Source organism: Sturnira hondurensis, unplaced genomic scaffold, assembly GCF_014824575.4.
Source record: "Sturnira hondurensis isolate 20B ecotype Veracruz unplaced genomic scaffold, ASM1482457v3 Scaffold0006496, whole genome shotgun sequence".
NCBI lineage: Eukaryota > Metazoa > Chordata > Mammalia > Chiroptera > Phyllostomidae > Sturnira > Sturnira hondurensis.
In genome coordinates, this window is record NW_028079127.1 from 1,454,332 (window position 1) to 1,526,420 (window position 72,089).

The 72,089-nt window shown below is 37.1% G+C and overlaps 1 non-coding gene across 1 annotated transcript; it reads left to right on the top strand.

The window, feature by feature from the left end:
* The first annotated feature begins 31,781 nt into the window (after window positions 1–31,781).
* On the top strand, window positions 31,782–31,942 carry LOC118989661 (U1 spliceosomal RNA). The gene has a single exon (XR_005067043.1). It is a non-coding gene; the product is annotated as a U1 spliceosomal RNA (small nuclear RNA).
* Window positions 31,943–72,089: the final 40,147 nt, after the last annotated feature.

Sequence of the window (72,089 nt, forward strand, 5' to 3'; positions counted from 1 at the left end):
AGCTCAGTGGATTGAGCGTGGGCTGTGAACCAAAGGGTCACTAGTTTGATTTCCAGTCAAGGCACATACCTGGGTTGCATGCCAGGTCCCCAATGGGGGCCATATGAGAGTCAACCACACATTGATGTTTCTCTACCTCTTTTTCTCCTTATCTTCCCTTCTCTATAAAAATAAAATATATATTTTTTAAGATTTTTATTTATTTATTTACCTTTAGAGAGGAAGGGAAGGAGAGAAGGAGAGAAATATCAATGTATGGTTGCCTCTCATGAGTCGCCTGCTGGGAACTGGCCTGCAACCCAGGCATGTGCCCTGACTGGAAATCGAACCGCGATCGTGTGGTTCGCAGGCCCGTGCTCAATCCACTGAGCTACACCAGCCAGGGCTCTAAAAATAAATAAAAAATATTTTTAAAAAATTATTTTAAAAACATCTAGTTGATATTATAACTATTATACTCTCTTTCATTTACTTTCGTTTATTTTCTAGCTCATTATTGCTGTCACAGATGTTAAACAATTCTTATTTCCACCCTTATTTTCTAACCAGACACTGAATCTCTTTAATACTACAATCTTTTAAAATAATCTCATTCTTTCTTTTAGGTATATAACCATATAATGAATAAATTATCAAAGTACTGGTCATTTTTCTTTATAACAAATAAATAATAGATTTATTGTCTGTTTATAACATTTCTTCCTTTACATCTAATTGATTAAGCAAATTTAGATTAATATTAAGTTATACTGATTTTAATAATTTATTTTATTACTAATTTTAATGAGACTTTCTTTGGTTGTCTTTTTCAAATTTTAATATAAACTATGCAACTGAGTAGTGATTTTGAAATAAAAACTTCTCTTGTTGGTGGTGTATTACATTTTATAATCATTTATATTCCCATTTGAAACTATGTGTTTTGTTATTATTTTTAAAATCTTTTTAAATTTCAGTTTATATTCAGTACCATGCTGTATTAGTTTGAGATGTACAGGAAAGTGGTTAGAAAATCATGTACTTTACAGAGTGGTCCCCTGATACTTCAAGTATCTACTTGGCCCCATACATAGCTATTGTGATATTATTCTTAAATTAAAGTGTAATTATGTCTCCATGGCTGACTTCTTTCTTTCTTTTATAAACTTTCTATAATATTATTTTTAAATAAAAGTCCAAATAAATTAAATTGGAGGAACCTGACCATGATAAATAATTTTTATATTTACACCTTAATGGTGACATCTAAATTTTACTAATGACAAAATTCTTCTGTGTTCCACCACACTTACTGCAAGCCAAGAGTTAATGAGCGCACACTACACATTATTTTCCAGGGGTCACTGAGACATTCTAAAGCAGATGCTTGGGCTTGAAAATTATTAAGGGCCAATTTGGTCATTATAATTAGGATGGATTAAACTTTAAAGTAGTTCATCATATTTTGGAGAGTATTTTCAGTAAAACCAGTTATAGAAAAATAAACACAACTGAAAATATTCTGAATAAATGTAACATAGAAAGAAACAGTTATAATGTTTTACATAATTGGCTATATTCCATTTTAAGTCATTTGTTCTTCACATGTAGTAAAATGTAATTAATATTAATCCAAACAAATTTAAACTAAATTTCACAGTGATAATATAAGAATCATATATTCAGCTGATTCTCCTCTATATAGGAAAAAAAACTTTACCATGCAGAATATTGGTTCATCCAATGCTGAAAATGTTAACATAGTGACTGACATCTTACACAGTATAGTGAAGAGAGAAAAATTGTCATAGATCTTTGACAATGATCAAGAGTGTATGCAAGGATTGTATGCATAAAAAGAGTATATGCATAAAATCATGAGACATAAAATAGAGTAAGTTACATAATTGATCCTCATTATTTATGGATTATATATTTGTGAATTCATCTATTTTCTAACATTTATTGGGAAATCTAAAATCAATATACACAGAGCATTTGTGTGGCCATTCATGGACATGCTGGGGGGTGGAGGGCAGAGAGAGATGGAAAGAATGAAAAAGAAAATGAGATAGTGGCTATGGTTCCCTCTCTATTTTCAGTACCTGGCTCTAGTTCCTTTCAAACCCTATTGTACTTGAGTTTCATAAACACTCTAGTGTCCTTGCAATAAATGTTTTCCCTCCTTAGGATAGAACATACGTGCTTTTGTTACTTGTAATCAAATAATTTGCATTTATACATTGATGCAAAAAATCCTAAATATCAAAAAATAACTGTTTCTCTTAGCATTTTCAAGTTATTATTTTTCCATTGGTTTGTAATGTGGCTATTAAAACGTTAAGTGTATTTATAGGAAATTCATTAACTTGAAATGCTTTGATGACTTTTAGGTTTCTTTGGAGTTCTGCAGTTTCATTATAATATATCGATATATTTTTATAATTTTATTTTCACTTTTTTGCTTACTAATCATTGGGATTCTGGATTGGTAACCTTCAATAAAAAATGTACATTCATTTTATTTTCAAAAGTCATATACCCTTTATTCTTTCCATTTTCTCTTTCTGAAAATAAAATTAGAGCTATGTTTGAATTTATCACTCTCTCATTTATATATACTAATTTCTAACTCATAATTCACAAGTTTGTATCTTTTGGTTTCATTCTGGATAATTTTCAATTGTCTGAATTTCTAATTTATCTCCCTCTAATCTGCTGCAAAATATTTAATAAGTCTATAATTACAACTTTAACAATTTTTTCATCCAAGAAAGTACAATTCTTTAATAAATGTACCTTATTTAAAGTCAATACTGTCTTGTTTATTAGTCATATTTCCAACTCTTTTTTTTTTTGCTGTAGTTTGAACATATAGATCCTAATCTGTATGTTAAAATCCTAATGCCCAATGTGAGGGTATAAGGATTTGGGGCCTTGGGAACTTCGCTCATAAATAGGATTAATGTTCTTCTAAGAGACAACATTGAGCTCCCTAGCCCCTTCTATAATGAGCACCTCTGAGGAGGGCCTTCATCAGAACCTGACCATGCCAGCAAAACTTGATCTTGAACTTCTAGCTTCCAGCTCTGTGAAAAATGAATTTCTGTTGTTTTTAAGACACTCAGTCTGTGGTATTTTGTTATAGTAGCTTGAATAAACTAAGACAATTTACTTATGCCTATATATATATAGGCATAAGTAAACAATTATATATATAATTGTTTTATATTTTATACCTGATATCATCAATGACTGAAGATTTTCCAGGCCCAAATTAGCAGGTTGTTATTTTTACTGACTCCTCCTTAGGGTAATATTTGTTAATAGGCTTTGGATTTTTTTTTTAATTTTGAGCTCATTTACATTGTCACATCACTTTACCAAAATACAAAGAAGGCCTGGGTCTAAAGTCGGTCCTTCCATGTGGCATTTGTTTTTGCTTCTGTCATACATATTGTCAAGTACATTGAGTCACCACATTGTTTGGACTTGGATTTTCTCTCTCCATTTACCAAAAGCTAAGAATAAGTCAATGGTTTTGAAGCATTTCACTCAGTTTAAAGACCTCCAGTTTCAAACACCACTTTGTATAGATCTAACACATTTGTCTTCGGTCCTCCTACACACATTAAAACCCACCTTTTGCCATAATTGACTAGTGTTATTCACAGCAGATGTGTTACCTCTGCAGATTCAAACTTTGTTTTTAGCCACTGAGGAATTTCTATCTAAAGATATTAATTTTATATGTAGTTATAAGTATGGAAATATTTATATGGATATAGGTATTATTTTTATTTCATACAGACTTTTATGTGTTTTCTAATGAGAATATTGCTGAGTATCTTTATACCAATATTTCCAGAAATAGAAATATGAGTTAATCTTAAGAATAAATAGTTTTATACATGGGGAAGCTAATAACAGCATTCATTACCTTTGTTTCTCATGTAGCTAGGATGAAAAAAAGTTTCGTTATTAAATATATGCCATGGGCTAAGGAAGTATAGAAATACAAATTCTAGGAAAATATCATTAAAATTTTGATGATGTTGGTTTTAATTATAAAACATCCTCTTGTCATAAGTCTCTGATATATGGGTGTGCATTAGTATGTGTGTATAAGTAAATAAAAACATTATATATAATATTAGACATTTTTTTAAATCCACAAAATCATGGAAAATAAAAAGTATAGCATCAACAAACATAAAAATATGAAAAATTTCTCACCTTTAACAGGAAGCTAAACAACAAAACAAACAAACAAACGAGCAAAATATAACCAAAGACACTAAAATAGAGAACAGGCTGACAGTGACTAGAGGGAAGAGGGGAGGGAATTTCAGGGGAAATAGGGGAGGGATTTAGAGGAACAACAAAGGATACATGGACAACAACGGAGAAGAGTGGAAATGGGATGGGAGTAAGATACAGAAAACTGTACTTGAAAAATAATTAAATTAAAAAGAAATTTTAAAAAAGAAAATTTTCTTGAATATCAAAAGCATGTATATTCTACTTCTTGGAAAGAAGTATAGCAACAAAAAAAACTCAGGTAGACAAAAAGTATTTAGAAATAGAAATATCTAAAATATTGGTTTAAAGTATGAACGCAAATAAAGTAAAAGTATAAATTTCCTTTCTAATTTGTGACAAGCTGAAAGCATCAGATTGTTGCTTCAGAATGAAAAATAAAGGCAGGAAAACACACATAGGAAATGGGGATTTTCTACTACAAATGAGTAAGCTAATATCATTTAATCAATACAGGACCCATAATGATTTCACAATACTATGGTCAGAGTTGGGAAGAAATATAAAATATGAACAGAGAAGAAAGCAGAGAATAACAAATAAAAGAAATACCCAAAAAAGAGCCATAAAATATTACCAAAAAGTGTAAAATAAAAAAGAGGCAAAAACTTTAGCAAGAGTTCCATTATCTTAAGAGTTCTACTATTTAATATATCACATAAACAAAATGAAAAACAAAAATCACATGATCATATCAATAGATGTGGAAAAAACATTTGATAAGGTACAGCATCCATTTATGATAAAAATACTCAGCAAAGTTGGAGCAGAGGGAGAATACTTCAACATAATAAAGGCCATAAACAAGAGACCTACAGTCAACATCATTCTCAACGGGCAAAAATCAAAGCTTTCACACTAAGATTAGAAAAAAGAAAAGGATGTCTCCTTTCACTACTTCTATTCAACATAATATTGGAAGCCTTAACCATAATGATCAGACAAGAAAAAAAAAAGACATCCAAAAGCGAAAGAGGAAGCAAAACTGTCATTGTTTGCAGATGACATGATAATGTACATAGAAAACCCTATAGACTCCACCAAAAAACTACTCAACCTAATAAGCGAATTTGGCAAAACACCAAGATACAAAGTCAATATTCAGAAATTGAAGGTATTTTTGTAAACCAACAATAAAATATCAAAACCAGAAATCAGGAAAAAATCTCATTGCATATAGGAACATAAAAAATAAAATACTTGGGAGTAACCCTAACCAAGGAGGTAAAAGACATGTATTCAGAAAACTACACAACACTGAAGAAATACATTAAAGAAGGCACAAACAAATGGAAGCATGTTCATTGATGAGAAGAATTAACATTATCAAAATGTCCATACTACCCAAAACAATTTATAGATTAAATGTAATTTCTATTAAAACACCACTGACATATTTCACACATATAAAGCAAACATTTCAAAAATTTATATGGGAACCAAATAGCTGCAGCAATTTTGAAAAATTAGAACAAAGTAGGACAAATCACAATACCTGACATCAAATATATTACAAAGCTACAGTAATCAAAACAGTCTGATTCTGGCATAAAAAACAGACACATAGATCACTGGAACAAAATAGAGAGCCCAGGGGGAGAAAAGTCTCTATGGTCAATTAATATTCAACAAATGGGGCAGCAACATAAAATGAAATAAAAATAGCTTCTTCAACAAATGGTGTCAGGAGAACTGGACAGCTATGTGCAAAAAAGTTAAACTTGAGCACCAACTTACATCATATACCAAAATAAATTTAAGGTGGATAAAAGACTTAAATATAAGCCATGAAACCATTAAAGTCCTAGAGGAGAGCATTGGCAGGAAAATCTCAGATATTTCACGCAGCAACTTTTTTTACTGATATGTCCCCTAGAGCAAGGAACATAAAGGAAAGAATAAACAAATGGAATCTCATCAAAATTAAAGCTTCTGCATGGCTAAGGAAAACAGTATCAAGATAAAAAGAGAAGCAACAGTTTGGGAAAACATATTTGCCAATGATACCTCAGACAAAGGTTCAATCTCCAAAATATACAAAGAACTCACACTACTCCACCCAAAGAAGACAAGCAACCTAATTAAAAAATGGGCAAAGGACTTGAACAGACAATTCTCCAAGGAGGGCATGCAGAGGATCCAGAGACATATGAAAAGATGCTCAATATCTCTAGCTATCAGAGAGATGCAAATTAAAACCACAATGAGATACCACTTTACATCAGTCAGAATGGCCATCATAAACAAAGCAACAAACAACAAGTGCTGGAGAGGTTGTGGGGAAAAGTGGACCCTAGTACACGGTGGGATTGTAGACTGGTACAACCATTATGGAAAGCAGTATGGAATTTTCTAAGAAAACTAAAAATGAACATGCCTTTTGACCCAGCAATTCCACTATTAGGAGTATATCCTAAGAACTCTGAAACACCAATCCAAAAAAACCTATGCACCCTGATGTTCATAGCAGCACAATTTATGATAGCCAAGAGTTGGAAACAACCTAGATGCCCATTGGTAAATGACTGGATCAAAAAGCTATGGTACGACAGGACTTCCGCCAAGATGGAGGCATAGGTGGAAACACTGTGCCTTCTCCCACAACCAAGTTTGAATACAACAAAGGTTTGGAGAAACAAAGACACAACCAAAGGACAGAAAATTGAATTATACGGAAGTCCGACTACCTCTAACCCTTCAACGGGACGGTAAGAGGGGTGGAGCCAGCAGCGAGCAGGTTCGGGCAGGACAGGGCCCCCCGACCCAGGCGCCCAGGCAGACGGGAACCAGTTGGAGTGCGGGGCAGACCTCGGGCACATATTCGCGCACAGTGAGACAGACCACGCAGGCCCCAGGGGACGAGGGCTGACGGCGGTGGCACACTCGCGTGCAGTGGGATGAAACATGTGGGCCCGGTGACGGCAGCAACTGCAGCACCGGTAAGGGCCGTGGCGGCAGGCGGCGGACAGGACGCCATAGTCCCTCTTTGACCCCGCCCCCACATACAACGTCACAACTCAGCGACTTAGTTGCCCTGTAATACCAGTGAGAGCCATTGTCCCTCTTTGACCCCGCCTCTACATATAATGTCACAACCCAGCGACTTAGTTGCCCTGTTCTAGTGAACAATTTAGGGCTCTGATCCTGCTATGGAACAGGCACGAGCAACCCGAAAGATGGCACAAGAAGAACTCAAAGTCCCAGAGCCAATAACTCTAAGCGACCAAGAAATTGCCAGCCTCTCAGAAGCACAATTCAGGACACTATTTATCAGGATGCTCACAGAACTGGTAGATTATAGTCACAAATTAGAGGAACAAAGTCACAAATTAGAGGAACATATGAAGGCTAAACTAATTGAAATGAAGGGAGATGCACAGGAAACCAATAGTGATGGAAAGGAAACGGGGACTCAAATCAATGGAATGGACCAGAAGGAAGAACAAAACATCCCACCAGAAAGGAATGAAGAAATGAGAATTCAAAAAAATGAGGAGAGGCTTAGGAACCTCCAGGACATCTTTAAACGTTCCAACATCCGAATTATAGGGGTACCAGAAGGGGGAAAGAAACAGCCACGAGTGGAAAACGTATTTGAACAAATAATAAAGGAGAACTTCCCCAGTCTGGCAAAGGAAATAGACTTCCAGGAAATCCAGGAAGCTCAGAGAGTGCCAAAGAAGTTGGACCCAAGAAGGAACACACCAAGGCACATCATAATTACATTAGCCAAGACCAAAATGAAGGAGAGAATCCTAGAAGCATCAAGGGATAAGGGGACAGTCACCTACAAAGGAGTACCCATCAGACTGTCAGCGGATTTCTCAAAAGAGACCTTACAGGCAAGAAGGGGCTGGAAAGAAGTATTCCAAGTCATGAAATCCAAAGACCTACAGCCAAGATTGCTTTATCCAGCAAAACTTTCATTTAGAATGGAAGGACAGATAAAGTGCTTCTCAGATAAGGTCAAGTTCAAGGAGTTCATCATCACCAAGCCCTTATTATATGAAATGCTAAAGGGACTTATATAAGAAAAAGAAGATGAAAAATATGAACAGTGAAAGGACAGCAAACACACAGTTATTAACAACCACACCTAAAACAAAAGCAAACCAAGAGGACAGCTAGATCAGGAGTGGAACCATAGAAATGAAGAACACATGGAGGGTTAGAAACAGGGGAGTGGGAGGGGGAGAAGGGGGGAGAAGGCACAGAAAATAGCATAGATGGTAGGTAGAAAATAGATAGGGGGGAGGGCGAGAATAGTGGGGGAAATATAGAATCCAAAGAACTTGAGACACGTGGTTATAAACTAAGGGGGGGAGAATGGTGGGGGAGGGAGGGTGCGGGTGGAGGGAATTGAAGGGGGGGAATAGAACAACTGTAACGGTATAATCAATAAAATATATATTTTTAAAAAAGCTATGATACATTTACACAATAGAATTCTATGCTGCAGAAAGAAAGAAGGAGCTCCTACCCTTTGCAACATCATGGATGGAACTAGAAATCATTATGCTGAGTGAAATAAGCCAGGCGGTGAAAGACAAATACCATATGATCTCACCTTTAACAAGAACCTAAACAAAAAAAACAAACAAGCAAGCAAAATATGACCAAAAACACTGAAGTATAGGACAGGCTGACAGGAACCAGAGGGGAGAGGGGAGAGAATCACAGGGGAAAAGGGGAAGGATTCACATGAACAAGTATAAAGGACACATGGACAATGACTAAGGTGGGGGGTGGAAATGGGTGGGAGTTGGGGAGTACAGGGGGGGCAGCGCTGGGAATTTCAGACAGAAAACTGTACTTGAACAATAATTAAATCAGTCAATCAATCAATAAATAAATAAACAAAATAAAAATGTGACCACCAGCTTACATCATACAAAAAATAAGCTCAAGATGGATAAGAGACTTAAATATAAGTTGTAAAAACATATAAGTCTTAGAGAAGAACATAGGCAGGAAAATCTCAGATATCCACGCAGCAATATTTTCACTTATATGCCCCCTACAGCAAGGAACATAAAGAATAAACAAATGGGAGTTCATCAAAATAAAAAGCTTCCGCACAGCTAAAAAAACAGAAAAATGAAAAGCGAATCAACCATATGGGAAAATATATTTGCCAATGTAACCTTGGCCAGGGGTGTGATTTCCAAACTAAATAAAAAAACTCATCTGACTCCACACCAGGAATACAAACAACCCAATTAGAAAATGGGCAAAGGACCTGAACAGACACTTCTCCAAGGACAACATAGAGAGAGCCAAGAGACATATGAAAGGATGCTCAGCATCACTTGTTATCAGAGAAATGAAAATTAAAACCACAATGACATATCACTTCCAACTTGTCAAAATGTCCATCATAATCAAATCAATAAACAACAAGTGTTGGTGAAGTTGTAGAGAAAAGGGAACCCTAGTATATTGTTAGTGGGAATACAGACTGGTGCAGACATTATGAAATTTCCTCAGAAAACTAAAAATGGAACTGCATTTTGATAGTGATCTCATTGTTTAGATTATATCATAAGAGTCTCAAAACACCAATTCAAAAGAAGCTATGTACCCAATGTCTATAGCAGCACAGTGTACATAGCCAAATATTTGAAGCAACCTAAGTGCCCATTAGTAAATGAGTGGATAAAATACTATGGTACATTTACACAGTGGAATATTATGCAGCAGGAACAAAGAAGGAGCCCCTACCCTTTGTAACAGCATGGATGGATCTCGTGAGCACTATGCTAAGTGAAATAAGCTAGGAAGTGAAAGACAAATACCATATGATCTCACCTATAAGTGGAATCTAATCAACAAAACAAATAAGCAAGAAAAATATAATCAGAAACATTAAAATAAAGAACAAACTGACAGTAACCAGAGGGGAGGTGGGAAGCAGTAACAGGGAAACAAGGGCAAGGGTTATCAAGGAACATGTATAAACGACCCATAGACAAAGCCAAAAAGGAGGGTAGAATTGAGCATGGGAGGTGGGGATGGCTAGGGTAGGAGGAATATGGAGATAAATTACTTGAACAACAATGAAAACCGAAGGGAGAAAAATAAAATAAAATAACCCTGGTTGGTGTGGCTCAGTGGATTGAGTGCCAGCCTGCAAACCAAAGGGTCCCTGGTTCGATTCCCAGTCATGGCACATGCCTGGATTGTAGGCCAGGTTCCTAGTTGAGGGCATGCAAGAGGCAATCACACATTCATGTTTCTCTCCCTCTCTCTCTCTCCTTCCCTTCCCCTCTCTCTAGAAAATAAATAAATAAAATGCACTGTTTAGTATTAAAAAAGTTCTATTGTTTGATGTATACAAAAATGGTCCAATTAAAAGTGTTTAAAAAATAATTTTGATGAGAGTAAATTAACAGGAAATATGTAAAACTTTAATAGGGAAAACCATAGTACCATAATAAAGAACATTATTTCAATCTCATTAAAATCACAACAAAATATTTAAGAAACTTGGATGATTAAAAGTATACTGTGTGAAACTCTAAAATGCCATAATAATCATGAAGAATAATGAGGTCAAAGAAGTACTATCATTGTAAAAACATGTTAAGAGCTGGAGTAATTTTAACAGAAGAATGGGTCAATATATGGTAAATATTGAATATAGTGTAGAGAAATATATCTGCTGCCACAAAAGAATATAATATACAAAACTAACAGTTCAATTCTTGGGGGGAAAGAATGGTTTAGTATCTAAATTACATTAGAAAATTTGTTAACCATATTACTTGCACTGATATTAAACTCCATTAAGAAAGAATCCATAGGAATAAAATAAAATTTTACAGAAAAAAATTAATATGTCCAGTAGGCTGTAAGGTCAACTCCATTAGCAACCAGAAAATGCATGAAATAAGATGTGCATGTTTTTTCTTCAGGTTGGAAAGGATATAAAATATCACAGTGCTGGTTAATGAGAATATGGAGAGTCATTCCAATACTTACATAGTGAGAATATAAATTATATAAAGTCTATGAATATATAAAATGAAACCATAATAACATAAAAGTATGGTATACTTTTAAAAATATTTCTTATAAAATCTTATTCAATTTTATAAGAACTTTGTATTAAAAACAGGGAAAAAGCAAGGCTGACTGCTATTGACACCACTATTTTATTATATAGTCATGCAAATATAATAAGAAAAAGACAGAATTATAAATATCAAAAAGTAGAAGTTCTGTTATTTGAAGAAGAAATTTTGCCTTTACAGAAAATTCAAATTATTAAAATGAAATGCAAATAAGTGACAAAATTACATCGGAAAATTTGTTAGCCATATTATTTACATTAATAATTAACCTTATTCAGAAATGATCAACAGGAATGAGAGAAAATTTTACAGAAAAGATTAATATGTTAAGATTAATAAAGTATGGTCAACTTCATTAGTAACCAGGAAATGAGAAAAAGTACATGTATTTTTTTCTAATCAGGTGTATACTTTTGTCATTATATATATATATATATATATATATATATATATATATATATATACTTTTATGTTCTTTTACATTATTATGATTAGATATAGGTTTAGACATGTAGATATAAATGGTATGGAAAATGTTTTTGAAGATACATATCTCATGCAAACACATACATATCTAGTGCCACACATGCAAAGTTCATTGGGAAAAACTAAGAGATAGAAGATTCCACAGAAAACTTTGTTTAGTCCTGATATTGAGGCCCCATGTGTAGGACAAGAAACTGTATTCTGTATCGCTCTATAAATTTGTAGGCATTTTAAAGGAGTTGTATGGAACAATACATAATAGATCACAATGAAGCTCCCAGTGGAACAACTGGTCTTTCTAGGATGGAAGAACTTTTGGAGCTCACCAGCTGATGTCAAGGTCCATTTGTCTTTTGGCTGGTCAAGACCTGCTGGGCTAAAAAACACTATGAGGAGTAAGGAAGCAAGTCTTCAACTTAAAGGCTCTCCAGAACTGTCTCTACTCGTGCCAGACTGGTAATGGTGGTCATCTGTGGAGAAAGGTTAGGGATAATACATGGGGGAGTTTGTGAAGGTAACTTGTGTTTTGCACATTATATAATATTTATGGTTAAATTTGTTTACCAGAAAAAATAAATCAGTCTACTGCTGTGTCTTTCAAAATTAATATAAAATAAGACATTGCTTTTGCCTTAAAGTGGCGGGAAGGATGAGAGCATGTTGTTCTTTCTAATAATAAATGGCATTAGTTTAAATGTACTCTGAATGTCTAGGGAGTGTGTAGGTCTGAGGAAGTGCATAAAAATACATTTAAAAATCTTTACATTATCAGAATGTTTCCAGTGTTCTCAGTTGAAGTTACTCAGCAAAAAACCTAGAACAGCCCAGTATGCTTCTTTGAGGAAACAGCTACAGTTGTTGTGTTAACAGTACAGACAGGCCTTTGTAACTGTTTGTTCTACAAATAAAATTATGCTGCTATTTGGCTTCTTGCCAGTTCAGACTCATAGCAGCTGAGAGATGACAGAAAATAGCCCTTAGTAGGAAAGCAAGTCACTGCCTTTTTGCATCTAACCACAAACACGAGACAGAATTGTTCATTAAATCTGGCAGAATTTAAAACCTTTATGGCTTTTAATAGAAGCTGCACATAAAGTGAAGTATTTGCAAACACAAATCCATTTTTCACAAAATTTGGCTCAGTAAACTGGGAATCTCCTATTGTGTTCCTGCCATATCAATACCCTGATGTAGAAAAACAATTTTTTTCTAAGTTTTATGTTTTGAAAGGGAATCTAACTAATCTGTGGTTGCTGCCTTCATTTTACAGATATAATATCTGTTTTGCTTCATGGGCTCATTAGTTGTGACAATTGGACCTGCCATCCTGCTCAGTACGTTGGGCATCTCATGAATACTGTGAAAAAGGCCAAACAAAAACCTCAGAACAAATGCTGTTCTGCTGGAAATGCCTAGATTAATAAACTGTTCTCCAACTCCTACCTGGATCTCTGATCACAATATCAATTTTCTGTCTCATTGAATTCTATTGCATTTTTCTTTTATTTTTATAGATGCTTATTTACAAATAAACCATTTGTAAAACAGAGGAGGACAGAATTAATGTATCAGAGTAAGAAAGTGTCCCCCAAATGATTCTATTTGCTGCAGCTCAAGCTTTGGAAGTACCAATTACATGACAGATGGGATGTGGTAGATTGTTGAAAAATTGACGCTCAACCTATTTTCAATAAGTAATTTAGCAATAAACAAAAATAGCAATGGTCTGTTGTGGTAAATGCTATTGCTAATTGTTTTGTAATTACTCAGAACTACAATAAAATATGGTATCTTTATTTTTCCCCATGAGTTTTCCTGCTGTTCCCTTTTATTAATTGTCTCCTCTTTAAATCTTTATTTATAGAACTGTTGCCTATCTTTCAGCAACAGTTCCAGGAGAAAGCCAACTGAATTCTCAGTACCTGAGGTGCATTAGTTGGCCTTTAATGTTACACATCATGTGTCTACCTCCATCACGGCAGGGATTGCAGCTGGACTGGATGTCTTCATGCTCCCCGGTATCTACTATTCATTCATCTCCACTACACTTGCTGCCCAGAAGGCTGATGTGCATAAACTACAAGGAACTGTCATATCTACCTGTGCTTTCTGGAGCTTTGACCAATTGGAAGCTGTGGCTGGAAAGCAAAGGGAGAAAGGAGGGTCAGGGGGTTTATTCCCTTGGAGTCCTCCTTGAATTTTCATATTTTTCAAACCCAAATCAGTACTGCTCTAAAGGTGGTTTCCTACAAACAACCACCTACTGCAAGGTTATACTAAACTTCCCTTCCCTATTCTTTTATCACATTAGTTTTAGAAATCTGCTGTTTATTAGCTTTGAGTTATGACTTTATCCCTTATAATCATGCCACATTCATATTTCTTTAAATAGCAACACCAGGAGGCAATACCCCTCTCCAAAAGATCCATTCCACATAATAAACTTCTCCCAAAGTTAGTGACTTTATCAACAAACCTTTTAGTTTTTCTCATAATTCTGGAATTCAGGCAAAACTTGGCTGGCCAGTTCTGTTTTATGTAGCATTAGTGGGTTCATTTGGTGTTATTTGAGTGAAGTCTGGACAGGTCTTGAGTAACTAAGAGGGCTTTAATATTATTTCTAGAGCATTGCCAGGACCAACTAGAGAGCTGCACTTAAATGCTCCCCCCCTTTTTAATGGGGCCTCAGGGCATTTCCACCTTGTCCTTCCAGGAAGGTAGTCTGATTTCTTACATGGAAAGATCTTACATTGCTTGAAGAAATCCTGCCTTATCTGTCTGGAATAGACTAAAATGAAAGTTGTGTCTTAAAAACTAACTAGTGTCTGGCTGTATTAATTTTCTACTCCTGCCTGACAAACATCCCATCTGATTGGTAAGTCCCAATCACATTCAAGGGGATAAAATTTTAGAGAAGCATGTAAAATCTTAGGGGTAGGAATCTTGGGGAAAACCTCATAAGTGTCCTTATCACAGTCCTTCCAAAATACCCAGTGTTTCATATCCCTACAAAATGAGAGAGAGAAAGATACCTTTACCTCCTCTCCCAAGGTTCTCAAGCGCTCATGCCATAATAACATCACCTTAAAGTCCAAGAATTTATCATCTAAATCAGATGAAGATGAAATTCAAAGAGATAAGCCATTAAATTCAGCTTCTGGGTCAAAATTTCTCTCTATCTGTTGACCTGGGAAACTAAAGAGACAAGTTATCCACCCCTAACCATCCCAGCATACAATGATGAGACAGGTATGGGATAGCAGCAGTAGATATTCCGGTTCAAAAGGAAGAAAAATAGAAAGTGAAAGGAGTGATTAGCTCCTGGATGTTCTGTAATACAGCTGGGAAAATAGTGAGATTTTTCTTGACTCGGTTTTAAACATTAGAAATAATTCTCTTGGTCTCAGGGTTCTGCCCTCCGGACTATTTATTGTTTCCTTTCTTTTACATGAAAAGTAGCAAATGTTTGAAGCTGAGCAGTTTCACTAGTTTGATGGTTTGAAAGCCTCCTTTCATTTCAGATTCTCTCTGTCTTATAAGTTCAAGCTAGCAGTATTTCTGCTGAAAAAAATGCTCAAGAATATTTGGGGTCTTCACTGGATTTTATTGGTTTTCACTCCATTAGGCAAAAGCTACACTCATAAATCTTTTTGGTCTTCCTGAGGCTTTAGCAAAAAGTTGTGGAATCACATATTTTGTGTATTGTTCATATATTTTTTAAAGTTTTTCCTATATTATAATGTTTTGACATAAAAATTTTCCTGGCTTGAAAAGACAACCCCTCCCAGGGCTAGATAGTTCTTACAGATAGTGAAAAGCTTAGTCAAAAAGATGCTTTTGATATGTAAACTAACCAATACAGAGCCTTCCTTTTACTATCTGGCTATTACACACCATGGCAATATTCTTCTGCCTTAATCATGTAAAATCCAGGTACCAGGCAATCAAACACCACACTTATAGCCCAAAGTCCACTGGGATTATTTAAAGTATCCAATCCTAATATATTTACTCTGCTCTGTCTTATATTTCCTGCAGAAATCCCAATACAGGCTTCAGCATAAAATTTTCTCTTCCTTCTGTCTTCTGCCACCTGACGAAAACCTCGTGCTTCTTCTGTGAGCCTGTGGCATGTGGAGACACTCATTTCTAGGACCTGTGAGCATCATAAACTTCTCTTTTTTCCCCAAAGCTTTTACAAATTTTACTAAGACTATAAGCTTTTGGATTCAGGAAGCTCAATGAACTCTAAACAGAACAAAGTTCAAAGCCACATTAAATCAATCACTATATTAAGAATAGATACAGGGATCAAAAAACTATGGTACATTTACACAATGTAATTCTATGCTGCAGAAAGAAAGAAGGAGCTCCTACCCTTTGCAACATCATGGATGGAACTGGAAAGCATTATACTGAGTGAAATAGGTCAGGTGGTGAAAGACTAATACCATATGATATCACTGTTAACAGTAATCTAAACAACAAAACAAACAAGCAAGCAAAATATGACCAAAGACACTCAAATACGGAACAGGCTGACAGGGACCAGAGGGGAGAGGGGAGAGAATCACAGGGGAAAAGGGGAAGGACTCACATGAACAAGTATAAAGGACACATGGACAATAACTAAGGTGGGGGGCGGAAATTGGAGGGAGGTGGGAAGCACTGGGGGGGGGGGGCAGGGATGGGACTGTAAGACAGAAAACTGTACTTGAACAAGAATTTAAAAAAAAGAATAGTTACAGGGAGATAAAGCGATCTTCCGGCCAAGATGGAGGCATAGGTGGAAACACTGTGCCCCCTCCCACAACTAAATTTAAAGACAGCTAAGTTTAAGAAACAAAGACACAGACAAAACAGTAAAAATTGAACAGTAAGAAAGTCCTACAACAATGATCCACTCAGCCAGACTGGTAAGAGGGGTCGAGTCAGCGGCAAAGCAGGGTCAGGCTAGAAAGATCTTTTGGTTCGACGGACCCAGGAGCCGAAGGTGGAGGGGGTTAGTAGATCCCAGGCATGGGGTGGAGACGGGCGGAGCCAGGGAGGGCGCAGTTGGCTGGTCGACTGGTCACACTTTCAAGCTCAGATAAACCAAGTGAAGGAGTGAACTATGAGACAGACCCTGTAGGCTAGGGCCCCAGTGATGGGAATTAGAGCCTGAAAACACCAACTAGAAAGACTTTCTCAGGGTTGAGGGGGTGGGAGAGGCTTCCGGGCCCACAGAGAGTTCATTGGAGAGACCCACAGGGTCCTGGAGAGTACATGGGCCCACACACCGGGGAAACAGCACCAGAGGAGCCCAATTTGCTTGTGGGAAGCTGCAGAGAAATTCTTTCTCTCAGACAGAAATCTGAGAGAGCAGGAGTGGAGCAAAGCACCTTTTTTTTTCCCTCTCTGATCCTGCCCCCACATACAGCCTCACAAACCAGCGACTGGGTGGCCCTGACCTGGTGAACACCTAAGGCTCTGCCCCTCAAACATAACAGGTGCAAACAGACCAAACTTTATGACTCAAGAACAGCTCAAAGCTCCGGAGGCTATAATTCTAAGCGGCCAAGAAATAGCCAGCCTTTTAGACGCACAGTTCAAAATACTAGTGATCAGGATGCTCACAGAATTGGTTGATTTTAGCCACAAATTAGAGAAACATATGAAGGCTAAACTGATTGAAATGAAAGGAAATGCACAGGAAACCAGTAGTGATGGAAAGGAAACTAGGACTCAAATCAAGGGAGTGGACTAGAAGGAAGAAATAAACAACCAAACAGAGAAGAAGGAAGAAACAAGAATTCAAAAAAATGAGGAGAGGCTTAGGAAACTCCAGGACATCTTCAAACATTTCAACATCCGAATTATAGGGGTATTAGAAGAGGAAGAGGAACAGCCACTAGTGGAAAGTTTATTTGAATGAATAATAAAGGAGAACTTCCCCAATCTGGCAGAGGAAATAGACTTCCAGGAAATCCAGGAAGCTCAGAGAGTGCCAAAGAAGTTGGACCCAAGAAGGAACACACATCATAATTACATTAGCCAAGATTAAAATGAGGGAGAGAATTCTGGAAGCAGCAAGAGATAAGAGGACATTCACCTACAAAGGAGTGCTTATCAGACTGTCAGCTGATTTCTCAAAAGAGACTTTACAGGCAAGAAGGGGCTGGAAAGAAGTATTCCAAGTCATGAAATCCAAAGACCTACATCCAAGATTGCTCTATCCAGCAAAGCTTTCATTTAGAATGGAAGGGCAGATAAAGTGCTTCTCAGATAAGGTCAAATTCAAGGAGTTCATCATCACCAAGCCCTTATTATATGAAACGTTAAAGGGACTTATCTAAGAAAAAGAAGATAAAAATATGAACAGTGAAAGGACAGTAAACTCACAGTTATTAACAACCACACCTAAAACAAAAGCAAACTAAGAGGACAGCTAGATCAGGAGCAGAACCTTAGAAATGGAGATCACATGAAAGGTTAGCAATAGGGGAGTGGGAGGAGGAGAAGGGGGGAGAAGGTACAGAGAATAAGTAGCATAGATGGTAGGTAGAAAATAGACAGGGTGGAGGGCAGGAATACTATGGGAAATACAGAAACTAAAGAACTTGTGACACTTGGACATGGACAAAAGAGGAATGGTGGGGGAGGGGTGTGCAGGGTGGAGGGGAGGGAAGGGGGGAATGGGACAACTGTAATGGAATAATCAATAAAATATATTTTAAAAAAGAATAGATACAGATATGGAAAAAGTGACAAATAAAAGCAAAGGCAAAATTAACCAAAATTCAAGATAGTGCTTATCTCTATGATGAAGGATGGTGGAATGTGATTAGAGAGGGGAACTCAAACTCTTCAAATATTATTAGTATGTACTTTTCCTCAAGCGACATAAGGAGTAGATAGTTTTTATTATTATTTGGGGGGATTTTATTTATTTTTAGAGAGAGGGGGATGAAGGGAGAAAGAGAAAAACATCTGTAGTTGCCTCTTATACGCCACCAACTGGGGACCTTGTCTGCAACCCAGGCATGTGTCCCGACTGGGAATCAAACCCTCAATTGACCCTTTGGTTTGCAGGCCAGAACTCAATCCACTGAGCCACACCAGGCAGGGCTGAAGCTTCTCGTTTTTCAAGCTATTCCTGTGTCTCTTGTAACCACAACTGACTACTACATAAAAGGACACAGAACATTCAGTCTTTTGTTTATGACATGTTTTTGACATAATTTTTTTATATTTAATATTTTATTTTTAGTATTAATGTTATCTGGAGAAAATTTTCAAAATTATTTAAGTTGTTTCATTTTGTTTAACATTCTTCCTTCAATTTATGTATGGACAAAAAAGGAATGCTGAATAAATCTTACTGAAAGTAACCTCATGGGTTAATCCAATTATAAATTCCTAACTGGGAAGATCCTAGTGAATAGTTTTCCCTCAGGCTTATAACTTCCCTACTAAAATGTTATCTCTGCCTTAAGGATGTCTTGTCCATTGTTTTTAGTGAATTTAGGTTAAAACACTTTTCAAATACCAGAGGTAATCCTCTTTTTCAGAACCCTTAAAAGTATAACTACCCTTTAGAGAGCATATAATATTATTTGCTATTTTGTAATCCAATCCTAGCCTTGCTTTCTCCCTGCTTCACGTAATCTTCCTTAGGATGCCTCCTCAATCCCCAATACATAGAAGAACCTGCAAATTGTTGCTCTCTAAAGTATACGAAATCTTGCTTCCTAGGAATCACATCGGTTTGGTTCAAATAAACTCTTAAGAAAATTCTTCACAGGCTTAGGCATTTCTTATGTGGACATATGGCTGTCAGATTTTACCATAAGCAGCAAGAAGAAACCAGGTAAAACCTTCCACAATTTACTTATACATCTTCTGAGATTACATATATTCATCACTTATGAGTTCTGCTGTCAACAGAACTGCAGGGACAATTCTGCTCAGCTTTCTGATGCTATACAACAAAAGTTCCTTTCCAGTAGTTTCTAATGTTATGTCCCTCATTTCCTCCTGAGCCCTTACTAGTGTTAAAAGAGAAAGCCACAGGCCCTGAATGGCACCATTTGTGCTAAAGCCCATGATACCAAACCTAGATTTCAGACCTGACCTAATTGCTGTTTCAACCTCTCCCAGAAACATAATCTTAATTAACCAGTCTGGAATGTCTTGGTCAAAACCAATGAAATAATGTGTCACTGGTTCCTCTGTGTCCCCCATAGAAAGAGGCAATCTACATTTTAAAAAACTATTTTCTTCTCTCCAAAAGAGTATGTTGTGGTCTAAAAACAATGCTTTGTTTTATTTTGTTAGGCGCTCCCATGTCCCACACTTCTTCCTATGAAAACCTTCTATCGTATAAAACCCTTCTCTCTGAGTGCCCTTCTTATTGCCATATGTGAAGCTGCCTGATTCATGAGTCCCTTAATATATTCAAGTAAATCTTCAAATTTACTCAGTTGGATTTTAACATTGGTAGCATCCTCAATGTTCATATTTCTATTAAGAATCTATTCAAGGCAAGTGAGATCACTCTCATTTACCTCAACATTATGGGTGGTTTCTACCTATTGCCAAATTGCATAGGTGTTCACATATTTTAGTTGTTTGTTAGAGCAGCGACCGATTTTGATATCAAAATCTACATTAGTTTTCTGGTGTATATGATAAATTACCACCGACATAGGTTTAAATACAAATTTATTATTTCATAAATCTAAAGGTAAGAAGTTTAGGTACATGGTGTAGGTTCTTTGCTTAGGGTCTTGCAAGGATGAAATAAAGGTTCTAGCCAGTCTGGAGCCTTATTTGAGGATTAGGGTCCTGTTCCCTTTCAGATTTTTAGCAGAACTCATTTCTGTATAGTTTTAGGGCCACGGTTCTTGCTTTCTTGTTGACTGCCATTCAGGGGGTACTCTTAGTTCCTGGAGGCTCACACGTCTGTGTCTCGTGTTTCATGCCCTAGATCCTTTCCCAACACAGCCCTTTGCAAATTCAAGACCAGGAAGAGAATGTCTCTAATATTTTGAGTCTTCCTTCATGAAAGGGTTATTTTTTTCTGACTTATCTGCTTAGCTCAGGCTCACCCAAGATGTCTCTTTTGCTTAAATCAGTCAACTTATTTGGTGTATTAACTGCATCTATAAAATCCCTTTCTCCAATTTATAACACAATCATTGGTATGATATCATAGTCACAGTCCTACTCACACTTAAGGGAGGATTATATGTGGTGTATATAAAAGAAAATGCAATTTGAGGGACCATCTCTGACTTGTCTACCACAATGATACAGTGTAATGTCTATTATACTTTTTAAGTCAAAGAAGTCGTAGGCTTCACAAATTCAAAGGGAGGGGCTAAAAAATCTCACCTCTCAATGACAGTTGTCTCAAAGGATGTGTGGCCTCTTCCAATTCATCTCAGTCTTTCTGTTCATAAATTATTTATATTACTGATAACCATAGCCTGGTGACAGATCCCCCAATACCAGGCAAGATGGCCACAGTATTGCACTGAACTTGCGCAAGGCTATTGAGACAATTGGATGAAGAGGAAAGCCCTCCTACCCGCTCCTGGCTCCTCACCCAGCATGAGACCAGGGGAAGCCTGGCACATGTGCCATAGACTTCAGAATGATGGCAGGGGGAGGTGCTGTGTAGAAGACCTGTCCCTCTAGCCTGGGAAAAAGAAGGGATTAGTAGCGAGATGGACCCTCATGGAATTCACAGAAGTTTGGCCTGAGAAAGCACCTGGTCCATCCCACATGGTAGACAACTACAAACCTAGGGGAAGGGAGGGATGCAGGTTTATCCCACCTGCATGGGAATGTACTGGCCAGTGTATTCCTGGGACTTGTAGCCCTGGAATCTACATGGCCAATAGCAGTGCTAGCTTCACACTCAGGTTCCAAGCAGAGAGCCTGACACCTGAAAATTGCTGGGAGAAAAGCTGAGTTGCCTGAATGACAACTCAGTGGCTGCCTGAAGTTCCCAAGTGACAGTTCTTTAAATGGAAGAAGGAACACCAGATATTACCTTTGGTTTTGGTCCAGCTGAGAGTGGCTGGGATTTGCTCTGAGTTTCCCAGAGAGGATGGGCTTTGGGACAAGACTCTGCCATTCTCCCAGATTGTGCAGCCTTTTTTAGTCAAGACCTCTTTCTTTTCTTACCAACCACTGCCTCCATAATTTGCCTAATTAGTGGCAGTGGGCAGCCAAGCCCCAACTTTAGTTCAGTAACATTCCTGAAATATACTAAATGCACTCACCTCCTTCTAAGAGCCCTAGAGTTTCATTTCATTCTGGCATTGGCTAGAAGTTCAGAATCTCATCATCTAAATTAGATCCCAGCTGAATGAGGCTCCTTGAGTGCCGTTATTTGAATATGGTTCTTGCTGGCATGGAGAATATATGTTTTTTATTCCTCAAATGTGAAAAATTTTAATGGGGTGACAGAAAGTGATAATTATAATAGGCACCTCTATTCCAAAAGAGAGGAGATGGCAGGTACAGAGCAATTATTGATCCATAATAATTTTAAAGCTCTGCTGGGAATATCTAGTCAATTCGATAAGCCTGGTCCAGTTTCCTGGGAATCATTTTCTATGCCTTTTTCTCTATTCTGTGAATCAGCCATTCTTTCCCATAAGACATGGCTGGTGTTTTCAGTTGAGCACACTTCTCAGCTTAGTACTTACACTAGTAGATTGAAGGTCTCTTTTCATTTTGTTCTGTTTCTGTCTCTTTTAATCTAAGTTATTTTACAAATGTGATGACTTTCATTTATTTATTTAGTCAAATTATAATGAACTACATTAGATACAACCATACTCACAAATCTCTTATAGGTAGTCTTTTCTATTCCAGGGATTTTTCTGTGAGGCTGATAAGGGACAAACTGTATTAATTTGCTTTGGCTGCTCTAACATACTACCACAGATTGGATGACTTAAATAACACGCATTTATTGTCCACAATTCTGGAGGCCAAAACTTCAAGATCAAGGTGTTGGAAAGGTTTTTTCTTCATGAGGGCCATAAGGAAAATCCTGTTCTATGTCTCAATCCAAACTTCTGGTGATTTTCAAGCAACCTTTGGTGTTTATTGGGAAAGCATCACCTTCATCGCTGCCTTGACATATACTGTGTGTGAGAGTCTGTCTCCATATTTCCCCTTTTATAAGGATTCATTATAAGTCGTAATGAATTAAGGCCCACCCTAATTAATCTTTTTAACTTGGTTAAGAGCCTGAATTTAAATAAAATCGCATTTGGAATTACTGGGGATTAAGATATCAATACCTGATTTTGGGGGGGACACAATTCAACCCATAACAGGGAAAGTGCTTAATTTTCTTAGAACCCTTTTGAAACACCTAAAAAGTATACCCTTAATACTCTTAGAAGGCTGAGTTTTTCTGAGATTTTAACAAGGGTCTTAAAGTCACACCAACTTTACCTTTACCCTGAGGACATACTTTATTGCCCTGAATTTGAATTTTGCCTTGAGGCCAATTTTTACTTTGAAGAAATTTTGCAATCTAGGAAGATCATCCAAGCTCTCTATAGCTTTTCTAAATAAAGGACTTTGTCAAAGTTACTGTGGAGCTTCAAAAAATTAATAACTCTCTTTAATTCACTATGGCCTTTTGTAGACAAACCTTTGAAAAAATTATCTTAACTTGAATCTATAATGAGTTTTCTTTTGAGATCTTAACTGATATAGCAGTATCAGAAGGAACTCCAAGAAACAAACCTTTAAAATGAGATTTTGAATTTGCATTAATCACATATTCAAAAGTACACAGTTAATCTATTTTTTCTTGGGGATGGAATGCAAATTATCTAACTCTATAAAATCACATCATGATTCATCACAATACTACCAGTGATATTAGAAGCAGCACAGGAGGAAAGCAAGGTATTGGAGGATCATCAAATGTGATAACTAGGTGTTATGGCAAGAGCAATTATAAAACTTGTGGAATTATGTATTTTTTCATAACCCCAGTAAATATTCATAGGCAAAGCGAACATAAAATATATAAACATATAACTGAATAAAGATTGTCAAAGTGGGGTCATTTATGCTGTGAGAACCAAAATACAGCAGAGAGTTTGTCTTACACACATTCTACCTAGCACGTTTCTCCATGAACTTTTTAACTTCTCAGCTTTGCCCTAACTTTAATTTCCTCTTCACCATGACAACCAGACCATTTGTGGTTCATACATTGAAAAGAGCCAATGGGTTTTGCCAACCTGCATCCTTCCTTTGCATATTGGGCTCAGCCAATGCCCACTCACCCAGACAGAATCCTTCATTTACATAGAGAAGACAAGATTGAGAACAGCACATGCATCCTGAGCCTTTATAAGACCTGCCTTTCTTTGTTCTCCCTGGAGCGCACTTTAAGTTGCACATGGCAGCCATTTAAGAGGAGGGGACCATGCAGCTGTGGCAGTGCAGAGAGAGAGCCACAGCTGGGGGTAGAGAGAATCACCATGCGGCTTTAGCAGAGAATCGCCACTTGGCTTTGCCAGAGTGGTGACCCTACCCTCCTAGCAGCTCTGGTGGAGGAAAGAACCATGCAGTTTTGGCCAGAGTGCAGACCCCTGCAGTTCTGGTAGAAGAGGACCACACGGCTTTGGAGGTACTCCCTTTGGTGGCATGGCCTGAGAAACAAGAGAGACTTTGCCTGGAAACAGGGTGAAAGAACTCTTTGCCAGTAAGCCATGAGAGGATGCCACATGGCTTCAGAGTAATTAGAGATCCTGCCTGGATGGCAACACGGCCCACGGTGCCAGCAACCTGAAACATGGACTTGTGTTTCTTTTCCTGTATGGTACCCCAAATTAAGGCAGTGGGAAAAGGAAGCACTGTGAGAATCTTTGGTTATCCTAAAGGACTTTGATATTTTAATGGGGACATTGGGTCACTGCTTTAAGTCTGTATAGCTTTAAATAAACCTTTCCTTTCCTTTTCACAAGTCTCTGGCATTGAGAGATGTCTTTCCTCTGGTGGTGGACAGATGAGCCCAGTAGGTAGTCAGGACGGTATTAGTATACCACCCTTGTGGGGGGTCCTGTTGTTCTGTAACAGTTTTTGGCATCCCTGGGTGAACTAAATGTTGCCCCCCCTTGGACCTCTGTCCTGTATGTAACACTACCTAAATCTGAAGCTCTGTCTCCCTGGTTGCAAGTTTTGATCTCAAATAAATGTGTATTTTTTATTTCTTTTTTAGCTTAAGCTTCTTTCTTGGGGAACATAATTAAGAACATATATGAAAACTTTAGAGTTCCATGGTAGCTTTGACAAAATCCCTTATTTCTTTGCAGCCACATGATAAAAATGACTTAGACCAAGAGTCCAGGGTCTGGTGAAGAGTTGTAGACAATAAGACAATAATGATAAAAATTTTACCAATTCAAACATGACTTTACCAATTCTCTTACACTGAATCAAGAAGAGATAAGAGGTTCAGAGGAAAGGGATGGAGATATTTGTTCAGATATGGTTAAGGCTGAAAGCTTAAGCCTCCAAATTTCTGTGTAAACTCCTTGCTGATGTGATCAACTATTCCCCTAAAAAAGGAGCAGCTTTCTACTGCAAAAGAGCCTTCCAAGATCCACAACTGGAAATTGCCTCACAGTTCTACTCCTATCATCTCTTTGCCTCTGATCTTTACAAAACTGGATTAGATCCCAACACAGTCCAGACCAAGTAGTGCAGAAAGAGATATCCTATCCACCATAAGAGTTATAAGATATTAACATTAAGTATGGACATTTAGAAGCAATTTTAGCTTTAACAGAAGGGACAGTAGCATACTGTTTTTGTTATGTTCTGGGTCTATTTCATTTTTCCCACTTCTATATCATATAGTCTGAAATGACCTTAATTTTCTGGATACCCCTTAGAATCTAATGCTAGCTTATTTATTTCTCCTTTTTTCTAAACCCCTTACCATGTGACTTTTGTGTCCCTCCTGTAGAGGTGGAATGTTTTTTACTACCTGTTGACGTTAGGCTCAGTCATATCCCTTACCTGGGCCAATATCATGAAGGAAGAAATAACACAGTGTCTGTTTTGACTTAAGGTTTAAGAGGCCTGGTGCTTCTTGTTATCTTGTCCCTGTGCTGTCACCAAGACAGGGTCCCACTGTCACACTAGGTTCTAGGAGGAGAAGGACATACCTATGTAGCTGAGACTACACTCTGAAGTTGAAATGTTCAAGTTGACACAGACTAATGTGGAGTCACATTAAGTGATCTATAAACTTAGTAAGAAATAAATGCTTATTGTTTTGTGCCCTGATATTTTGGGGTCATTTGATATGCAGTAGTACTGAGCAATATTTTACTGACAGACTCAGTGGGAGAGGGATAGACCACAGAATGCTAGGGGTGCTGCCATGTCAATAATATTTAAAAAAACACAAAAAACTAAAAGAAATGTTTCTAGAGTTTTCATGGTCCGAGGCATGATGCAATATCACCTGTGCACCATAAACAAAGAGACATAAATAGTTAGTGGAGCTCTTAAAATTTTAGCAGCAATACATACAGATGCTTCTGATGTGTGATGTTGTATGTGATCCTAATAAGATATATATTCTAGATAATTATAGACTAAATATAACAGATGCATTTTATGCTATTTAATGTTTCTATTCCACATTTTACCCACTCCCATCACCACTGCTTTTTGTTGAATACCAGTAGATGATTTAAGATTTGGTACTAATAAGTAAAACCAAAATGATATGTTTCTTATTTAGTTATTTGTTACAAACTTTTCCCCAGAAGAAAGAAAAGGCAGGATGTTAATGAGTAAAAAGAATAAGCTACAAAGAACAAGTTCTCTGGCACTCAGATCTACTTTTTTACAGTTCTTTCTTGAGCTCACCATCTGGGCAGCTAAATAGAACAGATATTCAGATGGGCTTTCTTATTCTCTGTCTTCTGGTTGGCTTCAGTCAATGGGGAGTCATTTCAGGAAACTCGAGAAAAAAGGTATCTTTTTTTAATTTCCTGACTTCTCCCTTCAAAGTTATTTTGGACTGGTTGTTTCACTTGACCTAAGACTTTCTAAAGGCTGCTTCCTCTATGCAATTCATTGTGTCGATTTCTGGTATCCACTTCTCTCATCTTTCTGGGTTGTAATAGATGTAGTACTACTGGCTGCAGAGTACTGAACTACCCTTGTTTTTTCCTCACTGCACCTCTGTAAATAACCCCTTTGCAAATTAACCCTCTTCAAATTATTGACGATCCCATTTGTTCTCTTACAATAATTGGCTGACACAATAGTCTACTATATGTGTTTAACAAAGTGACTGTTTGATGACTTACCTATAAGCTTTTTGTAGAAAGTAATCTGATCCTCTGTCTTTAGTGTGGGGTTGGCATTCAATAAATTATGATTGCATAAATGAAAGATGAAATCAAAGAAGGAAATCATCCCAAAACATTTAAGATCAGTGTTAGAGGGAAATTTTAAGTGAAGGACTTTACACTTCTTACCCTGGGCTTTGGGTGGAATACCCATCATCCAAATAAAGCTTTCCCTCTATATTCCTTCTCTTTAAAATCTCCATTTCTGCTGGATAATTCCTAGCTACATGGTCTGCATTTTAGCAACCTCACACAGGAGTAGGAATCAAACCTGAGGGAAAAGTATGGATCATTTTGATTCTAAAATCCATCTCTTAAACATCTCAAGTAGAATTTCAGCATACGAAAATGTTCTTGGAAATAATAGAGAGCTCAGCAGTGGCATATGAAATCCTTCTATTCTAGATGATATTAGTTATAATCTTGTTTGCATATTCACCAAAACTTTGGAAAATAGAGAATGTAATGTTTACAAGCAAAAAGACTCATATAAGAACAGAAAATCAGATAACATCTTTGGGGAGTTTAGGACATAGTTAGGATTAACTTTTTCAATAAATACACTTCAAGAATTAGAGATGGCAGAGGACTTAGACGTTTGTGCACAAGGATGCTAAAAATTTGGCATGACAAGCACAGTCCACACTTTTACACTTCTAAGACATTTTTTCTAATGATATCTTTCCTATCACCCTTTGAGGAGCTTACTCTTTTGTGGGCCTCTGACATCGAGCAAAGTTGACTCTGGACTACTGAAAATACATTATGATTTCATACCCTCTCTTCCAGACAGAATGCATAGAACTTATACAACCTGTATGATACTGTAAGAGTACAACTATGCACCATACAAAACATTTTAGGAAGTGCTTCCACTTTTTTCCTTCTTTAAATATTGAAATGGTGAGGGTACAAAAGGACAGAACAACTCCATGGAAACTCTTCAGTGGTTTTAGAGTGCTACACAGATCCAAAACACTTTGGGTCAATACTTGAGCTGTTTGGGATTAAACAGCAACTGTTTTTGGTATACCATATCTTTTTCAAACACCACACAGTGTACTTCGTGTTGTCTTTGCTTCAAACATTCAGCAAGAACAATAAAAGCTTTTGAGGTGGTAGTGCATCTATACTATACCTTTTAATACCTGAACAGGCTGAAGTTATATCAGAGTAAAAAATCCAAGGAAAAAGAATGGGGTGGAATTAGGTGGAAAAAGTATTATGATTAAAAAAAGACCATATGTTCCCATATGAGAGAAATCCAAGGGAAAGAGTGATGAGACTCAGATATTACATAATTGAACAATTCCAATAGTTTTGTGTGTTTTTTAAGCTCTAACACTGGAGGATAAAGTCAATGGAGTAACAAAGCAACATTGCTGGGAGCAGAGACTGATAGTATAAATTTAGATGGCAGCTTGATCGAGAGGACACAGTTCTCTCATTCTCTATTTTTTATTATCTAGAGACCCTTATCTCCTTTCTTCTTTCCTTCCTATTTAATGTGTGTTTTCTGCCTATATGGAAGCTTCAATGTTCCCAAGTATAGCTATGATAGATAACCTCTTACTGGAATGGCAAAGTCTGAGAAATTACCATTAAATAATTATCAAAGCTCCATGAAAATGACCACTATTAAGAGTATAGTGTGGCCTACACACAAGAGTATTCAAGTCTCTAAAAAAAGACCCAAGAACAGGCAGTGAAACTCATAGCCAACAACCAAAAGCAATTTATATGGAGCTTGGAGGTGTTAAATACATTAATTCAATTACTAAGAAACAATTTAGTGTTCTTTACACCTTTTTCTTTGACCAGAATGAGTATTCACCTGAGGAATGGTTTAGACTGGGCATGGAAAAAAGCTATGGAAAGATGAGAAGGCAGAGGCAGCACAGGTAAGCTGAGGACTCATTGGCTGAGACATACAAAATTGGAAATGAGTCTAGCCAATGCAGATTCCTCTGAGAAAGCTGAGATGGGAGAAAGCATGAACAGAGAGCTAGAATGTACACATGAAAGCACTGAGAAGATCATCAGGAAAGAGCTGGGGTGTCACCTGGGAAAAGGGGAACCAGAGAATGATTTTGCTTATTTTAATACCTGGGAAGGTAAAGGAAGGTGTGCATATGTTGAGAGAGAGTCAGTAAAGAAGATATTTTCACTGAGAAGATGGAAGCAAGCTGTTTCAATCATTTTAAGAACAATTGGAGAGTTTTAAGTCTCTTTGATGGAGATACAGTACTCTGTAAATGTATATAGTTAGTTGTCCTTTATTTTTAAAATAGATTTTCATTGGTTTTAGTTTTTAAAGAGGGCATTTTCTGATTTGTCATTATTTCTGCTTTAACCTGTGGTCAAGAATAAAAAAAAATCGATAATACTTGATTTTTTCTTGTGTAATTAAAATGGCACTTAAAAAAAGTTTAATTCAAACCTGTAATGCAGATAGAAGAACCATAAAATGTTCATAGAATGTGGTTATACAATAGTATTTATACTGACAAAAATATTGAATAAAGTTTATAAATATTTATATATGTGGTAATCAAAAGTAAAAGTGGTATTGCCATACTCTAAAAATAAATTTTAAAAAATATACCCAGTAACTTGTTTTGATAATATTCTTTTTAGCCTTATATTATCTTTAATAAGCATTTCATTTACCTAATGAAAAATGTATTTAAAATAATGAATATACAATGTTTTCATTTGCATATGAAAATACATTTAATCACTAGGGTAGCTAGCAGAAAGAAAGTTTATGCATGTAATTTGTTGCATCCACCAACCGCGAGAACAAATGTCAGAGACTTTCAGGGTTTCAAAGATGTTACTTTATTGGCCAAGTTTAACCTGCTCAGGGGCAAACTCTCAAAGTGTCCGGAGACACGGTGCCCGCAGGGGCTGCAAAGGAGAGTAGCGTGCAGTGCTTACAGCTAAGTCCTTATATAGAGGCAAGCAAGCAAGTGTTGCACAGAAGCAGATGTGGCGGTTAGCTATTGGCTTACAGAGCCCGCGTGCGGGAACAGGGTGGGGTCTGACTGGACAGAAAGGAAAATTTTGAAACTAAACAGATGTCAATCAACTTACAGGATGTTTGCTAGGGACGCAGGCTCCTTGGGGCTGAGACTATTTTTCTTGTTCCCAACATAATTATTTTAGTGACTGCCCTTTCCTTCAAGCTTATGGAAGTACTTTATAAACTGGGCTAGGGATTAATATTTCCTTGGGGAAAGAGACTCAATTTTGCAATGTGGAAAATGACCATAATGATAATAAATAGCTATCAACTATTAAATTATACTTAGTATTAGCAGTTCACACATTATTTTATTCCAAATAATACCTAAACAAGGCAGACATTATTATTCTCATTTTAGAGATAAAGAAACTGAAGTTCAGTGAAGTGATTTGCTGATGTTGACACATTAAGTAACAGCTGAGATTCAAAACCAAATCTGTTTGACTTTGAAGTCTGACCTCTTTCCACTATATTAAGAAAACCTTCAATTACCAACTCATGGTACTGAACTCAAAAACATTTTCATTTTTAATGTTTTATACAGAATTTAGAGATTGGGAGATAAGTGCCAATACAAAGTGGTACTTTAAAGAAAAAATGATTGTTGATAATGCCACCTGTTTGTTTACAAGAATAGTGGGAGTAGTGGTTTTAGTTCCAATAAAATATGTAGAAACTTTTACATATGACTTCTAAATAGAACTTGAAATTAAATATTAGTAAAATCATAAAAATCATAAAAATGGTGTGCCTCAGCTTCAACTGTGTGTTTCTTCCCAGTTATCAGTCCAATGAAAGGGAATGGAATCTTTATGGATTGAGATCTGACTATAGTTCCAAGTCAATACTGAATGTACTGTGAAGAGTAAGGGAATATTCTAGTGAATTTACTGCCCATTTAAGAAACTACAAGAACCCAAAGGAGATACTCACTTTATGTCTCCCATACTTAGGAACAATTCTCCTTTTGTTATTTTTATAAATAATAAATAATGACAAAAATAACTAATATTAAATAAAATAATTTAAACCCCAAATTTTTAACATATCCTATAATGGTTTTTATTTGTTCAATGGCATCAATTAACCAGTCCTCACCACAAAGTGTCTTTTCCTGTCATCTTCAACGACAAGCATTTCTCCATATTCACTCAACTCCACACCCTTGTGCATTACTGTTCTCTGACAAATCATTGTCTGACTTCACCTGGAGAATAACTGTATTTTCTTTAACATTTGGTTTTATGAGAAACTGTATACTTGACACCCAAATCTGAATTAGAAGCACCATCTCTGACTTCCAATTATACCTTACATGAGAGCCTTTATAGCAATTCTCATACACTTTGCAATTGTTGTTGTTTGTCTGGTCTGTTAATGCTAGCTTCATTAGGATATAGTTTGAATTTTTCATATCTGATTCCTTAGTATCCATCATAATGTATGGAACACATTAAAAGCCCAATAAGAATTCTAGAATTAAATGTTAAATGAATAATATTTACCTGGCAGGGGAGATACCATGATCACAAAGGTGATTTTCCTAGAGTAAGGCTCACCCACTGCATTACAGATGTGTTGACCCCTGCCATTTCCACAAATATGAGAAAGTCAACTTCATAATTTGTAGTAGTGGAGAACTACATTCACCTTCTCCCTTAAAAAAATAAATGAATAAATAAAAGCACAAAATATCTTACCATAAAATCTTCCTTTCGATTAATTTCTGTTCCATTTCTGTGTCTATATAAATTTTGGTATAAGTGCAACTAGATGTATTCATCTGTTTTAATGTACCTTTGAATCATTAGTATCCATGCATATTCCAAATTCTGGTAAAGTTATAGTATATCAGTTTGATGAACAACTAGTCAACCATAAGAATGGGCCTGGCTGGTGTGGCTCAGTGGTTCGAGCACTACCCTGTGAACCAAAGGGTCACCAGTTCAATACCAAGTAAGGGCACATGTCTGGGTTGAAGACCAGGTCCCCATTAGGGGCCACATGAAAGGCAACCACACATTGGTGTTTCTCTCCTTCTCTTAAAAAAAAGAATGGTCAGAAGGAAGGCAATAGACTTCAGCAGACTTCCATAAACCTGGGGAGCAAGGGTTAAAATGGTGCTAACATTTTGCTGTTCAATGAGACTCTCTGAAAAGAAATAAGGAAGAACCAAGAAAGAAACATTTGTCCACAGATTCAAATAAATGAAGACAAATTTCCTTGTCTACTTTCTTTATAACCACCAAAAGAGCCCACATCATTTATGAGAAGGTGACTGTTTACTTTGTTAGGTTAGGATCATCATCTCCACCTGTCTTAATGGTGGGTTATCAAAGCAGAAATTCAAGGATTTTTAAAATTTTACTTTAATTTGAATAATGACCCCCAAGATACCATGTTCTAGCCCCTGGAAACTATGAATATGTTATATTACAAGGGACTTTGTGGATATAATTAAATTAAGAATTTTGAGATGGGGATATTACTCTGGTTATTTAGTTGGGTCTAATGTAATTATAAGGGTCATTATAATACAGAGGCCATACAATTCCACTTGGAATTGGAACTGACCCAGAGGTCATTCCACTTCTGGGCATTTATCCAAAGAAAATAAAACACTAACTCAGAAAGATATATGCACTCTTCCTGTCCATTGAAGCATTATTAATGATAGCCAAGATCAACAACCTAAGTGCTCATCAATGGATGGATAAAGAAAATGTTATAATATTATTCAGCCATTAAAAAAAGAAATCTTGTCATTTGAGACAACATGGATAGACCTTGAGGGCACTATGTTAAATGTAATAAGTTATACAGAGAAAGACAAGTACTATATAATTTTATTTCTATGTGGATTCTAAAAACAAAACAAAGCATTTTTTAAAATCCCAGGTTCATACACACAAAGAAAAGATTGATGCTTACCAGAGGTGTGGGTTGGTGGAGTGGCTGAGACAGGTGAAGGGGCTCAAAAGGTACAAACTCCGTGTCATAAGATGAATAAGTCATTAGGATGTAATGTATAGCATGGTGACTATGGGTAATACGACTGCATTGCATATTTGAAAGTTCCTAAGAGAATAGATCTTAAAAGCTCTCTTTAAAGGAAAAAATATATAACTATGTATGGTGATAGATGTTAACTAAATTTATTGCGGTGATCATTTAGCAACATTATAAATATTGAAACTAACATGGTGTTATATAGTAATTATACTTCAATAAAAAGATAAAAAATAATTTCTAAAAAGCAAGAGAGTCCAATGAATGAGAGATAGAGATATAAAAACAAGATGTTACACTGTCGGTTTTGAGATGGAAGAAGGGTCACAAGCCAATAAATGCAGGTGGCCTCTAGAAGGTTGAAAAGGCAAAGAAACAGTTTCTCCCTAGAGACTTTAGAGCCTACAGTATTCAAAAAGTTTAGATAATAAAAGCTGTTGGAATACATGGTGAAAAACCACGTATGTTGGAGTCAAATATGTCTGCTTGGGAAAGACTTCAACCTCCAGCTATGGCATGGTCATTGGCACTGGACATTGCCTTCTGCTACAAACACTATAAAGTTAGATAAAACATAAACTACGTGCATGCACTGTAAAAGGAGGAGAAAGAGCCTTCATCCATCCCCTGAGTCTGTCCCTTGCTTCAACAGTGTTTGGACAAAACAGAGCTAGAGATGCCCCTCCTTCCAGCCTCTGACCCCCCTCTAACCTCTTTTCTAGTCACAACCTTCAGAACCATCTTACCCGTCCTTGGCCTCTAAGACCAGCCAACATCTTTTTTTGAGGTTAACTACTGATTGCCAAGCAACTATCAGCTCCCAAATTCACCAGAGGTGGAGGTCTTTGTCAACCCCCTGGTCAACCTGCATCTGCAGGCCTCCTACACCTACCTCTCTTGGGAACTTCTATTTCAACCACAATGATTTGGATATAGAGGGCACAGACCACTTCTTCTGAGAGCTGCCCGAGGACAAGCTCAAGGGTGCCCAGCATCTTGAAGATGCAAAACCAGTGCAGTGGTCATGCTCCCTTCTGGGACATGCTGAAGCTGCCCCATAATGAGTGGATTAAACTCAGGATGCCATGGGGTCATGAACAAGAGCCTGTCCAGGGCTCTTTTACATCTGTATATCCTTGGTTGTGCCCACATAAACCCCCATTTCTGTGATTTTTATGGATAAACAGTTGAAACACTTCCAGAAGATGAGCAACCAGCTGACCAGTCAGAGGAGGCTGAGTGGCCCCCAGGCTGGGCTGGGTGAGTATATCTTTGAAAAGTATGCCCTCAAGCCTAAGTGGGAAGGAGCCTTTGAAGCCTGGAAATCTTTGAGGAGATCCCTGAATCCCCTTGGTGTCTAACTTCAACCTGAGCTTCTCCCTGAAATCACTAAGGAGCCTTTTAACAAACTTGGAGCCTCTCCCATGCCGTGGACCAAATAGAAACAATCAAGCTTTTTACAACATAAAAAAGAGTAGGAAGCATGTATCTAAAACACTTTAGAAAAAAGAAACTCCAAACTCTGATTTGCCCTGATTCTCTAGTGGGGGCATTTCCCCTACTGTGGTACAAGGTGGAGAAGCCCAAGTAGAAGGACACAGTTGCTAAATAGAAGAGATAAGATTTCTGAGATGGTAAATCAGGAAGAATTTGTAAGACAGGATGTAGGAAAGAAAGGAGCTGTGAGGCTTTGCAGGAGCAGACTAATACTCCATTATGTCCAGAGAAAGGAGCTACTATGAAGCTGAGAGCTCCGTGGAAAATACAGAAGTCTTTGGACTTTTATGTCAACCAGAGAGACTTCAGTAACCTTGGCCATACAACTGAAATCCCAGATAGATCATATGTTTGAAAATAAACATGTCATGGAGTAAGGGCCATTCTCTAAGACTAAGGACAAAACTAAAAGAAAACTCCAAAATTAGCCTTCAAGTACTAAAATAATCAGCTAGGGATACAACTCTTTGCCAGAATATAACATAAAGCTCTTTAAAAGAAATATAATCCAGAATTTCTACAAACTATGTCAATATTTATATGAAATAATGTATCATAGACATATATGCACAGAGATAGAAATATGTGAAAGATACACAAAAAGTGATTCATAATCAAAACAAAAAATTAGATGATAAAAATTAGCCCCTAGCTCTGGCTCATGTGGCTCAGTGCCAGCCTACGAACCGAAAGGTCTCCAGCTCAAATCTTAGAAATGGCACATATCTGAGTTGCAGGCCAGGTCTCCGGTTGGGGGTGTGCCAGAGGCAGCCAATTGATGTTTCTTTCACGCATCAATGTTTCTCTTCCTCTCTCTCTCTCTCCCGTCCCTTCTCTCTAAAACTAACTAAATAAAATAAAGTAAATCAGTGCCTAGCCTAGAAGTTTCAGAAATTGAATTTAGCAAGGAAAAAACACAAATTTATTTATTTGTTTGTTTGTTTGTTTATTTATTTTAATGGTTGTTCAAGTACAGTTTTCTGTCTTATAAAAATTTTAAAGCCACCATTTATGAATATGTTGCAGAACTTATAGGAACACATCATTATAAAGAGCGAAAAGGTTGAGAATCTTAGCAGAGAAATGAAAACTGTAATCAAGCAACACACTAGCATGAAAAAGTATAATATCTAAAATGATAAATTCACTGTATGACAAAAGATTGAATCAGTGAAGCTGAACACAGATCAATATAAGTTCTCTACTCTGAACAAAAAGACAAAAACAATTTTATTAAGTGAAATGAGTCTGTGTCATTAATAGGGGGAGCTGTAAAGGTCTGTAAACAGACCTTATAGTGGATTTTATCCAGTTCACTAGGCTACTGGTATTCTTTCTCAGTAATAAGCTCTGTGTGCTTGTATCATTTAAAGCCATCTGTGATTGATCTGTGGGCCCTACATCAATCATGTTCTTCCATGCCACAGCATCCCAAAACAAAGACATTGGTCTTAAATTAGTTACTCTTAGTCTCACTTCCTCCTTTTAGTAAAGAAAAAGGTTATTCAGGAATTTTATGATAACAATCTACAGAATAAAACAACTCCTTCACACTATACCCTTACTTCTAATAATTTATTGGTTTTGCCCTTCTTCTTCAGTGGCCAGTGCTTTTAGGGGTACTTTTTTGTTGTTCTCACCTAATTTTTCCCTTTGTGTGTGGTTTTGATCTTGTTGCAAAGGTCAGATTAACCAAAATCTGAGCTTTGTTCATCATCAGGTTCAATCCAGTACCTTCTTTCATTTTTTCTAATACAGATAAAAATAATCAAGGGAGTGTATATTTGGTATGTTTCTTATTTAATAGTTCCTTATATGGTCTGTGGAGAAGGAAAAAGGGAACAAGAAAAATATTTGAATATATAATGGCTAAAATCATCTATAAGAAATGTAAAATGGCTATGGGTCCAAGAAGCTGAGTAAACTCCAAACAGAAAAAAATAAAAGAAAACTATACTGGGACTAACCATCAAAGATAAAAAGAAAATTCTATTTTTTGTGATGAGCATTATTGCAGCAATTTACTCTTTTGATTTAATCTTTATTGTATTGTTTTTCCATTAACATTTAGTCCCCTTATACCTCCCCCTGCAGCAATCACCATACTGTTGTCCATGTCCATGAGTCTTTTCCCTTCTTGCTCAATCCCCCCATCACTTAACCTCCCCACCAATGTCATCCGCTCTCCATCTATGAGTCTATCTCTGTTTTGCATGTTAGTTCAGTTTGTTCATTAGGTTCCATATATGAGTGAAATCATATGGTCTTTGACTTTCTCTGACTGGCTTATTTCACTTAGCATAATGTTCTTCATGTCCATTCATACTGCTGCGAAGGGTAAAATTTTCTTTTTTATGGTGAGTAGTATTCCATTGCATAAAATGTCCCATAGTTATCTTATCCACTCATCTATTGATGGAGACTTGGGTTTCTGGTAAATATCTTGGTAACAGTAAATAATACTGCAATGGACATAGGGATGCCTATGTTCTTTAGAATTAGTGTTTGGGGTTCCTTCTAATATGTTCCCAGAAGTGGGATCCCTGGGTCAAAAGGTAGATCCATTTTTAATTTTTTGAGGTATCTCTATACTGCTTTCCACAGTGGTTCCTGAAGTCTGCACTCCCACCAACAATGCAAAAGGGTTTCCCTTTCTTCACATCCTTGCCAGCACTTGCTTGGTTTACTGATGATAGCCATTCTGACAGGTGTGAGATGGTATCTCATTGTAATTTTAATTTGTATTTCTCTGATGACTGGAGATTTTGAGCAACTTTTCATATGTCTATTGGCTGTCTGTATGTCGTGTTTGAAGTGTCTGTTCAAAGTGTCTGCCCTTTGCCCATTTTTAATTGGGTTGTTTATTTTTATGGTGTTGAGTTTTTAAAGTACTTTATAAATTTTCGATATTAACCCCTTATCAGATTCATCAGCAACTATGTTCTCCCATTCTGTGGGTTGTCTTTATAACTTGTTGATGTTTTCCCTTGCAGTGCAAAACCTTTTTAGTTTGATGTAGTCTCATTTATTTTTTTCTTTTGTTTCTCTTGCATAGGGAGACATATGTGATAAAAAATTGCCACGAGCAATTTTTTCTGAGATTTTGCTGCCTATGTTTTCATTTAGGATTTTTATGGTTTGGGGTCAAACAATTAAGTTTTTGATTGATTTTGAATTTATTTTTGCCTGTGGTGTAAAAGGGTGGCTTAGTTTCATCTTTCTGCACATATGTGTACAATTTTCCCAACACAATTTATTGAATGAACTGTCTTTAGCCAGTTTATGCTTACTTCCTCTGTTGAATATTAATTGACTATAGAGGTTAGGGTTTATTTCTGGGCTCTCTATTCTGTTACATTAATCTATGTGTCTGTTTTCATGCCAGTACCTGGCTATTTTGATTATTATAGCCTTGTAGCATAGTTTGACATATGGTAGTATGATTCCTTCAACTTATTCTTTCTCATGCTCACTGTTTCTATGAACGGCCTTTTCGGGTTCCATATAAACTTTTGGAATATTTGTTCTTGTTCTGTGAAATACATCACTGGAATCTTTATAGTAATTGAATTAAATCTATAGATTGCTTTGGGTAGTATGGACATTTTAATGATGTTAATTCTTCCTATCCATGAACAGAATATGTGCTTCCATTTATTTTTACCTTCTTCAATTTCTTTCTTCAGGGTCTTATGATTTTCCATGTGCATGTCTTTTATATACTTGCTTAGGTTTATTCTGAGGTATTTTTTGTAGCAATTGTGCATAGGATTGTTTTCTTGATTTCCCTTTTTCTTAGTTTATTACTGGTGTATAAAAATACAAATGAGTTATGGATATTAATTTTGTAACTTGTTAGTGTGCTGAATTTATTTATAAGGTCTTGTAGTCTCTTGGTGGAATTATTGAGATCTTATCTGAAAAAAAAGACAGTTTTACTTCTTCCTTTCCATTTGGATGCCTTTTATTTCTCCTTCTTGTCTTATTGTTGTGGCTAAGACTTCCAGTACTATGCTGAATAAGAGAGGTGAAAGGAGACATCCCTGTCTTGTTTCTGATCTTAAGGGGACCACTTGTAGGTTTTTGCCCATTGAATATGATGTTAGCAGTGGGTTTGTCATATGTGACCTTTATTTTTTTAAGTATGTTCCCTCTATTCCCACTTTGCCAAGAATTTTGATCATAAATGGATGCTAGATTTTATCAAAAAATTTTGCATCTCTTGGTATGTTCATGTGTTTTTTATATCCTTCATTTTGTTTATGTGGTGAATCACATTTATTAATTTGCAAATGTTGTGCCAGCCTTGCTGATCATGATGTATGATCTTTGTGATGCTGTATACAGTTTGTGATTCTGTATACAGTTTGCCAATATTCTGATGAGAATTTTAGCATCTATATTCATCAGGGATAGTGGACTATAATTTTCTTTTTTTGTAGTGTCTTTATCTGGTTTTGGAATTAGGACAATGTTGGCCTCAAAAATGAGTTTGGGAGCCTTCTCTCCTCTTGACTTCTATGAAATAATTTGAGGAGAGGTGTTAGTACTTCATGGAATGTTTGGTAAAATTTACCTGCAAAACCATCTAATCTAAGGCTTTGGTTTGTTTGGATATTTTTTGATTATTGGTTCAAATTCATTAGGTGTAATCTGACTATTCCGATTCCCCGATTCTTCCTGATTTAGTTTGGAAGACTGTAGGTTTCTAGGAATTTATCCATTTCATCTAGGTTGTCTAATTTGTTGGCATGTAGTTGTTCATAATATTTCCTTATAAGCTCTTGTATTTCTTCAGTGTTAATTTTTATTTTTCTTCTTTCACTTCTGATTTTATTTATTTGGGTCTTTCCCTGTTTTTCTTGTTGAGCATGGTTAAAGTTTTGTCAATCTTGTTTCTCTTTTCATAGAATGAGCTCTTTAATTCCTTGTTCTTTTGTATCAATTTTCTAGACTCTTTTTCATTTATTTCTGCTCTGAGTTTTATTATTTCCTCACTTTTACTCACTTTGGGCTATGCTAGTTGTTCTTGTTCAAGTTCCTTTAAGTGTAAATTTACATTGTTTATTTTGGCTTTTTCTTGTTTTTTTTTTTTTTTTTTTTTTGAGATAGGTCTGTAATACTACGAATTTCCATCTTAGGATTTCTCTCCCAGTGTCCCACTGATTTTGGATTGTTGTGTCCTCGTTTTTATTTGTTTCAGGGTATCTTTTGATCTCTTCTTAGATTTCATGGTTGATTCATTTAGCTTCCATTTCTTCTCATGCTTTTCAATGTTTTTTTTTGTGATTAATTTGTACTTTCATAGCATTGTGGTCAGAGAAGATGCTTGATATGATTTCAATCTTCTTAAATTTATTTAAGTCTTGTTTTGTGTCCTAACAGTTGGTATATCTTAGAAAATACTCCATGTACATTTGAAAATTATGTACATTCTGCTGCTTTGGGATGAAATGTTCTGAAGATATTAATTAAATCCATCTGCTCTGGTGTGTCACTTAAGTCCATTGTCTTGTTAATTTTCTGCCTGGAAGATTTATCCATTGAAGTCAATGGGGAGCCAAAATCCCCAATATAATTGTATTTCTGTTGATCTCTCCCTTTATGTCTATCAAGATTTGCTTTACATATGCACCCATGTTGGGTGTATAAATGCTTATTACAATTATATCCTCTTGTTAGATTGTTCCCTTTATCATTATGTAGTGTCTTTCTTCATCTCTTACTATATATGATCTTTGCTTTAAAGTCTATGTTATTGGATATAAGTACTACTACCTTTTATCTTTTAAATTTGCATAAAATATCTTTCAGCCTGTGTATATCTTTTGATCTTTTAGTCTGCGTATATCTTTTGATCTGAGATGGGTCTCTTGTAGACAGCATATTTGTGAGTCTTGTTTTCCTATCCATCCGCTACCCTATTTCAGTCAGAGTATTTAAGTCATTTACATGTGAGTTGATTATTGACAAATATGTATGTAGTGCCTGTTTAGACTGTTTTCTTCTTTTTTGTTTGCTTGTATATCTTCTTCTTCTTTCTTCTCCCCCCTTCCTCCTTCTCTTCTTCTCTTCTTCTTTGCAAACCCTTGAAAATTTGTTGCAATACTAGTTTAATGTTAACGAACTCCTTTAGCTTTTTCTTGTCTGGGGGGGCTCCTTGCTTCTCCTTTGATTTTAAGTGATAGCCTTGGTGGGTAAAGTAGCCTTGGTAATAGGTTTTTGCTTTTCATCACTTTGAATATTTCATGCCACTCTCCTCTGGCCTAAAATGTTTCTATTGAGTAATCAGATGACAGTCTAATTGGTACTTTCCTGTAGGTAACTATCTGCTTTTCTCTTCTGGCTTTTAGGATTCTCTTCTTGTCTTTAACCATTGTCATTTTAATTATGTTGTGTTTTGATGTAGGCCTCTTTGGGTCCAACTTGTCTGGGATTCTCTGAGCTTCCTGGACTCATGTGTCTTTTTCCTTTACCAAATTAGGAAAATTTTCAGTCATCATTTCTTCAAATGGGTTCTTGATCCTTTGCTCACTCTCCTCTCCTTCTGGTTTTCCTATGGTGTGGATGTTGTTACAATTCATTGTGTCCAAAATATTTCTTAAGCTCTCCTTATTTTTTTAAAATTCTCTTTTCTTTTTGGTTCTCTGCCTTGGTGTTTTTTTCTACTTTTTCTTCTAAAAACACTAATACAATCCTCTGCTGCACTTAACCTACTGTTTATTCCTTCCAGTAAATTATTTATTTTGGATATTGCCTTCTATATTTCTGACTGGTCCTTTTTTATAGTTTCTATCTTTTTTATGCTTTTGAGTATCCTTATAATCAGTACTATAAATGCTATATGATAAATTGCTTGCCTCCATTTCACCTAGTTCTGGAGAATTCTCTTGGTCTTCCTTTGGGGTATGGAGTGATTTTTTGTCTTCCCATTATGGTTGTTTCTTTCTATTTTCCACCTTAGCCATTAAACTAATCAGCTATTAAACCAATAGAATGTTAACCTAATCAAGCTATAATCAGCATCCCAGTTTATGTAGCTCCCAGTAAGGAAGAGTAATTCCTGGGGTAGGGGTACTGCTTCCCCCAAGGCAGATGCCACTTAGAGAGGAGTGCTCTGCCTGAGGAAGATGGCTTCCTCAATATGAGGAGTGACTCAGCACGTGAATCCTGGTAGCTGTTCTCTTCCTTGAGGCACCAGCCTTAGGCTCTTCTCAAGTGTTTCTAGTCTACTCTGCCCTTTCTTTTCTGGAACCCAAAGTAAGTGGCTACAAATAAAATTTTGTGTGTTGGCTCTTTAAGAAGCTCTCAGCATCTCCACCTGTTCATTTCTGGCAGACAGAAACCCTGATGCTTTTCATAGCTGGATGTTTTCTGGGATCCCTTCAGGCTCTGAGGATGCAGGCTGGGGAACCCAGCTTGGGGTATAGACCCTACACCTCAGGAGAACTCCCTAGCCACTGATATATCCTTCTAGAACTTCAGCTGCTGCCTGTGGGAGCCAAGCCAGTCTTCTTGCACCTCCTCCACACTACCTACCAGTCTTGTGATGAAGTGGTTTCTTCTCTTACTTCTTGGTTATAAGGCTTCTCTCCAGCTGTTGTTAGGTTGGGTATTCTGGATGATATTTCTATAATTTAGTTGTAATTACAGATTGGCCCTGGAAAAAGGTTAGTGTAGCTTCTACTTATTCCTCTACCATCTTCAAGTAAAAAGTCTTGATAGTAGCCAGATTAAAAGTAGATTTTTAGCCCTGGTTGGGGTGGCTCAGTGGATTGAGTGCCAGCCTGCAAACCAAATAGTCTCTGGTTTGATTCCCAATCAGGACACATGCCTGGGTTGTGGGCCAAGTCCCCAGTAAGGAGAGCACAAGAGGCAACCACACATTGATGTTTTTCTACCTCTCTTTCTTCTTTCTTTCCCCTCTGCCTAAAAATAAATAAATAAAATATGTTAAAAATAATATTTAAAAAATAAAAGTAGATTTTATACAGAAAACAATAATAGGAATAAAGACTAAAACCATAGAGACCAGAAATGAATGAAAGGCCAAAATTAAATGAAGAAAAAAGAGCTTACCTATAATTTAATATTTAGTGAAACAGTAAAAAATGGAGGCAAAATAAATCCATATTCAGAAACAAAAATATGAAAAAATTGTTTTCAGAAGGCCTATACTATAAGAAATATTAAAGATGTTGTTTGTAGTCTGTTTACCTTAGTCTAGATTAAGAAAAGAACTTAAGGAGTTAGAAAAGAAAGGGAAAAAAGTAAGTAAATAACAAGTCCTTTGAAAATATTCTAATTTAAGGTCTTTAAAGGATTATTGATGGGTACCAGTAACAACAATGATAATATCTTATTAAGATTGTAATGAAGGGAGAAATAACATTTATGACAAGTGCAGAAAGGACAGGAGGGTGATCACTGGAAAGACAGTATGTAAATTTCTTACATTGTTTATGAGTTATAGAATATTTCTGAAAGGAGTAAGAAGAAAAGTATTTGATTCACTCAAAAAATTCAGAGAAAGAAGAACAGATGAACAAAGAGCAGAAGTAAAAATCACATACTAATTTGGGAGAATTGAAAGAAAATATTGTAATTATTACATAATTACATAAATGTAAATAAACTCACTTCTCTAAGTATAAGATAGAAAACAAAACTGGATACAAACAAGAACCAAGTGTTTTACCTAACTATTACCACTGTAACAATTTACAACAAACTCAATGGTCTAAAACAACACATAGAGGGTGGAGCAAATGTAGATTTACAGTTATCCATAGGAAAAATAATACTATAATTAATAAATAATGATACAAGAATAAACCTTCCACAGACAGTATGATGATTACCACAGGAAAGGGGAGTAAAAGGAAGTAAAATAAAATAAAGGGATGATAAATTGTGACAGAAGACTTGACTTGGTGTGGTAAACACACACTACAAGATATATAATTTTGTTAACCAGTTACCCCAATAAATTTAATTAAAGCTTTTTAAAATTTAAGCCCTGGCTGGCATGGCTCAGTGGATTGAGCTCAGGCCTGCGAACCACATGATCACAGTTCAGTTCTCACTCAAGGCACATGCCAGGGTTGCAGGCCAGTTCCCAGCAGGGGACTCATGAGAGGCAACCATACATTGATATTTCTCTCCTTCTCTCCTTCCTTTCCTCTCTAAAGATAAATAAATAAAATCTTTAAAAATTTTTTAAAAACTTTTTAATAAAAAAAAATTATTTAATTAAAATAAAAATAAAAGAATAAATGCTGTGTTTTATTCACAATTACAAACACACCTTTGCCCTGCCCTGTATTATCCTGCAGTTCTGGAGGTCAGAAATCTCTGATGGGTTGGGAGGACTGTGTTCCTTCTGAGGCTCTATGGAATAATCTGCTTCCTGTTTTTTAGTCCCAAATGATAGCCCACATCCTTTAATTCTCAACTGTGTATCAACCTAAGCCTATGCTTTTTAAAATTTATATCTCTTTTGACCCTGCCTTCTTCTTTCTCTACGACGAGTATTGGATAAATTTGAATAATCTATGATTTTGCTCTCATCATAAAATCCTTAATCAGAGTTGTGAAATCCTTTTTGCCATGTTTAGGAAACTTGGAGGACATCTTTGGGGCAGCCATTTTTCTGTCTATCACAACCAACTATAGATTGTTTATGATACAAACTTTAAACATAAATATACAAGCAGGTTGGAAGTAAATACTATACAAACACTAAACATGACAAAGCTTGTAAGGCTACATTAATGTCAAACAAGGTTCACTTCAAATGAAGAGTGCTACCAGAGATAGAAGAGTTATATGTAACTATAAAATGTCTTTCATCAAGGAGATATAAAAATCTTATATGTTTATAGAGTCATCTAAACCCTCAAATACATGAAACAAAAATTATCAGAAATAAATGGAAATATATACACAATGATATTGAAAATGTAACTCTACACTCTTTGAAATTGATAAAACAATTGTATAAGAATTTAGTAAGGACTTAGAAAACTCAAACAACACTAAATCATTTGAATTCACCCTAACTTAAGGAATACTTTACCCAACAACAAAAATACAGATTCTTTTCATTTATCTAGATTTTAGTTTGGACCTTGACATAATTCTCAATAAATTTCAAAGAACTGAAAATTATATGAGAATATATTCCATGATCAAAACAGTCCTAACTTAAAAACAAAAACAAGTAAGATAGAAAAGCTTCAAATATCTAGATATTAGGAAACTATTAAAAATAAACCACTGGTCAAAGAAGAAATCACAAGAGAAGTTTAGGACTATTAAAGTTATAGTTAAAATATAATGTATCAGTAATTGAATGATACAACCAAGGTAATGCTCAGAGAGAAATTTACTGCTTTAAAATACAATAAAAAGCACAAATGTATAAATTCAATGATTTATGCTACCACCTTAAGAAGGTAGAAAAAAAGAGTAAGTAAAGTAACAATAAATTAATGAAAATTAAAAAACAAGAGAATCAACATGGTACAAAAGAAACAAACAGTACAGAAAAATGAACCAAAGTTTGTTCTTTAAAAGAATTAAACAGAAAAGTTTAAAACTGTTAAGCCTACAGCAAGACAGGTAAAGATAGGAAGATAAAAATGAAAAATACTAATATTACAAAAAAGATATTACTGTTTCTTATGAATAAAAAGATTGCTAATTGAATATTTTAAGCAGTTTTATGCTCATAAATGTGTACTCAAAAGGAATATTTATTCTGTTGTTGAGTGAATTTTTCTATAAATGTGAATTAAATCAATTTGGCTAATAGTATTATTTCATTAATTTTCCTAACTGATTTTTCTGTCAACTAATTCTGTTACCGAACAAAGGGTTCCGAGGCGGGGGCAATACTTGGCCCACCGAGGGATGCCAAAAACTGCTTCAGAAAACAGGGGCCCCTCCCAAGGACGATACTCTAATATCTATAGGGTTCTTCTGTCCGCCGCCAATTGGAAACACATCTCTCAATGCCAGAGATTTGTGAAAAGGAAACAAAATGTTTATTTAATGCTATTCAGGCCTAATGCCTTCCTTAAAATATTAAAGTCTTTAAGGGTATACACCTACACACACACACACAGCGCTCCCTTCTCCCACTGTCCCAACTCCGGGTACCGTAAATCAGGAAAAGAGCACACGTCCGTTTTTCAGGTCGCTGGCACGTGAGCTGTGTCGCCTGCCTGTCCAGGCAGGATCTCCAATTAATCCAAAGTCATGTGGCACCTTTCACCTGGCCAAGAGGGGTCTGCACTCTGCTGAAACCTCGTGTCTCTCCCTCCTAATGGCTACAGGGGTCTACATCTTTCCAAAACAGCGTGGCTCTCAAGCAGGCACTCTCTCTGAGAAGCAGCCCCAGTTTCCAGCCTGGTTAGCTCCTCACTTCTGCTAAAGCCACATGGCTCTCAAGCAGACCCTCTCTCAGAGAAGCAGCTCCCAATTCTTAGCCTGGGTAGCAGCCACTCACTTCTCCCTCACCCAAAACTTGGCCACAGCTCTTTAACATATCTATCAAACCAGTTAAAGGTTATAGATATGTTAAATACCATTCCAGAGGTTAGCTGCAAAACTGTTGCTATGCAAAACAGCTCTCAATGGCCCTGCTCCATTCGTCCCTTCCCCCAACTGACACCTGGGGGGGGGGGGGGGTGGTAAGGACATCCTAATATTTCCTCCAATATTTCTGTACACTTTGAGTTCTGGACACCATTCCAAATCTTTTCTGGGCCCCCCCTTGGCTGCACCCTGTATCAATTCCACCAACAAAGAAGACTATTAAAATCCCCAACTGGACCTGGCTGGTGTAGCTCAGTGGATTGAGCACAGGCCTATGAACCAAATGATCACGGTTCAATTCCCATCAGGGCACATGCCTGGGTTGCAGGCCAGTTCCTAGGAGGGGACGCAGGAGAGGCAACCATACATTGATATTTCTCTCCCTCTCTCCTTCCCTTCCCCTCTAAAAATAAATAAAATCTTAAAAAAAAGATTCTGTCTGAATCTTATTTTATCTCTCTATTTATCTATAATCTATCATCTATATATATCATCTCTATACGTACAGAATGTAGTTTAATAATCATATATATGAGGGGGACCCAGAAAAACAATTTCTTTATAAAAAATTGTGTATTTATTCTTACATGTTTAAACTTCAGTCACCTTCCAAATACTCTCCATTTGATGCAATACACCTAAGATGTTTTTTTCCATTGCTCAAAACATTTTTGAACTCATTAATGCCTTTTAATGCTTCTACTGTTCTTTGTTTTTTTTAATTTTTTAAAACATCTTATTTATTTATTTATCTTTAGAGGGGAAGGAGAGAGGGAGAGAAACATCAATGTATGGTTGCCTTTTGTGCGTCCCCTGCTGGTAGTTAGCCTACAAGGAGTCGGCCTGCAACCCAGGCATGTGCCCTGACTGGGAATCAAACCGTGATTGTCTGGTTCGCAGGCCCACGCTCAATCAATCCACTGAGCTACACCAGCCAGGGACCTTTTAATGCTTCTACTGTTCTTTGTTTCAATGCTTCGGCATGGACAAAAATTCCCCTTTGAGGATTTTGTTCACCCCAAGAAACAAAAAAAAGTCACTCAGGGTGAGATTGGGAGAATAGAGATGGTGGGGCATGGAGGTCATTCTATTTATGGTCAGAAACTGCTGAACCCTCAGCTTGGTGTGGGCAAGTGCACTTGTAAATCACCCATCATGAAGTGGGCAAATGTGTTGAAAGAGTTCTCAAGAAAATTTCACTGAAGCCAGACAGCCTCTCACAACACTGCCAGCTGGTACACTGATAGAGATGGGTTTATTCCTAGAACACTAACCAACTGCGGGATGGGTGTACTACAAGGGGCCCACCCTCCAGAAGATAATTCTGGGTTTTGGGGGGGCATTGCACCTCATATATATGATTTAGAGGTTTTAGTAGAATTATGGAATAAAGCCATTGTCCTATCCACAAGTTTGCTCCAAACTAAATCAGCAAATATATCTCTCTCTATATATATTTGACTATATATATATATATATATATACACATATATATATACAGTCACTTAAATTTCTTCTGCTTATTTTTTTTATTTCATTTTATTTTTTTAATATTTTATTTATTTATTTTTAGAGGGGAAGGGAAGGAGAGAAGGAGAGAAGGATCAGTGTATGGTTGCCTCTCGTGAGTCCCCTGCGGGAACTGGCCTGCAACCCAGGCATGTGCCCTGACTGGGAATCAAACTGCAATCATGTGGTTCGCAGGCCCACGCTCAATCCACTGAGCTATACCAGCCAGGGTTATTTTTTAAATTTCTAAATTATTTTTATCTCTCTTTTTATTTTTAATTGAATTTATTAGAGTAGCATTGGTTAATAAAATTATATAGGTTTCAGCTGTACAATTCTATAATCCATCATCTGTATACTGTACTGTGTGTTCACCACCCAAGTGTCTGTGCTTGTTTTAATTCAGAATAAAAATACACACTACCAAAAGACTTTGGTGAAGTTTGATGCACACATCCACCAGCAGTGTCTGCGTCATTACGGATGAAATGAGACATTCACATGAACTACCCAGTCCAGTGGAGGAAAAGGGACAGCATGGCTTTTCTCTCAAGGGGAGCAAAAGCCACAGCCCTTGCCAGGGACGACCTTTATTGGGTTTCTGGGCATATTACATGATGGTCCTCATTTACTATGCACAGGTTCACTTTAGGTGGTTTACCCTTTACAGAAAACAAAGGAGAGGATGCTGCTAATCACATCACAAAAGAGGGATACTTGCAAATGAAAAGGCAAGAGTGGTTGAACAGGTTACACTGGTCCTTGGGAGTTTTAGCATGGTTTTTAGGAAGTTACTTTGCAGTAAATGTTTGCCACAAGTCTGGTGAGGGAGTTTTTAGCAAAAAGCAAGACTCAAAGCGGCCTAGGTACATAGCAGGCCTGGTCCCAGGCAGGAGAACCTATCCGTGGGCGTGGGTCCTGTGCATCTTTCAGTGGGAGCTGGGCCCGTGCCACACAGAATGGTTTCCTATTTATTCATAGAACTGTGAGATACAAATCTTCTTTCAGTCCTCCTTCAAGATGTATAATATTATTAAATAGTATTTTAGCCTGATCCAGGATAAGGCATCATAAACATGAACACGAGCTTCCCGAACTGTGTCTTCTATTAACTTCTAATCAATAATAGAACTTCTGGGTTTCAATTTCTGAGACTTGGCTGCCTTTTCTGTGTCATCCTGTTTAAACTGGGCCTGTGCTTTAGGAACTCTGTCTGATGTCTTCATTTGTTTGTTCTCCTGGAAGGGCAGGAATGGGATACAGTGGGAAAAGTATTTTAAATTACTTATCAGTTTATGACATACAGTGGAACCTATAAATACCAGCTCTTACTGTAGTTATAACTTCTTTAATCCACAAATAGTTTACAGGGGCAAAGGTGGTTGCAATGCAAACTGAAGCTGGAGAGAAAAGGAAGATCAAATATGAGAGGAAAAAAAACATTTTGGAATTTACGCTATGGTAGGTGGGTTTTGAGCAGGAGAGTGACCTGAGCAGACTTCCTTTTTTGAAAAATCGCTCTGACAGCTTTGTGATTGACAGATTGGAAGTGGAGGAAGAGTAACATTGTGACAACTGCAGTAATACAGGTAATGTTGAAATTGTACTAAACTGGTAACACCAGAAAAGATAGAGATGCATATAATAATTTTTAAGGAGGCAGACTCAGTATGACAATAATTAAGAACTGGAGTTGGATAGTGACAAAAAGGAAGTGTCTACAAGTGGTTTTAGATTTCTGGCTTGGAGGTTTTACACCATTGTCAGCTTACAAGTGGGGAAGATAATCAGTTTATCTCTGGGCCATTTTAGTTTTTAAGCCAAATCAACCTTGAAGGCTAAAAAAGTCTTTAGATGTGAGACATCCAAGGAGACAAATGGAAATGTGGCTGGAGTTTTGGAGTACATTCAGAGCTCGTGATATTGTTACCGAACAAGGGTCCGAGGGGGTGGGGGGCAATACTTGGACCACCGAGGGATGCCAAAAACTGCTTCAGAAAACAGGGGCCCCTCCCAAGGATGGTATACTAATGTCTATTGGGCTCTTCTGTCCGCCACCAATTGGAAAGACATCTCTCAATGCCAGAGATTTGTGAAAAGGAAACAAAATGTTTATTTAATGCTATTCAGGCCTAATGCCTTCCTTAAAATATTAAAGTCTTTAAGGGTATACACCTACACACACCCACACACAGCACTCCCTTCTCCCACTGTTCCAACTCCGGGTACCGTAAATCAGGAAAAGAGCACACATCCGTTTTTTTCAGGTCGCTGGCACTGTGAGCTGTGTCGCCTGCCTGTCCAGGCAAGATCTCCAAGTAATCCAAAGTCATGTGGCACTTTTCACTGGCAAGAGTTCTTTGTACCAAGTTCCAGTCAAAGTCTCTCCTGCTTTCCAGGCCACTCGGCCAAAGGGAGCACCCTAAAGCCGCATGGGCTGCTTCTACCAAAGCCGCATTCCACCAAAGGCACATCTTTCTTCTTCACCTAGCCGCAGGGATCTCCATTCTGGCAAAGCTGTGTGGTCTTCCCTTTCACCTGGCCAAGAGGGGGTCTGCACTCTGCTGAAACCGCATGGCTCTCCCTCCTAATGGCTACAGGGGTCTACATCTTTCCAAAACAGTGGCTCTCCCTCTCACCTGGCCAAGAGGGGGTCCGCACTCTGCTAAAGCCACATGCCTCTCCCACTGGCACTCTCTCAGAGAAGCAGCCCCAGTTCCAGCCTGGGTAGCTGCCACTCACTTCTCCCTGGCCCAAAACTTGGCCACCGCTATTTAACATATCTATGAAACCAGTTAAAGGTTATAGATATGTTAAATGACCATTCCAGAGGTTAGCTGCAAAGCTGTTCCTATGCAAAACAGTTCTCAATGGCCCTGCTCCATTCATCCCTTCCCCCAACTGACACCTTGGGGGGTGGGGGTGAGGACATCTTAATATTTCCTCCAATATTCCTGTGCACTTTGTGTTCTGGACACCATTCCAAATCTTTTCTGGGGCCCCCCTTGGCTGCACCCTGTATCAAAACCTCCAAATCATATACGTGATAATTAGACTGTATTATAAGATGAAGTTAATGAGGAACATCCCCTCATGAAATTCTTGCCATCAACCCTACTGTTTGCTTGAATTCTACTCTCTGATAAATGTTTCATCATCTTGTTTATTGTTCCTATCCTGTGCTATAATTCAAAATTGATGTTCTTATATTTATTCCTCTTTTTTAATTTATACACAGTTTATTACACTTCCACATTTTCAATTATCACACATACAAATATAGATTGTAACTGTAGCTCAGTGCTGTGGCCAAAATTTAGATTCAAACTTTTAACTGATTTTGTTCTGTTTTCCAGGCTGCAGGCACCTTACATTTGGCCTATCCTGAATTAAGCCCACAATTACCTTCCAAACCATATGCCACTATCACTTTCCTAATCCAAATTAATACATTTTCTTAGCTATCTGATAGAGATATTGATACAGGGTGCAGCCAGGAGGGGGCCCAGAAAAGATTTGGAATGGTGTCCAGAACTCAAGTGTACAGGAATATTGGAGGAAATATTAAGATGTCCTCACCACCCCCCCCAAGGTGTCAGTTGGGGGAAGGGACAAATGGGGCAGGGCCATTGAGAGTTGTTTTGCATAGCAACAGTTTTGCAGCTAACCTCTAGAATGGTCATTTAACGTATCTATAACCTTTAACTGGTCTCATAGATATGTTAAATAGCTGTGGCCAAGTTTTGGGCCAGGGAGAAGTGAGTGGCTGCTACTCAGGCTGGAATTGGGGGCTGCTTCTCTGAGAGAGTGCCTGTGGGAGAGGCATGTGGCTTTAGCAGAGTGTGGACCCCCTCTTGGCCAGGTGAGAGGGAGAGCCACTGTTTTGGAAAGATGTAGACCCCTGTAGCCATTAGGAGGGAGAGCCATGCGGTTTCAGCAGAGTGCAGACCCCCTCTTGGCCAGGTGAAAGGGAAGACCACACAGCTTTGCCAGAATGGAGATCCCTGCGGCTAGGTGAAGAAGAAAGATGTGCCTTTGGTGGAATGCGGCTTTGGTAGAAGCAGCCCATGCGGCTTTAGGGTGCTCCCTTTGGCCGAGTGGCCTGGAAAGCAGGAGAGACTTTGACTGGAACTTGGTACAAAGAACTCTTGCCAGTGAAAAGTGCCACATGACTTTGGATTACTTGGAGATCTTGCCTGGACAGGCAGGCGACACAGCTCACAGTGCCAGCGACCTGAAAAACGGATGTGTGCTCTTTTCCTGATTTACGGTACCCGGAGTTGGGACAGTGGGAGAAGGGAGTGCTGTGTGTGGGTGTGTGTAGGTGTATACCCTTAAAGACTTTAATATTTTAAGGAAGGCATTAGGCCTGAATAGCATTAAATAAACATTTTGTTTCCTTTTCACAAACCTCTGGCATTGAGAGATGTCTTTCCAATTGGCGGCGGACAGAAGAGCCCAATAAACATTAGTATACCATCCTTGGGAGTGGCCCCTGTTTTCTGAAGCAGTTTTTGGCATCCCTCGGTGGTCCAAGTATTGCCCCCCCCCCCTCGAACCCTTGTTCGGTAACAGTTTCTCAACATTCATTCCTGTCCCTTACCTCCCATGGGTCATTAAGTCCCTATTTAGTTTACACCTTAAATCACTGATTTAATCTTTGAAATCAACAGTTTGATGTAGACTCTTAACCTTGCTTCACAGTCTACTTGACAAATCTCAAAATGTGATTCCTGAACCAGCAGTACCAGTTTCAACTGATCCCTTGCCTGAAACCTAATAAATCAGAAACTCTGAGGGTCAAGGCCTATAATCTGGCTTTCAGGTGATTCTGATTTAGGAAACTCTGAAGCACCAGTGAGGCAGTGATCAGTAGTGTGGTGTCTCAGTGTCCTCTGTTAGGATTCAGGCACCCTGGAGTCAGTGAATGTGAGTGTGCGCAAGGAGTTCACTGGCCTGTCTTTAATTTCTTCATCTCTCGGTTTAACGGGTTCAGTTAGATGGTCTCCAGGACAGCTACAAGAATGTTCCTGAGTGCTTTCCAGGGGATAAGCACCATACTGAGATTTTGTGCACACTAACTCACTTGGTAGTTAACAAGAATACATTGAACTAGTTTTTATTTTTGTCCCCATCATGTGTATGAGTAAACTAAAGTGCAGAGTGATCACTTCCCCAAATCGTACAATCACCAAGTGAGTACATGATTCACATGAAAGCTAGTATCTCTGAGCAGTCGCTTATCATTTGCAGTCTCCTATCACTAAGGCTCTCTGCTCTGTGGAAAGAGTAGCAAAAGCAGAGTTGCTGAGACCCATAAGACATTGAATATAACATATGTATTTTATATATATATATATATATATATATATATATATATAGCACACATATATATAAATACACATACATATAAATACACATATATGTATACAGAGTCTGACATAAATAACTCACCTTTTTATTACAAAATATTTTATTACAAAATCATAAGCATGTAATTCTGTAACATAATAATATCATACTCAAAGACATCATATGACACTTTAGGTGAAATGTTCAAATTAAAACTATAAATTATTATATCCACATTAATATCATATCATATTATATCATTATAGTATATGCCAAGCCAACTCAAGTGAAATAGTCTCTGATATTTTGATGGACACAGAACTGTTCAATGCAGAAAATTGGAAAACTGAACTATGGGTGATGAATAGCACCAGAGGCTTGATTCCCGTAACATTCCCCATAGGCAAATGTACTCAAGGAGAATTTCTTTAGATAAATATGTCCTCCTGCATATTTAAAAAAAGCATTTAATATGTCCTAGAAATTAGTCTGCAGATATATATTTCAGGATTCAGTAAATTAGTTTAAAAAGTTTGCTAATTTTGTGGAGAACCAGGGCAAATTTGCTGTTTTCAGAAGTTGAAATATAACACAAACATAAGAACATTTTGCAGCTCAAAATAAAAAATGTTGGGTGAATAGTTCAAAAAAGTATATTTGAAATGATGAACAGTTATTTTTTCTCTTAAGCCCAACACTTTAAAAATTATAAATATATAATATAAATATTATATATTTATATTATGTGTATATATTATATATAATATTATTTTTATATATATTTATATATATATAAATCCCTGGCTGGTGTAGCTCAGTGGATTGAGCTCAGGCCTGCAAACCAAAGGATCACGGTTCAATTCCCAGTCATGGTACATGCCTGGGTTTCAGGCCAGTTCCAAGCAGGGGATGCACAAGAGGCAACCATACATTAATATTTCTCTCCCTTTCTCCTTCCCTTCCCTTCTAAAGATAAATAAATAAAATCTTAAAAAAACACACACACATATACACACACATACATGTGTATATGATGAAGTATGTTCAGAAAGTATCCAGCCATGTACTATGAAAAAGAGACAGTTATTAGAGAAGATATAAGATACAGGAAACATTGCACATAGGACAATGATGCTTCAGTCCCCTTCAAAATAGATACCTTGTGACCTCACACAGTTCTCATAGTCACCATTAGCTGCCCTGTCATATTTTCCTGAATCTCATCCATGGTATGAAATCTCTTCCATTTCAAAGTTGATTTGAGTTTTTGGAAAAGCTAGAAGTCACAGAGTGCCAAATCTGGGATGTAGGGGGTTTGAGTCACCTGAATGAGTTGATTTTTTGTTAAAAATCTCTACATGAGACATGATGCATGAGTGGGCACATTGTCATGATGAAGCCGCCAATCACCAGTTGCCCATTGCTGTGGCCTTCTGAATCACCCAAATAGTTTCCATGAAGGAATGTTGAAGCTTAATGCAAAATCTAATGCAGATTCATTGCTCTTCTCAGTCATTTTTAATTTGACGGCTACATAGCACACATGCTCATTCAACAGCACCTACCACCCCCACTGAATAGTACAGTGAAGTCATCATTGTTCATCCATGCACACTCCAGTCTACTCTCCTTGGCTGCTAGGTTACACTGATGTTGCACAAACCATTCTCATTATACTAACAATGGTTGGACTTTTCCCAGACAGACTATATATAGAGAGAAAAAACCTTTCCATCTCAGCTACTCTTCTAGACTGCCCCTTATCCTTGGCTGAAAGCAGCACTTACCAGTGCTATAAGCCCCAAAACTTGTAATAACTTGGGGCATGTTATTGTCCCTTCTCTTATATGTCTGATACATCAGCAACGTGGTAGCTCTTATGTCCCAATGTTCAAATCCAAATACTCTCTGTATCTCTGCTTCCTACACCCTAACCCAAACACCATTACCCTCAGCTCAGGCTTCCTCTGCTGTATTCCCCAGTGAGAATTACAGTATCTTTAAAATCATGAACTGAGTAATCTAATCTCCAGTGTAAAACCAGATAGTACAGCGTGTTAGTTCTCTACTGTTATTATAACACATTAAGTGACTTAAATCTATACAAACCTATTATCTCAGTTTTGTTGGTCAGAAGTTGGGAAGGACTCAACTAGGTCCCCTCCTCAGGGTTTCTCAAGGCTGATATCAAGGCGTTGGCAGAATTAGAGGGTGTGTGCAGTCATCCAGGTAAAAATTGACAGTGTTTTGAGCCAGTGTAGTGACAATGGTATAAGGGAAAGTTGAAGAATATTTTACTAGAGAATTCTCAGAAACTTACAAAAAGATTATTTATTATAGGAAAACTATACAACCAAGCCATGATGCTCAGTTTCCAAAAATGTAGGTCTTATTTGATTATATTTCAGCATGTATTGCTTTTCTTATGGGGTATAATAATGGTCTTTTCACTCTGCATGTGTCCCACACATCTAATATCACCACAGATTGTAAAATCTAGTAATTCTGAAGCTTTCACCAGTCTTTGAGTAAGTTGATAAAGTGATAACCCATATTTTTGTTTTCAGTGCCTAGAACATAATATCCTACTTTCCTTCCCTGGAAAAATCAGAAAAATAGCCAGTTCAAATATTAACTCCTCCATGAATCCTTTCCTTACTGGCCCCTCAAAGAATACATTCATTTCCATATATGGGCTCCTAAAGCACTCTGTTTTCACATGACTCACAAGTAATAATTGATATATTTCATTATATACATCTTGTACTTCTCCTTTGTATTAGGTTTCTCTAGAGAAATAGGATGAATAGGATAAATGATAGATATAGATAGATGATAGATAGGTGGAATAGATAAATGGGATATAGATAGATAGATATAGAATAATATATGATAGATATAATGGATTTATTATAAGGAATTGACTCACCTAATTATGGAAGCTGTGAAGAACTACAATCTGAAAAGTGGAAATTCTGAAGGGCTGATGTCTTAGTTCCAGGGTGAAACCCATAGCCTGAGACCCAGGAGAGCCAATGGTGTAAGTACCACTCTAAGTCCAGGAAAAGACCACTGTCCCAGATTAAAGGCAGTCAGTCAGAGAGAAAGAGAGAGAATTCTTTTGTACTCAGTCTTTTATTCTATTCAGGCTTCCAATGGACTGAATGAGGCCTACCTACACTGGGGAAAGCAATCTGCTTTACTTACTATCCTACTAATTCAGTAGAACAATGTTTAACTAAATATCAGGACACTTAATGTCCCAGTCAAGTTAACACATAAAATTAACCATCACATCCATTGACACTATGATTTTCAAGTTTGGGATTATATTTTATGTATCTATTTATTGCCTGAGAGTGCCAGGTACATATGAGATGCTGAACAAATTTTTGTTAGACAAATAAATACATTTTATTAGTATTATCAACACTCTAGCCATTAAAGGTATAAAAAAAGAGAGAGAGAAAAGTACCATAAAAAGTGAACTCAATGTGGTAAGGAAATCATTCTAGCACTGATGTGCCTGCTAGTTAGGACTGCACATATTTCCTAAATGCACCATAGCTGACAAACTTAAAAGTAAACAAAGACACCAGCTATTTTATCTTACATTAAGTTTGTGTAATAAATAAATGAATCCTGGTTAAGGAAAGATAAGTTAATGTGTACGCTGACCATGTACTGGATTGAATGTAGGTATCCTCATCAGTCTAGGCTTGTTGCTGTTTTCTCTGGAATGGTAGGAGCCTGCTATGCAAAGGGTTCTAGAATCCCTCACCAGTTTCAGTTAAGCTATCTTGGAATTGATTTATTTAAATAGAACCCTTGAGAGGATAATAAACCATCTCTTTGTTGTTGTTGTTGTTGTTTTTCTTCTCCTTTCCTCTTCTTCTACTCCTCCTTCCTTCTTCTTCTTCTTCTTCTTCTTCTTCTTCTTCTTCTTCTTCTTCTTCTTCTTCTTCTTCTTCTTCTTCTTCTTCTTCTCCTTCTCCTCCTCCTCCTCCTCCTCCTCCTCCTCCTCCTCCTCCTCCTCCTCCTCCTCCTCATTCTTCTCTGTCTCTCTCATAAAGATGATTTTACAGGGTGTGAAATCAACCAATTAAATCACAGCAGAATAATTTCAAAAACCTTTTGAGATGAAACATTACCCATTGTCCCATTGTTTGCAGTATAAATACTTTCAGGGAGGTAATTTTTCCAAGCTTCAAAAACATTTCTTAAGTAAAATTAGCTTTTGTAGATTTAATTTAGAGTGAAGCAATTGGCATGCATTATAACCCTAAGATTTAGGGACTTAATTATAATTGAGGTAGACTTGAAAGAATAGAAATAGAATGAAAAGACAGAGGTAAATTCTATAGTTGTTATATAAATGTGCTCTTAATACACTACTATATAAAGGGCTCTACCGGCCAATAATGTACTTATCCCCAAACAATGAGCCCTCTCTTTCTATAGATTTTTGAAACAAAAATATTGCTATATCACCGCAAAGCTATATCAAAATAACACAGATGCAAAATCATCCTTGTTTGAAAAATATAAAACATCAAGTTCTATTACATTGAAGAAGTAATACTAATGAATTTTAAGATAAATTGTCTCTTCAGCAACTGATGTTTTTTTCTAAAATATTTACATATACCATATAGTGTGGGGAGAAAAGGTGGTTACAGTTTACTCACAATCTAATGAGCTAGATAGAATTTATTTCTTGGTTGCTGAGTAAAAGTAATACTTTATTATAATGTGGTAGAAGGTCATTAATATTAAATTGGTCCAAATTCTACATTGTCATAGAGGAGTTTGAGAGTAAGGTTATTCTAGGTCAAGAAAAAATGTGAAAAAATGGAGGAAGATAGAAAAAATAAAGATAAATAAGGACTAACAAGTTCTGATAAGTACTAACATGATGATGTTAGTAATATGGGTGTATGACATATATGAAAGTTGTTATGAGGTAAATTCTAAAAGTTTTCACTATAATGAGAAAAAAAATTTATTTCTCTTTATTGTATCTACATATATGTGATGGTAGATAAACACAGTAAACTTATTATGGTAATCATATTATAATATACATAGGTCAAACCTTTCTGTTGTATACCTGAAACTCATACAGTGATGTATGTCACTTATATATCCATAAAACTAGGGAAAAATAATAGTTACCCTTGACAAGAAAAGCATATTAAATAATATTCTTATATCTATTATAAGAATCAGTTCCTTTGACAAAAATACTATGTTTTTATTCTTATACTTCTAATCACTCAAATGTTACATTTATTTTGATTTCCTGGTAAAGTAATGATTATTGTAGCAAATCCAGAAAAAAGATTGAGGATATAGACACTCAAGAAAGTCAAGACTCAATTCCAGTTGTTCTATAGCATGCTATGTGTCACATAAAAGCAGGTGGGAGGTTCCAAGTATGGGTTATTTAGGGCTGGATAAAAAATGAAGAAGCATACCTGATCATATCATATCTATCATAATAATCAAGACAAACATCTGGTCCAAAAATAGATTGAATATGTACTACTACAGTTTTCACACAGCAGGAAAAATAACAACTAAAGAAAAGTTACAGTGTATTCATATGCTATGTTTTTAAGCAAAGGCACAGCTGTCCCAACTTCTTAGCCAGACCTACCAAGGAAGTCAGATCCATTCGATGTTTACTTGTGGTTTCCCACCTCAGTGCACAAAGTGATGAGAATTAATAACTCATTTAAACTAGTAACATTCAAGATTACAAAAACCAGAAAGCTGATGGTTTGTCCATAATTTCTCTTCCTCTAACTCATCCATGACTTTGTAGGCATCTGTATAGGTTAGTCCCCTCTCAAGTATCATTACTGATTTAGGTCGATGAGTTTTTTTCTTACTGCCTCTAAGCCCAGTATGTGCAACTCTTAACTTTTTCTTTACCCCAGGACTTTCCCAGTTATTTAAAAATGTGGGAAACTTAAAATCCTGTATTATCTCTGGTGGGAGAAGAAGAAAAAGGGCCATAAGTCTAAATAATTGAGGTATTGAGAAAATTGTCTTAACATGGGGCAAAGAACTACGGAGACTTAATGTGCATTAATGTAAGTATTAATGGATGCTTCATTATGCACACTACATGATATCATTGCTGACATTATAACAGGGTGCAGCCAGGACCTTCCCCAAGAAGGATTTGTAATGGGGTCTAGAACTTGGGGGGTTCAGGAAATATTAAAATGTAGGATGTCCTCACCCCCACAAATCTGAACTGGGGGATGGGACACATGGAGCAGGGCCATTGAGAGTTATTTTGCATATCAACAGTTTTTCAAATAACCACAAAAATGGTTATTTAACATATCTATAATTTTTGGTTAGCTTCCTGGATATGTTAAGTCATTGTGGCCTGCTTTGAGCCAGGGAGATGGAGTGACTTTGACCCCTGACATAACTGGAAGGTAACTCCCCCTGATTACAGTGCCTGTGGGAGAGCTGAAGATGTCTGGCTGTCCTGTCAAGGGACCATACCTATCTGGACTTATGGCAGCCCAGAAAAGTTGAAAAAATATGGGAATGCTGGCAGGTGTAGCTAATTGTGTGAGGAGTCAGAAATAGGGATGCAGAGGAAAATTTGCACCAGGGTTTTAAATTCAGGCATGGTAGCCATGAGGGTGGTGGGAAGGCATGCAGTCTTGACAAGGTGTGGAACCACATGGTTTGGGGGGCTAACCCTGCGGTTTGGGGACTCTCTTAGCCACACAGCTTAAGAAACAGGAAAGCAAAATGTTACCAGTGATGCAGAGCTCTCTCTTAGCAGTTTGGAAGAATACAGGAGAGAGAGTGAGGGAAGGAAAGGGGTGAAAAGACTTTTGATGGTGGGCCATCAAGAAGAGAAGAGAAGGTGCCACACGGATTGATTAAGAACTAAAGATTGCAGTGACATAGCTGGCAGTACTGGGAACCACAGGAAGCTCACCCGCTGAGCATGGATTTTTGGGAAGAATCAGGGCCTAGCTGAGTCAGACTTCTATTATTTTCCCTGAGATATGGTACCAATGACTAGGCAAAGGGTACTAATAGATGCGTACACCTCTTAGTGTGAGTCCTCAGACCACTGCCCTTGTGCTCCACAATTTGATGGAAGGAGACAGCAGAGGTTCCTACAGGTTTTATTTGTATTTGGCACCCAAGAATGAGGATCTACGTTCTTTCTCGTCAGACACCACAAGGGTTTTGGCAGGACTAATACCTAGCTGGTGTGCCCCAGTATGCCTCAATTGGTTGTTGAAATGGAAATCCTTTTGACTGATAGAAACATAGCTACTAGCCCCTCTCTTAGCACCATTCTGAGAGGACTTCTCATGAGTCATGAAATGGGGAGCTAACATTGGCACACACTCTATTGCTCTGGCCAGCATCTGTTCTGATAGTCAGTAGTTGTACCACACCAGTTGGAGTAACTCTTCTGAATATACTTTTTGGTGCTAGATAAGGTGGGGTCCTTTAGAGGAAATTTATGGTAGGCTGCCTACCTTGAGCCATAAAAAATCTCTATCTCAATGTCCCAGAGCATACCCAAAGTGGAGAGAGCCATAGAGAGACTACTATTATCCATTCACTTCCACCAACACCCAGGATCTCCTGTGCCATGAGTACCTCCCCTGTGAACTAGCATAGTGAGTGATACCAGCATTCGGTAAACTACTCCCTCCAGAGAACTAATCTTGAAAGATAATCTTCCAGCTCTACTTCTCACTGTTATGAAAAATTGTTGACCCTTGATGGCCAGGGCAGATCAGTAACTTCTGAGAAGGGAGAATCAAGTATGGAGAAGCATTGAAGTGAAACTGATTTATACATGATGATTTGATGAAGATTCACTAAATTATATCACATTGCCAGCTACTTACAAAACTGAATCACTTGTCAGAGGTAGGTTGGGTGCTAATAGAAATAAATTAGGTTTGTTTCACGTTCAAAAGCGCAATTGTTGAAATACTAGTATTTCACTCACTCATATTATTACAATATATTATAAAATATCAGACGTGGAAGAAGCAGTGGAAATGATTTAGGAAGACCTCTGACCCTTTAAAAAACTGTTTCTATAGTATTTATAAAACATGGCCATCTAGCTACATTAAGTTATTTCACAAAGAGTCACAGTTTTATACAGAAATACTAATTTTTAGAGATACGTATGTTTTAAAAGGTCTTCCTTGTATTTTCACGGTGTGCTGTAATTCATAAAATACTTTCACCCACATTATCTCATTGTCTCATCATTACAACACATTTTGGGACTCGGGGTCATCATTTAGGACATCTATTCCAATTTTCAGAATCTCAGAAATAGAAAATGTAACCAGTTAAGTGTATTTATTATGACCTCAATAGAGTACTCTCAAGAAATAAAATCTTCCTGTGATTATTTTGTTCCCTTTAATTTCTTCACTTTTCATAAAAAACAATGTATAGCAAATCTTATTTCTTACTACTAACAATCCAGTTAATTGAGGGTTCAGTTAAGATTTTTCTTTATCACCCGTCATTGTTTGTCCATGCCCTCTCATAACCCCTTAATCCATATTTTTATTCATATTTTAGACTTTGCTAACTAATGGCAGAAAAGAAATAGCTGTCTCCTTAGGGAACACACACACACACACACATACACACATTCATTCTTTCACCTCACTGAACTGTTTGCAAAGTATCAATTCTCAGTACTTAAAAGTTTTCTATGTAGACATGAATTTGGTTTAACAATGGCTTTTTCAAAATTTAATATACTTCCAGGTATTTTATTATTATTGGTGTAAACTTTGACAACTTAATCAAATTCTTTTACTTCTTTTTTGGGTAGCACTTAGATATTTAAACATAAATTTGGTTTAGGGAGTGGAACAGGCTAAAGAAGAGTAGAGAGAGGTGAGTTTTTGCATATAATCCTTTGGGAAGGGGGAAACCTAGTTGTGGGTTTCTTTACATTAGGGAAAAACAGAGGAGCAGCAACAGAATTGGTCATGGAAAGGGGAGAAGCAGAGATAACCTGCCAGCTTGGTAATGATAATATGGCAAGTTGTGAGATAGGGGTTCCAAATTATCTGCCAGATTTTATTTTTTCCATCATTTATTCATCTATCTGATTACATTTATTGAGTTCCTACTATATGCAAGACACAGTGCTAGTAGTGTCTGAAAAAAAGGTGTTGACCTGCCAGGTGGAAGTGAAAAAAGTTTACAATGTGAAAAAACATTGGGATGATTACTTTCATATCACCTCAAGAAGCCTTTAAAAACCAGATGAGATACCTAAACGTCTACTCTTAAAAGAGCCTTGCTTTGAAACTATAGGCTTAAAGCGGAGACACTTCTGAGGAAATCATATTATTTCTCTCTACAAGTTTAATGCACCTCTCTTTAAATGGTATTTCCAGAGAACATTTCAGTAAAATGAATGTTGCCAAAAGGAATATATAATTTCCTAAAGAAGCAATATTAGAGAAATATGAGGTGTGTCCAGAAAGAAACCCAGCCATTGTGATTATAATGATAATGATTTGTGCAACATCAATGAAACCTGGCAGCCAAGGAAGGTGGACTGGAAAGTACATGCATGAACAATGATGACTTCACTGTCCTAGTCAGTGGGGGGTGGTAGATGCCATTGAGTGAGCATGTGTACTGTGTGGCCATCACATTCAAAATGACTGAGCAAGTAGAGCAAAAGATCTCCATCAAATTTTACACTGAGCTTAAACATCCTCTTATAGAAACTGTTTGGATTATTCAGAGGCCACAGCTATGGGCAACCAGTGATGGGCAGAATCACCACAACAACCTGCCCACTCATGCATCATGTCTCGTGCAGATTTTTTGGTAAAACATCAAATAACCCTGGTGACTCACTCCCCCTACAGACCAGATTCGATACTCCAAGACTTCTGGCTTTTCTCCAAACTAACACTGCCTTTGAAGTGGAAGAGATTTCAGACCATCGATGAGATTCAGGAAAATATGACAGGGCAGCTAATGGTGATAGGAAGAACTGTGTGAAGTCCCAAGGTTCCTACTTTGAGGTGTCATTGTCCTATGTACAATGTTTCTTGCATCTTGTATCTTCTTCAATAAATGTCTCTATTTTTGATATTACATGGCTGGTAACCTTCTGGATGTACCTCATATGTGCCTCTGAATTCATCCAATTTGCATTCCATTTTATGCTTTACTTTTTGCAAACGGTTTACTAAATGATTGCAGTTGCAGGTGGTTAAATTATTACCATCAGATGGCTGTCATGTTTGATATTACAGAAAAAGGTAGGACATGCTTTTTTATACGTATTAGCAAAAAATCTTTAGTTTTAAAAAGAAGAGGTCTTTCTATTATGACCGACTTTTGCTGGCAATGAGCCCAATAAAAGGTAATAAGGAATCAATCTGTTGGAAGGTCCATACTAGTCAAAAAAGTCTACCAAAAATGTCCCTTTTGTCTCTAGAAAGCAACCACAACAGGTATTGTGACCTCCTTTAACAGGGCTGGCTTTTATGGGCTTCAGAGTTAGGTAGGTGTTATAGATAGAACTAGATCCCAGATTCAGCCAACAGGGAGTATTGTGAACAACCACCCCAGGTTGTCCAATACTATCCTGGTTTTCTCTCTGAAAATCCCGCATTCTATGAAGCCCTTAAATTCTTGGCAGACCAGGATAGTTTATCACTTTACTCCTGGGTCACAGTCTTTATAGATAGCAGGTGTCAGCATCTAGCACATTTGTGTGTGTATGTTTATGTATGTGTGTGTGAAAACACAGATTAAGGGGTTCCAGGAAAGCATGTAGGTCATCCTCCATGCATCAATAAGAACTGGGTTTCAGTACAAACCTTTTAAAATCTAGAATGTGCCAGTCTGTAATTACTGTTTTATTTTTGTAATTAAGAGCAAGTGGAAGATTTTATGTATAAATGCTATCCACTAACATTATTCAGATTAAACCATTTAAAAAGATTTCACATATTAATAAAAAGTCATTTTTATAATCTCCACTTATGCAAAAAGCACTTATAATTACGAAATAAAGCTGTGATAAACAACTAAAGTTGGGCTTCATTTCAAATGAATGTCAAAACAGTTCACCTAGATAGAGAGGACTAATTCAAGCACAGTTTTTTTTTTCAATCTATTAAACACTCAACAGATTCTTGCTAGACCTATACTCTGTTCTAGACTCTTTACAAGGCTTGGGTGTGATAGTGGAAAATAAAAACAGACAGAGCATTTATGATAATATTAAAAGAGGAGAAGCATAGGTAACTCTGAGGAAATCGAGAAGAAGCCAGCTTTGAAGGTATAGAAGTGGTTGTGGCTGTGGATGATAGGGGAGAAAGGAAATCTGGGAGAAAACAATCTTTAACCTAAGATCTGCAGTGTGTAATACTACAAGTTATTTAGAATGTATCATCATCAAACCTTGGCAATATAAATTCATTGATTAAGGAAATGATATGGAGCATAATATTATGGTAAGTAATTCCAAAGTTCATATTTTGCTCTCCTGGCTATAGGGTGTTACTCTTTCTTGGAAATGATACTAGAGTGCAGGAAGATAGTGAATTTTGCTTTAACATTTAAAGAATAATTTACATGAATGGCGAAGGGAGCAGTTATATAAAGAGCTACTAGCTACTCACAAAAATAAGTGCACAGATCATTCTGAGTAATGAATAATAGTAAAATCTATTTACCTGAGGTTTCTGTTCCTGAGAACAGAGAACATGGCTAATACTGTTGGGAACCACTCTGCCTGGTTTCAGGAGTTGTAACTGTCCCCCATGGATAAGGCTCAGTGAGCAACCTCCTGACTGTGAGCCACTAAGGAGACAAAGCTTATCTCCCTGGCAGGAGCTCTGCTTCTGCTTCATCCCCTTCCCCCAACACTTGGTTGGTTAGTCAGAGACAGGTAAGACCTTTCAGAGGAGGGGCAACTGAAGTCAGACATGAAAACTGGGGAGACCCTCAAGGAAGGACTTGGAAGGCTGCAGCAAAGAGGGAGTGATGGACCCTCACCCCCCAGCTATTCTGACATAGCCTGAGTCCCCATTTCTGTCTGGGAGAAGTGCTTCCTGGCTCTAATCCACTTTAAGCCTAAAAAACTATGATAGGGAGGAAGTGCAGTCCTTTGCCAGATAGAGTGGGTTCCAGGATTATCGGGCATAAGAAAGAATTTGTAAAGACCTGTGAAGCCTGCTTTGCTAAGAGTGCTTTCATTCATATGATAAGTGTCTGAGCAGGAAATGAGCATGTCTCCCAAAGTTTTTGCAACCCCCTTTCCTGACAGACACTGACTCAGATTAAGCCCTCAGATTTCTTTGAAATGTTATCTGTTGTTTAATCTTTGCTGCCTGTCATTGATTGATGAGCTTTACCTGTTTTCCTGTGTGTTACAAACCTAATAAAAGCCCCTGAGGAAGGGGTTCTAGGTCCTTCTCCTGTGAGAGATTGACCACCTCTCTTCCCCAAGCAGATCATGTCTTGGTAGTTTCATTTTCATCCGTGGTGGATGTGGGACTTGTGGGCAAATTTGGCCCCACATAATACAAAATGAATTAAGAAATTAAAACCTACTGTCTTCATAAAGTCTAAAAAAAGTACTGGGATACTTTGACATGTATAAATAAATTTCTGTCATACATTGCATTAACAGATAAATAGTATACAGAATGAGAAAATAATATATTCTACTCTGTATTTTTGGACCACTGCTACTCAAATACTTTTTGGTTAACTAGAAGCTTTAGTATCTCAGGGAGCCTGCTAGAAACAAAGAATCTAGTACCTCACCCTACCTAATAAAACAGAAACTATATTTCAACAAGACCCCTAGTGACTGGAATAGCGTTACAATTAAGAAGCTCTGATCTAAGGCTAACCTTAATTTTTTTTCTTTTGCTTCAGCATATGGCTCTTTTAAGAAAATTTCAACTGCCTGGAAAAATTTGAGGACAGTAAGGTCAGAACAGTGAGCAAACTCCACACATTATAAGGGACAGAAGATTTAGCTAAGAGATAGAACAATGTGAATGGAAGAGGACTTCTTTTTTTCTTCATAGTCCTCAAGGTATGCCCTGTGAACTCAAGCATTAAAAAGAGGACCAACAAATAAAATAAAACAAACAAAAAAAACCACAACAATTGTATTTTTAGCTCAATATAAAGTAGAAGTGAAAAAGACATCTAAGTATTTAAGGAAGATGATAGTGGTGGAATCTGTAAATTCTCTAACACTAGGAATAAACAGAAAGGAAGGAAAAAAGAAACCTATTATCATATTTGTCAGGTACTGCAATATAAGCCCGGTACCTCGTTGTGTTTTGCATGTTTCCCCTTTTTTGATCTCTGTCTTCATAATCATTACAAAAGATAAAAAGCAAATAGAGCATACTGCAAACAATAAAAAATGAAACACTAAAAGCCTAGACTGGTTTTATCAACCTTACTGACTTGATTCCTTGGCAATTAGAATGACCACAATGAGCTTTTGTCTTTCATTTTACTGCTGATATCTGGTGTATTGTCTTAAGACTCCCATCCCCTCCTCTCAATGCTAATTACTACATTTTTTACCCACTTTTTATCTTCATTTCCTACATGTGGTTGCACAGGTTCTCTTCTATTTTATTGGCTGACAATTTTGTACTCTTTAAGTAGTAATGGGATCTAAGCAAATTTTATGTGGGCCATTTCTTATTGTCTGAGTTGGAAATTGTGCAAGGTGTTAGGATGTCTGCAAGGCCATGCTTCAGAGCTTTTATTAGCATCAGGGCTTATTTGGTTTCAACCTGCATGCTGATAATACCTTTCTTCTCTATGATATTTCCCTTTGAAAGAAGATGCTTTTTATATTTCAGACCTCAAAAGTGTATTGCATGAAATAACACAGAAAAATGAATCATTGGGTGCTGTTTTATTACCAAGACTCATTACATGAATAATAAGGAGTTTTATAGCAAGTATTCACAATGGTGTTTACAGTGAGTTGACCAGTAAGCATGTGGAACTTCTGTGTTATACACTATTGTTATGCCATTAAAGAAGCAATGGCCTTGTAAAAATCAAATGGAAAACAGAATAAGTAATAGTGTTTTTTCTTTGCCTAATTCATGCTTCTGACTCTGGGACTAAATGTACAATTTTTTTCTACAGCCTGATTTATCTAACACAATTCCTAAGAGATATCTCATGGCACTTGAGTGGCAAAAGACCTTCTCAACCCTAGGTATTCAATATTTGCTTTAAGTTACATTATTTTGGACTTCTGGTCAAGATGGCAGTGTAGACAGACATGGTTCTCTTCTCCACACAACCACATCAAAATGACAGCTTAAATATAGAACAACCATCACTCATAAATGTAATAAATTGAGTTGAATGGAAGTCTGACAACTATGGAATTTAAGAAAAAACATCCATCGAGATTGATAGGAGGAACACAGACACAGAATAGGCTGGTCCAATACCTAATGGATAAAAACTTGGAAGGGATACCTTGGGGCTAAGAGTCCCAGAGCCATACCAGGACCCTAGCTGTCTCCCATGGAGCCAGTAAGCTAGTGTCATATCTGAGACTCTATTAACCTAGCTAGTTCTGTGTGACCCACTTTGGAGATCCTCAGGGACTTTGCCCCATCCAACTTACAGGAACAAAGGTGGGGGATATTCTTGACCTACGCCAGGGCCAGCATGCCCAGTTTACAGCTATAGACCATGTTGGAGCACCACAATCCTGCCCCTGCACAGCTGATCCTCCACAGAGGGTGGAGGTTGGTGGTCAGTGGTCACAGCCAGTCCTTGCAGCTGATTGGCCTGGGTAAATCCCTCCCATTGACCTGCTAACTGCAAACAAGTTTCAAGTACAAGAGGAGGGTGTACACAGGAAGGGCATACCTCAAGTACCCAGCTTGGTGATTGGAGAAGCTATGCCATTGGACCCTACAGGACACCTACTAAATTAAGTTGCATTACCAAGACAGGAAATCATAGCAACTCTAATACATAGAAACAATCACAGGGAGACTGCCAAAATGAGGAAACGAAGAAACATGGCCCACATGAAAGAACAGATCAAAATTCCAGAAAAAGAGCTAAATGTGGTATTGCAAAGATGGAGACAATTGAGTTTGAACAACAATTTAAAAAAATGAAAAAAGAACTAAATAAAATGGAGATAAGGAATCTATCAGATGCAGAGTTCAAAACACTATTTGTAAGGATGCTTAAGAAACTTAGTGAGGACTTTAGCAGTATAAAAAAGGAACCAGTCAGAAACAAAGAGTACATTAATTAAAATAAAGAAAAATTTACAGGGAAACAATAGTAGAGTAGATGAAGCCTCCCCCCCCCCAAGAAAACCCCACAAAAACAATGATTTGGTACATAAGGAAGCCAAGAAAACAACCAATCAAACAAGAAGAAAAAAAGAATCTAAAAACAATGAGGATAGTGCAAGCAGTCTCTCTAACAACTTCAAGAGGTTGAACATTCACATCATAAGGGTGCCAGAAGAAGGGAAAGAGCAAGAAAATGGAAATCTACCTGAAAAAATAGTGAGAGTAAACTTCCCTAAATTGTGAAGAAAATAGACATGCAAGTCCAGGAAGCACAGAGAATCCCAATTATGGTGGATACAAAGAGGTCCACTCTAGCCCTGGCTGGTGTAGCTCAGTGGATTGAGCACAGGCCTGCGAACCAGAGGATCGCGGTTCGGTTCCCAGTCAGGGCACATGCCTGGGTTGCAGGCCGGTTCCTTGCAGGCCAACTCCCAGCAGGGGACACACCAAAGGCAACCATACATTGATGTTTCTCTCCCTCTCTCCTTTCCCCTCTAAAGATAAATAAATAAAATCTTAAAAAAAAAAAAAAGAGGTCCACTCCAAGACACATCATTATTAAAAAGCCAAAGGTTAAAGATAAAGGGAAACTCTTAAAAGCAAGAGAAAAGAAGTTAATTACTGAAAGGTTACCTGATGGAAAGTGGAAGGGGAGAATGGGTGAAGAGGTGAGGGAATTAAGAAGTACAAATAAGTAGCTACAGATTAACCATGAGGATGTAAATTACAGTATAGGAAATGGAGTGGCCAAAGAATTTATACACATGACACATGGACATGAACAATGGTGGGGGTATTGTCTGAGGGTGTAGGGAGCACTGGATGGGGGCCAGGAAAGGGGGGAATCAAGACAACTATAACAGCATAATCAATAAAATATAATTTAAAATAAAGTTACACTGGTTATTTATTTATTTATTATTTCCTTCAATATCTAATCACTAGAGAGGATCAAAGTTCTGCCTCTTGAACATCAATGAAAAGAGAAGAAAGTATCTGATACTTGAACATTATCTACTATGTCCTGAGAACCTTAAGCATAATTTATTTAATCCCCACAGTGACACTACAAATGAGGCATTATTATTATATTCAATAGTTGAATAAGCTGAGCCACAATGGTGTGAATTGTTTGCTCACTCTGTCTGGAATATTGTTCACATATTTTTAATCTTCACAACAAAGCTATAAGAAAGGGATCATTATTTGCATTTTTGTAGCCAAAATTTTTTTTAAAAGATGACTGATACAGGTAGTTAAACATGTTCATTTTTTACCTGAGTATTGGTTACATATATCTAAGAGTTATGTTTTTTGTTGCTGCTATTTTGTCATTAGAGTATTAACATTATGGACTGAACAGTTCTCTGTTGTGGAGGCTTTCTGATGTATTGTAAGGTGTTTAGCAGCATTCCTGGCCTCTAATGGTACTAAATACCCCTAGTATTCCCCCACTCCTCTGACAATTGGGAAAACAAAATGACATTGCCAAGAATCCTCTAAAGGGGCAAGGTCACATTTGGATAAGAATAATAATACTGAAGAATAGTCATTGCAGCCAGTAGCAATCCTCTGGTTCTAATGAACATCCAAAAGACTACAAAACCCTGGATCACTTTAATAATTACTAATTAATAATAATTACAGTTGCATATGTTAGCACATGCTTATGAGGTGGATATTGTTATTCAGTTTTTGCAGATCAAAAAAAAATGAGGCACAGAAAGTTTGAATCATTTTTGTAAAGCTCAGGACTGTAAGTGGTAAAGTAAACTCAGTATAAATTTAGACCATATTTTCTGTATATACCCCATGTTCTTATCTTCATGTGGCAGACACTCTTGGTTACCTACTTAGCAGCCATTCCCAACTGCTTCTGCATTGTAGGAAGAGCCAAAGTCCCATCAGAGGGGCTATCAATATCAAATACTACATTTCCCTTTTCTCACAGCAGTGCCATAAGTCACTGATCAATTGTGAGTGATGGGTTTTGTCTGAGTTGATTGTATAGTCGCTGGTGATGGACATGCTGGTAAGGATTTCCTCTTGGTCAAAAGAAAAAGAGAGATGTTCTAGGTCATCTCCTTTCCCCACTATATGCAGTCTGAGAAATAGCCCCTCTGATTTCCCTGCCCTGGTCATAACACACGGCAGCAAAGCAGAGTATAAAATCCAGGGCTATAAAGATTGGAAACAGAAAAATAATATCACTGTGAACCAAATGGATTCTGGGACTAACTACCTCCAAATATGCTTTTTGAGTGATAACAGCTATTGATTAAGTCATTATTTGCCTTGCAGCTGAAGTAACTTTAACTTCCTTGCCCAACCAGGAATCCCATTGGTATCTTTTATCTTTTTCTGAAACTCAGATGCAGAAGGTATAATCATATTTCTCAGTTTTTGAAACATTACTTCCTCTTGTGATAGCTATGTCTTTATTCCCTTTTATCCCCATTGCCTCCTCCTATTCCTCACAAGCAATAAAAATCTGAAGATTTGATGTGTACTTTTTCTAGTACACATCAAATACATTTATTTCAAATGTCAAATGGTGTTTTGTTTGCATGTGTCACAGATTTGTATAATAAAAATAAAATGACTAATAACTAGTATTACAGAACATTTACTATGTCCCAGGCATCTAGCTAAGTGCTTTTCATGCACTGATTCACTTAATGCTCACAACAACCTGTAATATAGGCACTCAAATTATCTTAATTAAAAAAAAAAAAACTCTTGGCTATTGTAAATTGTGCTGCTAAGAGTTGGAAGCAACCTAGATGCCCATTTGGTAAATGACTGGACCAAAAAGCTATGGTACATTTACACAATGGAATTCTATGCTGCAGAAAGGAAGAAGGAACTCCTACCCTTTGCAACATCATGGATGGAACTGGAAAGCATTATGCTGAGCGAAATAAGCTAGGCAGTGAAAGACGAATACCATATGATATCACCGTTAACAGGAATCTAAACAACAAAACAAACAAGCAAGCAAAATATGACCAATGACACTCAAATACGGAACAGGCTGACAGGAACCAGAGGGGAGAGGGGAGAGAATCATAGGGGAAAAGGAGATGGACTCACATGAACAAGTATAAAGGACACATGGACAATAGGACAATAACGAAGGTGGGGGGCGGAAATGGGAGGGAGGTGGGGAGCACTGGGGGGGCAGGTCTGGGAATATAAGACAGAAAACTGTACTTGAACAAGAATTAAATAAAAAATAAAATTTAAAAAAAGATTCAAGTTAGCAGGAGTCAGAAATTTAGGGTAGAACCTGAGAGGGAGAGGAGAATCAGTCTCTCATTCTTGCCTCCTCATTGAAAATAACCACAATATCCTGAGAAATAAAATTCCTAAACCAAAAAAAAAACACCCTATTATTTGATTTGAGAGAGGGGGGGGGGGATTTGTTGTTCTACTTGCTCATGTATTCATC